We start from the raw sequence: 51,845 nt of genomic DNA on the forward strand, positions 1-51,845 counted from the left end.
CCTAATTTTTGGCTTAAGAACTACTTAAAAATAACTAACTGTGGTGTAATTAAAGTACATTATAATTCTTACTGGTTAATGGGCAGCAGTAAGAGACTTGATCTCTAACGTCTTAAATGTACTGGTGTTAATACAGCTATTAACGTGACCTTTTTCCCTTTAGTGAGGGTGTTCAAGAGACTTTCAGACGTTAGTCCTACGAGATGTTTGTTCCCTATTTTCAGTGGTGGCTTACTATTTTTGTCAACCGGATTAAGTTGGTAAGAGAGTGGGAAAAAAAAAAACAGCACCAAAAACAAAGCGTACAAAAGGTGTAACTTTCTCATTTTAAATAATCAGTCATCAGACGTAAGGGGTGTGGAGTCCAAAGTGTCTTGAAACATAAAGCAACAGGTGCTGTAGCGTGAGATTTTTAACCTGCTCTTCAGGGTGGTGCTTTGGTACTAGAAGGGCCAACCAGGTGCTCAGTGACTCCTCCACCGCCTGATACCTTTCCTGCCACTCCCAGCTGTTACGGGCTTTGTTGCACAACCTTCAGAGGGCTGTGGTCTGTAGCTGAACAGCGCTGATGTCATGTTCCTTCCAACTAGTTAGAAGTTCAAATCCTGCTGTGCACCCAGAACTTAAAGAATCTCGTTTTCTTACTTGAGACCTTGGTCCCTCAGCCCCTCCTCCAGTGAACCAAAGCAAAGTTGGTTTCACAGGTGGGAGCTGGATTTGTTTTTTGGTCCTGATAATAAACTATACTCCTTATCAGTAAGTACTAAAACCAAACAGACTCAATGGGACCTCTTGCACAGAAGAGGAAATAGCTGCTGTGAAGTGCTATTAACTACTCAAATTTTTCTTCCTGCAGGAGGTGGCATGACAGCTGGTGCTAGTGCCTTACCTAGCCAAGCAAAGCAGAAGCTCCTGCCTTCTTGCTGCTGCCACCCAGTTACGCTGATGGGGTAAGGTTGGTTTGGTTGATGTAAATCCTGCAAGTTTAACATAAAGCTTTAGTTCAGCAGTATTTTCAAAGGATTTACTCTTGCTTGGTTGTAGCTTTCCATTTCCTGTTTCAAAGCTGGAACAGCTCCAGTTTTAGTATGCTTACAGCCACGCAGCATGCATTCAGGGCATGAGTACAAAGGATTCAGTTTCACTGCAATCTGTTTACCACCAATGCAGAAATAAAGCCATTTATTTTTGATAAAATTGTCATTAGTGCAATACATCTGAAAACAGAAGAGTGAAATGAAAGTATTTACACATAACTTAAGCAACAAACCCAACTGTGGTCTGAGGTCATTTTAGTATTTTTTTAAAGTAAAAATAAGGCAAAATAAACCCCCTTCAGTGATTTTGATCCAAACTAATCAAACTTAAAAAATACAGATTGTCTACACGTACCGTTAAGAAGAACATGAGGTTCCAGACAAGCTCAGACATTTCACAGCAGAAAAAAAAAATAATCCAGAGTTACAGAATTGTTCCTTTCTTATTTAACACGTAGATATTTTCAGAAGGCTGACAGACTTCCATTTCTCCTGGCTGAGAGACTCTCAGTGGATTGCATTTCACCTACACAGGTAGAACTTTCTTCGTCATGATTAAAGCAGTCGTACGTGCTCAGCAAAGAACCATTTGCTGCTCTCTCATCTTTCCGCAAGGAGACAGGCAAATTTGCCAGGGTGAAATTAACATCTTTGAAGGCATGCAATAAAAAGATCCCCACAATAATAGTGAGGAAGCCACTGAAGGTGCCAATAATATCATCAGCCGCCATGTGCTGCCATTCCTTGAAAAGGATGGCGGAACAAGTTAAAACGGATGTTGTAAAGATTACATAATAGATCGGAGTCACTATCGAAGTGTTGAATATATCCAGAGCCCTGTTCAGATAGTTGATCTGCGTGCTCACACAGACAATAAGGCTTAGCAGCAGAATCCAAGACAAGGGATGCTTCAGCACTGGTTTTCCCGCAAAAAGTTCCTTGATAGCGATGCCCAAACCTTTTACACAGGAAACTGATAACGCTCCAATCACAGAGCAAATTGTTATGTACACGAGAATGTTGGTCTGTCCATGGCGAGGTCCCACCACAAATATTAGGATTAAAGACACAATGACAACAAGTGTTGCAAAGACCACAAAACCTGTGTTTGGGGGAAAAAAAAAGTCTTGTTATTGACGTATACGATCAAAAGCATCTCAGAGGTACCAAGAATACACGTTAACAAGGTGATTGGCTCAGCTTACACAGAAAAGATCAGGCTGCTTCTCACTCACTACTCCTTCAACAGCAAAGTTAAACACTTTTAGAGTGACCTTGCTAAAATAATGAAACTTAGGCATATTATATTACCTTTACTGTTCTATCAGCATGATGACTACAGGATTAGATTGCTGTATTGCCTTACACACAGCCTCCCGGAGGCACAGAGATACTGGATCCAGGCTTGTGGCTGAATGCTCTTAAGGAAGTATGTTTTGGCAGGCTGCTATGTTCATCAGCAGATTTCCAATAACCAGCTCATTCCTTAAGATCATCTTTTAGTCTCTGTGCTGGACACTTCCTTGTGTTTAAAATGGGAATTGGCTCTGCAAGTATAGCATTTTGCAGAAGTGTATGTGAGTGCCTCATCTTCCATGTAAGCACATAAGGTAGCCTCAAGGATTACACTTCTCAGCAGACACCTACCACCAAACCTACTTCTTCACTTAAGGACAGATCAAAATTGGGCTTACAGAGACTGACACACTTGAGTTAAAATTTATAAAAGTTGTATTTATCCATCTGTGCTGCTGCATTTCTTTAAACTGTTATCTCAGTGGTTCATATCAAAACGCTTCATTCAAGGCCAAAGAAGTTCACTGGCATCATGCAAAGCACCCTATGGAAGTCCATCACAGAACTCAAAGCCCTAGTTCATTTTGACAAAATGAAGCAGACAGGCTGTCTTCCTAGAACTTGAAAAAAGCAGTAATAAAACTATAACAAAGGAACAATGGGCTGCTTAGAGAAGAGCAAGCACACACATCTTTCTGCATTAGCTACTTAGAGATCAAGCCAGCATCTGTCTTACCTGGATCACCTAGTTTGCTGGACATTTCATTTAAAGTTTCTACTTCCTCCTCTTGTGGAGCATGAATGACCATCACAGTTGATCCAAGTATACTTAGCAAACACCCTATTTTTCCGTGGAGATTAAGTTTTTCATTTAAAAAGAAGGATGACAGAATGGCACTAAGAAGAAAAAATACACACCAGCAAACATGGAGTTAGTAATATTGCATTAATTTGCTCATCCACGTACAGGTTGCTTTGACTGTACAGGTCCCTCACATACACAACACGCAGCTTTTGGTGAGCAGGAACACTATTAATGTCCATTAACCCATTTTTTATGCTGCCTCCCAAAAACTCTGTATCTAGGCACATGTAAAAATCATTTTTAAAAGATAAATACCTTCAATTGGGAATAAAAATACTACTCTGTTGCATACAGCATATTTTTCAAATGGAGAAGGTGATAGCTTTTTGCAGACTGAGGTGCAGATTTCTAGAATCATTTTAGAACAGTCATTTTACATTTGGAGAAACTTAAGAGTTACTCCCGATGTTTGTACCCACCATTCATTCATAGTTAAGAACAAACCACATTTATTACTGTATATCTCAGTGACTTATTTCTAAATAAATATTTAACTTCTCTCTCTGAAACCCCACTGCTTTCTGTTGGTGTTTCTTACCTTACAAGAACACTGAGAGCTCCTAGAGGAGTCACTAACGTAGCTGGTGCAAAAGCGTAGGCAGCAAAGTTAGCTACTTCGCCAGCTCCCACTGCAGAGTAGTAATAATAATAACAAAAAAAAACAAGTTAGGGTGTCTTATGCAACAAACCTGTGAATCAGTGCAAGTGTTCTTTCAGACACGAACATTCAGTACAGAACAAAGGAAAAGTCTAATTCTGGTGCTCAGCTAACAGAACAAAAAACTTCGTTACTATTTTGTAGAGCAGACTGGAGGACTACAACACGTACTAAAATTGATTCAGCCAAACTAGAAGATGTATTTTGGAGCGTCTACGTTCTGGCTCCCCAACCTGCTAACTTGAGTCATGAACTTTTGCATGGAGACCTCTGCAATACCAGGCTACAAAGCAAACATGTTACAGGGTACAATGTAAATTAAGCCAGTTTCATGATTATAGTCAGTAAGTCCAGAGTTTAAGCAATTAAAAGTTCAGACGACAGACACCATCTCAAAATTTACTTACTTGAAAGAAGTCCAGCCCACCACAGCCACTCCTTAAGGTACGCATGACCACCTTGTCCTGAAATTGAAAGAAAGCATGTTACTCCATGAAAACCATACCTCAACAAACAGTAACACTGCCAAAATAGTTTTTGTAGCCCATGCCCATAAAAACATGGGCTGCCTTCTGATAACTGTTAGCTATAAAGACTAAGTATCTTCAAGCTCTGATGCGCAGATGCCTCCTGCAGCCCCCTTTGAAAACTAATTATTTGATTTCCTTCCTATTAAAAATGGCACGGATTGTCATTCTGGCTTTACACTAAAAAACAGTTCTTTCAACTCACTGCAATGACATGAAAAGCCAAATTACATGTCTCTTAAGAGACATGCGTGGCTTAGGTAGTTGATTACACATACAAATGTGTGAAGTGCAGTCACACTTCCCCATTCCAAGCCAGAAAGCATGAATCACGTATCTCAAGATCAACCATCTTTTACAAGCAGAGATGACAAGTGCTGAATTAAAACTACTCAGATTCAATCTTCTGGTTGCAGCATCCTTAGATCATTCATTCACACACTCATTGCACTCTGTTCCCAAGCTCTGACCTAGCATAACAATCACTCATTTCCTTTGCAGGAAATACAGAGCTGGGGCAAGCGGCTTTTAAGAACTTGAAAACATTAAGTTGGGCTCCTCCCTGATGTAGACAGAATTCTTTGCTACTAGATATTTCAGATATGAACCTCATTTACCAAACACAGTCAGCTGTAAGAAAAAAAATCTAGTTAGTGCAAATCAGCATTTTACTGTTCCAATCAAGTACATTGGCAAAAGGATGAAAAAAATCAGTTCCCAAAATAGTAACAGCTATACTGAGAGCTATTTAATTTTATTAAATGCAGTTCAACAAAATAAAGCTGGAAATACAAACAGTCCACTAAATTGGCTTTTTGTGCACTGGTAATATATTAATCCATAATTAAAACTGAACACTGTTCAGAATCTTCCTGGCTTAAAAACCAAACACTTTCAGCGGCTCCAAATAACAGACTGCAGCACAGTGCATCACCATACGTGATGCTGACACGCAAAGGATAGTTCAGTGAGCGTCCTCACGGGGCACTATATGCAAACTGCATAGTATGCATCACACACTGAGTGAGACGTATGTGACACCGGAGGGAAATAAAACACCAGATACATGTTTTAGGTTTCCTATATCTGAGTCGGAACAAAATCTTAAGTTTAGTGATCTTCTTTGGAGCAGTAAAACTTAGAAGTCAAGTTTCTGAAACACATTTACCTGCTCTCATGGAGCCTTTCCTAGCTAATCGGAGCAGCCCCTTCTTTTTCAGGATGAAGCTTCCTCCAATGAAGATGCTGGAGCTCATAGCCAACGCCAGACCAATGCAGAAGTCATATTTCCCACGGGTTTGGCTCATCTCGTAAACTACAAGTGACTGTCACATTGATCAACGAACAGCACAACTTCTGTTACTCAACACAAGATGATGCAACACCGAAACCTGAGCAAAACAAACACACCGATTAAATTGGTAGAAATATATAATGTGCAGACAAATCCTCAACAGCTCACATGGATGGTTCTTCCTGTGAAAGGTCTATGAAAATAATAAAAGGAGGAAAATAAACAGAAGAAAAAAAGGCAACCCTCGAAGCACGCGTAAGCTTGCATCACAGATGAGTGACTAAGAAGTCTGAATGCACACGAGGGCATCTGACCCAGAACATTAAAACTGAAACCCAAAACAAGAAAAGTCCTTTAAAAAAAAAGAAACCTAAGGAAACTTTAAGATGTGCAATTTATTCTTCTTTTCCTTAAGTACACAGATCATGCCCAGCACACCTCCTAACTGATGATACTGCTCAAATAATTACTTACATCAGAATCAGTTTGTAAGAGAGTTTGAGAACAGCCACAGCATCTCTTCCACAGAAACTCCCTAGAAAAGTGAAAGAGCAGAACTGTGTAATCATACCGTAACTTGTCTAACACGAGCAAACTTGAACGAACACACATGCACTGATCCTCTAACAAAGAGGGAATCTGGAACAAGAAAAGGCAGCTATTTGTTGATGCACTGTACAAAGAGTTTCCCACACGTGTATGAAGTATTTTTCCAGCTCACCTACAGTAACAAGTACGAGTTTACCGTTGAAAAGCATTCACCCAACTTCCCAGGCTCCAAATTTAGTCATGCAAGACCTCCGAGTACAGCTTAGCAGGAGATGCTAACTTTCAGACTAGAAACCAAGATTTTACATACCCAACCTCTAGCTAAACACGGACCTTTAGTTCAGTGCAACACATAACAGGAGAAAAGACGTAATGGGGATACCTTGGATTCCATGTAACAGGTAAGGTTTCAAATTCCAAGCATCTCCATAAATCATTTTGAAAAAAAAAAAAAAAAAAAACAAATCCTAAAGTACTTTCAAGGTGATTAACCTCTCTGTAGTACTGAGGCAAATGGAAACTATCTTTAGGCTTTGATTTTAAGGTAACAGGTAATTATGACTGTACAGAGAATTAGTCTAAAGGAAGAAAACACCTATAGATAAGACAATTTTATTTCCTGGGAGCACCTACCACTGATGTGCTCAGAAGAGCGTTTATTTCCCTAAGCAACCATTTTCCAGCTATTCAGAAGCACGGTGCGTGATGCAAGTTGTATCAACAAGCTTTTGATTTCGAAGGAAGACAGCAGCTCCAGGAGGAGGAGCACACCGCCAGCATCAACACACTGCGGCACCCAGCACCCAGGCTCTGGCAGAGAGGGACATACCACTGCAAGCCTAACACTCCATACAGGCATATTGCAGCCTGCCACTCAAGCTCACAGCTCCAATTCCTGTGCTTGTTTCTTCACAAACTTTTCTTCCAACGCTGCCTTTCCCTCTATGTTCCTGCTGCCGACTTGGATTAATGCACTGCACCACTAGGGAAGCCCAGCAGAGAGCCACAGGTAGGTTCACATTAACCCTGAACATAGATCCTCTTATTTGCATCCCGTTAGGCTGCAAAAAAGTGAAGGAAAGCAGTCCCATTTAATAAGAGCTCAACATGTCACTAATTCAAAATGCCGTAAGATCTCCTGTTCAAAACTCTCAAGCCCTCTTTGATTATCCTTACGTAAGTTTTAGTACCTTATTTTGTAAATAAATAAATAAATATAACTGTGAAGGTCTGTTTTCAGCTTCTAATGACTTTAAAACAACAACAACAACAAAAAACAACTTAAGTGGATTCTTGCATGATACAAAGACAGCCACCAAACAAAACCCCAGGGGACAAATGACTAGCGTGAGACAGAGCGGAACAAGTCACCTAACTGCATCAAGTACTTCTCTGGTTTTTAATTCAAAGCCACACTTCCAGTCCCCTGGAGAACAAAGGCATTTTTAATGCAAGGAAGAGGCACCTGGAGACGTTTGTGACCGTTCTACCAGCCCTTCTGGCAGTCCCAAGACACGCAGCCAGTCATCGAGCTCTTCAGCTGCAGCTGATGCGCCGCGTGGTGCTGGTGCTGCACCAGCTTGCGGGAGGGCACCTCTCCTGCTCTAGCTGTGTCACTAACGAGAGCACTTTTACTAGGGGAGCTTGTTATTAAAACTGGACTTTAACTGCCAAAACCACCTTTTTTTTTTTCCCCTCCAGCTTGCAGCGTTATCTACACAAAAACTTCTGATGGAGGTGAAGAGCATTACTCAGTCCCATCCTGCCACCCACTGTGTCTCAGAGACCTGGGAAGAAGCACATGCTGTTTTTCTTTGGAGTAGAAAAATATGATTGCAGATGACTGAGAAAAACTCGTGGTAGTTTTCTGAATTTAGACTTAAAAAATGCCCTAAGGATGCTATGTGCCAGAACTATTAATCCTACTTTCCCTCAAGTCCTAAATACATTAAAAGCATTTTGATTCCCCATCAACTGCTCTGTTAGCCTCCTAAACGATTCTAATCTTGACTACTTCTTCACATAGGTTAGCGCTAGCTTTTCTTTCTAAGCTGAGCTGTCCTCATAGACGTGGCCGGCCCGATCTCTGCTCAGACAGGACGGCCAGGCTTCCCTTTGCAGCTTATAGGGATGTCCGCAGTCGCAGGCACAGGAGAGCTCACGTTTTGGGCAGGCTGTACTTGAATTCTAACCCCGAGTTTCAGTAGAAGAGGACCTAAGACGTATTCATAAACATCGTCTAGAAAAGCTATCTATTACCTTTGGAAATATGAACAGAATGAAATGAAGTGAAAGGAGCATTTTCTGGAATAAGTACTCCTTTAAAGCTTCAGCTTTGGGACGCACTGAAACTGTCCTATTCCAGCAGCCCGGGCCACCACCAACTCACAAAAAGGAGAGAAGCCAGGAAATGCAGGAGGTAAGCGGAGCTGGCAGTGTTTTTCCTTGTACTTGGTACAGTTCTGCTGAGGGTCTTTAACTGAGTTCACAGCTGATTTTAACACCGAGAGTATTTCATCCATACATGACCAGCAGTTTCATGAAGGAATACAAGTTTGTTACTCTATCAGAGACCTAATGAGGGGATACGACGTTCTTACCTACATGCAACAGTATTTAAAATGTCCCAAAAAAACACCTATTTGGGATCTGCCTGTGGATCGTCTAACATCATGAGCCCTAGCTCTCAGATCACAACAGCACAATGACAGACAACACAAGGAGCTGACCAAGTTTGAGGGTTAGTGGGCAAGGAGAAAAGGCTTTCTGAAAAACTGGTGGGACTTAAGTAAGTCCAGATTAACCACAAAGTCCATTTGCTTAATTTAAGATGTAACTGGGGAGTATCGTAAATGGAAAATAAAGCTGCTGACAAGACAGAGTCTCTAGTCTAAAACACACAAACACTTTTATTCCTCTTTGCTCAAAAGTTCTTTGCTCCCCAAAGTAGCATGCGTGCGCACACAGAGCCCAGAAGATGTTAAATATTTACTGTAACAAATCAATTCTCTAAATGTTCAGAAACACTAACAGTAACACTGTGAGACGAAATATTATTTTCCATTTAAAAGCGGATACGCTCAAGCTATGGGGGAGTTACCAGCCAAAGACAATTAATTACCACCTCTAATAGTTGTACATTGTATGAAAGCAGTAATTACTGTCAGCAAAAGTGAACGTGGTGGATTTCTGAAACTTTGCCTACTTGGCCACCAGTAGACGATCTAAACGTAAGATAAAATACCTGATTGCAAGAACTCAGGGTTTACTCTCTAACAGCTGGTACTTTTAACAGTGAATGGGCCGGTGTCACTGCCAGCCCTTCCCTGCCTGATGCCATTAATTACTCTCTGTCCTTTGGGCAGATCACCAATACCAACCGGCAGACGATTCAGATATGACTCACACGGAAGGATTTTAAAACAAAGGTCTGTTTTGACAAGACATCGGCAATGGTTATGCCAGCTCCAGCCACCCAGAGTCTTCTGAACTGTTCTGTGGTGTTTTATTTTCCATTGCACTTATTTGTAAGAGCTCCATGAGAAGTTTTGTGTTTCTAGCATTGAAATAGCACACCTACTCAGTGCCCTCCTATCTGTGAAACTTTCCAAGGAAGAGAAGTGGGTTCAATCACCAAAAGCTTATAACAAATACACATTGACTATTACGTGTTTCCTTCTTCCTTTCCAGAGGCATAAATCCACAGGAAACAGAAACACTCCCTAACAACATAAATGTTCAACAATGAGCCTTTCAAACGCTCTTTACACGTACCAATTTTGTTCCAAAATCCAGACGCATTTGCTTTTTAAATATTTCAAATTTTAGGTTCCTAAAATATAAGTTCAAAAGAGTATTAACTGGCATTTTAAGAATTCAGCTAAAAAAATTACGTCCATAGTTTCACGCTCATCTCATTTTCATGCATGACACACAAGAGCATACATTGTCTTACCTATGCTTTAAAAAGGCAGAATTGCTGTTTCAAAAAACTCGAATAACAGAGTAGTGTGATTTTTAAATTTAATCTTCCCTACGTATGTCTGATCTGAAGCCTCAGTTATTCCATCCCTTTGCTTTTCATTTCGCTAATCAAAGAAATTAACTTGCAATCTAAGATATTCCTTTGAAAGCAACATGCTAAATTTGAGCTGAAATACTATCCTAGTCCTTTCAGTTCAGTAAGTTATGTGCTAAAGCACCTTTATCACAAAACAGTGATAGGAAATTTTAATTATTGGCTTTGGTATATTAAGTTCTTAATAGGATGTTCATATACAGAACTCCTACGGTGGAAAGAAGTACGAAAACAGATAAGTAATCTTCCTTAGAATAAGTCCACAAAATACAGCTAACTCTTTAATTCAAGTCTTTTCTCAGTCATGTTCTGTCCACTCCTGAACATCTCCCTGAAACACAGGTCAAGAGAACAGCGGAAGGACAAGCATAACATCCCATTAAGACAAAACAACTGCTGGTTGAAATGTTAGCCACATACATCTTTAAAAGGCCAAGATGTACGTACACATCCAGAACCCAAAGGTGCTACAGGAGTTATTTAGGACTTGCATGGCAAGTCAAACCCCAATGAAGTTTTCCAGCTTTGTCAACAAAGTTAAACGAGCGTGCAATCTGATGCATATTGTTTATATATCACGCAGACCAGGTAGTATGTTGTATCGTAGTATTTCATGTTTACAGAGATGTCATATATGTGTATGTATGTAGCATAACGTTAGAGGCACCAGCACAGGTATTCCAAGCAAAAGACATGTTAACAGGTTCAAAGTTGCCCATTTTTAAAGATTTTAAACAGCAGGGAGACTTACTCTTTTATACCAGATTTCTATTAATGAAGGAAAACCAATGAGCATTCCATTTTAAGGTACTAGGAGAAAACGAGAAAAGTTCCACACTTAAACTTTCTGCACGTCTTACTCTTTGTATTTGGTATTTGCACTTATTCTCTTCTATAAAAAGAATGATCTTCAATTAAAAGATTTTAACATAAAATGAAAAAGTATCTTCACTAAAACAGCGTGCTATTCATTAACTAAATGTAACTACAAAGGGTGCTTTGTAGCCAATACTGTCCGCATTGACTGCGTTTCCCAGAAGTCCATCAAAATAGACTTAAAATTAGGAGTCAGTGATATGACTTGCCTCACCCTGGCTGTACCTATTGCACTGCTCCCATTCTCTGTAGGACGAGTAACCAGCAGGAGTTCACTGACGTGAACCTCTAGCATTTAAGATGGGCAGTTTCAAATATAAAAAAAAATTAGTAAGTCCAAGTCAGATCTAGACTTCAGACACACCTTTTCCTTTGGTGTGACCAAGGAGCACGTAACCTGCTTTCTATTTGTTATGATTTTACCTTGAGAAGGTTTAAGAGCTGTAATGAAAGCAGAACCAGTGTGACGCTGAAGTCTAAGCACAATGCGCATGAGAACTCACGCAATAGTTTCCTACCAATGAACCTGTTACCTTTTCAGGAAAAAAAATACAGCATATATAAATAAATATATGTGTATTTTATGTATGTATAATTATATATATGTAAAATGAGGCATATCAAAGCGTTCAGAAAGATGCAGGATGACTTATTGGGTCGAATTACATATAGCATTAGAGATATTGCAGCAAAATGGAGAAAATTAACAGGTAGACTGAAAAAGGTCTTAGAACAACCAAGGACCACGACGTCCGACCCAGCCTCCACCTTCACAGCACGGAAAACAAACACAAGGCACCCCCCTGACCTACAGAGCAAGCCAAAACGCCGCATGACGCCCCAAACCAAAGCGCAGCCGGGCGGTTCAGCAGCCGACCCGGAGGCCCCAGCTCCCCTCACCGTGAACCCCCGAGGGCCGCCCGGCCCGGCCCCGCCCCGCGGCACACCTCAGCGCTGCCCCAGCCGGCTCCGGGGGTACCGGGGGGGGCTCCGCGTCCCCTCGGCTCCGGGGGCCCCGGGCACGAACCCGGCGCCGCTCCCCCGAGGCGCCCCCTGCACGTGGGGGCGGGGCCCGGGCGGAGGGGGCGGGGCCTACCAGAAGCCCCACCCACACGCCCACCACCCCACGAGGCCCCGCCCCCTCCCCTCCCCCCGCCGCCCCTCCCCCCCCCGTTACCTGCCGCCGCCGCCCCTCACACCCCCGCCGGGAGGGGCCCCGCGGCCGCCGCCGCTCGCGGACGAAGAGGAGGAGGAGGGGGAGGCCGGAGCGGGCGGAGGGAGGGGCCGGCAGCCGTGCGCTGCTCCGCCATGAGGGGAGGGGAGCGGGGAACGGCGGCGAGGCGAGGCGGGAGGTGATGGCGGGCGGCGTCCCCGCGCCCGGCCGCCCCCTCCCCGCTGGTCCCGGCAGCGCCCGCCGGAAGGGGCGCGGCCGCCTCGCTCTGGGCCCCGCCGCTCGTCACGTGACCCCCCGCGAGCCCGCCCTTCCCCCAGGGCGGGCGGGGTGCGGCCCTCCCTCTGACGTCACCGCCGGCGGCCGTTAACGGCCCCGCCCTCGGTGCCCGTCACCCTCACGGCTGAGGGAGATGGCGGTAACTGCGTAGCCTCGGGCCTGGGCAGAAATTCGTATTGAACGAGCGTGTTTTAACCCCGTTTTGCTTTCTACTAGGGTCAGCTTCATCTGAAAGTTATATACCCTCTGATGCATTGCAGCACAGCCATGCGTCGTTCATCACCGTTTCTTTCCCCAAGCACTCCTCCTACAAATACGTGTTACCCATGTTTTATACCCTTACAGAAAATAAAGTCTTACAAACCCTACACAATAATGAAAAAAAACACATTTTACAGAGTTTGGTAAATTGTACTGTTTATTAATCCTTTTAATTCAGATCGCACTCTCCTAATGCACGCTTTACAACCAAATACACTTTGATGTCATACAGCTGACCCATGTTTCTAGGCGAGCATTTCTCACCCTGTAGTGAAGACTGGAACAGTTCTAAGGAGGGGCAAGCTCCAGGCTCACAGCGCCCTTCAGTTCCTTCAAAACTATCTAAATACACTTTCCAAAACCGAACATTACTCTAGACAACCCAAAAATGTGGTAGCTCCACACAGGAGATGCAACTTCACCTTTTCAAATAGGGCTAACCTGTTTTATCACATCCCCTAGTGACAACAGTTTCTACTTTTATCTCTTCTTTCTCATGGTTTGTGTCGACTTTACCAGAATCTGCACAAGCTGCTTAAGTTTTGTGAAAATGAAGTAACAAAACCAGAGAAGCAATCTTGGCCTTTCCTCACAGGATACGCATAACAAAACTACTCTTCTTCACATTACAGGTTGTAGTCTTACTCATCAACTGAATCAAAATGGCCCCTCACTGTCAGTAAATCCTTGTAGTTTCCAGGCCACTCAAGTGAATCGATCAGTTTTAGGCTTATTTTATTCCCTAAGACCACATTCTATTCTCCAATTTGAAACTAGTCTAGTGGCCATGACATCAACATTGCACATGTCAAGTAGTTTTTATGTATGGGTACATATATATAATACACATACACGAAGCAAGAAACAGATGTTAGCTAAGTAATACACAGTAGGAGGCTAGCTTTTCTGTGTTTTTCAAGATACAAACTGTGAAGTCTTTGAAAAAGGTCAACAGCTGATTAACCTCTTCCTCCTGCTTTTTCAACTGCTTGTTCTGATCAACATACTGTTACCTGTTCACACAAAATACAACAGTTTTAAGTGCTCTCAATTCATCACAAATCATTAAATCCTTATTTCACAGCCAGGGGTTGTGTTCACTAACAGAAAATAATCAAAGCATCTCTGAATAATTTACAAGAGATGTACCAGGCATGTTTTCAGAGTATCTGGAAAGAACTCTGAAAAGAAGAACAATGGTAAACTAAGCACAACCCAGCTTTGTGCTCAGTGAATTTCACAGGAAAGGTCTGCTAGTCCAGGTACTTCTGCAAGACTACGGACAGAACTTTCAGGTCTCAGTATCTACTGCCTATATAAACATTCCTCAAGGTTTAAGAGGGACAAAGAGCAAAACTTCCACCCTTGGGAAACATTAACAGGTTAGCAGTTATCCTGCTTTGTGTTGCATACTTGTTGACTCTTGTGCAACGATCTCCAACTCCATACATACTGTGAAAGGATCATGATAAAAGCTATCTACCCAAAGCTGCTATCTGGTACACAGTCCCTTGGCAGAATACCACCAGCTGGCAGAGTTTTAAAGCATCCCACCAGGGTGCTAAATTCAGTGATGTCTGTACATGCCAGAAAATTGATTAGGAAATCAGGCAGCTGGAGCAGGGTCTCTCGTGGCCATGTCCCTGCTGCATTTAACAAAGACAGCTGAGCAGAACAAAGGATCCATGTCTGCAAGTATATTCATACAACAGTTGCGCTGCCAGATGCAACTTAAGGGACTCTGCTTTACACATAAGATCTCAAAACAAAGCTTGTAAAAAAAAAGAAAATCAACAGCACTTTTTCTCCCCACTTCTTGGTTAAAAAAGAAAAAAAAAAGAGCTGTGGGGCTGAGATATGTATGCTCAGAATTGGTTATGTCACAGACTTCAGTAGTAACAGTGGTATCGGCAGCACAATGGCTTTTACCACAATGATGCCTTAAAAGCTCTAACTGCAGAGTACACAGTAAGAGAACAACAGAGTTGAATTTTATTGGGGGAAAAAAAAAAACATTCCCAAAATACATACTCCTTGTTTACTTACAAAATTAAAATAAAAAATAAAAGAAAACCAGAGATGCTGCATGTAGAAAAGAAAGGTTCTCTAGTTTTCTGGTCTTCCTATCTTGGTATAGCATATTAACGTCATCAATACCTTTAAAAATAACATTTTCAACACATAGTTTGTAAAGAATCCACGACAATGTTTTCCAATGCGCACAATGTTTTACACTGGAAAGGAGCTACTTTGCTTGCTTTAAAGTAACAGTTAAATTTGACCAGTAATAATACTGATGCATCCCCTAAAACACAGCGCAAAGACTGAAAGAGCTCCTAATCAAAATCCTGCCATTTGAAGAAAAACCGCATGCCTGAAAATTGTGCTTATGTGCCAGTACCTGAGGAGCTATGAATCTCAGATGAAGGATTAGATGGTTGGGCTCCACAATTTTCCTTTCCTTCCACAGAAAGCTCTTGTAACAGTACATGAGACTGGTGACTGGTGACCCAGGCTTCCTTAAGACACAGAGTCATAGAACAGTTTGGGTTGGAAGGGACCTTAAAGTCCATGTAGTTCCAACACAGTTTGAAACGACTCAGGTCCCAACAAGCATTTCTGCCAGGGAAGTGTTTAGTTCACCCGTAAGCAAATTTCAATGTAATTAAGGCCTTACGACTGTGGGTTTTTTTTTTGGCAGATGCCACCATATGGTGACTGAGCCCTTCATATGGTGATTGACCTGTACACAGGTAAGAAGCTTCTACTACCAGTAAAAGCAACACCGCTATTTTAGAAAAAGGTAAGGAAAATAGTTTGGGTTTATGGGTTGGGATTAGGCTGTACAGCAGATAGATGTGTGGGAAAATATTTTTTTCCCCTGTGTAATAAAGAGGAGGAGTCACAAAACAAGTGTTGAGCTAGAAATAAATCATTTATTTTAAAACATTACAGGTTAATAAATAGATTAGTTTTCAGAAAACTTAATAATAAATAGCCTTTTATAATTTACACAAGGCAAATACAACATGCCTATAACTATTTTTTAAAAAGCAAAGAAAGCTTGACTTGTAAGCCATTAACAAAGAGATATATATACACTGTTCAGAAGCTAATAAAATAAATCATTTTTATGTAATCTGTAGTGACTATATTGCAGTAGCATTGAAGCAACCCAACCTGACACTGTGTATTTGCTGCCATCCACTTTTTTCCCCATGTCCCATCAGAACTGTTTTTTACATTCCAAGAAAAGAGAAGTGGTTAAAAAAAAATCCACAGTTAAAAAAAGAATTAACTTAAAAAATACCCCTTTTGTGTAACATTTTCTACTCTCTAGAGCAACCATCTGGGAAAAAAAGCAACAAAAATAAACACAGAAAACTTATTTGCAGCTTTTAAAAAAGATTTCTTAATCTGTAACTTTGTAATCATTTCAACATTGATGTCTGAAACACTTGGGCACTAGTAATAACTTTTGACATCATTGCTGCCTAACACAGTAGACTAAAATCCCGCATCACTTAAGCCCATATTCAGCAGCACCAAAGAATTATTACAAAGACTGATCTCTGTAAAGAAAAGATATCAGGTAATAGATAAATTATTGATAATATTTGATTTAACAGTAAAACTTCAGCTGTTACATCATCACAAGACAACTGAGGAAGATCTGTAGAGTCCTTAATGTTTTATATTTAAGGTAAGATGGGTATAACGTGCAAAGCCCCATTTTAAGCACCCCATACTTAATAACCCGAGATCCTTCTTCAAATACAAACCCTCTATTTTTTTTTTAAATAAAAAGCAAAGCTAAACCTCACAGATTCTAGTATTTCAACAAACAAAATCCAGTGTTTTCATTTTCCAGTGCCAGTTACTTCAGAAAAATACCTATGTTAAATATAAACCAAGATTATTAGTAGGAAGCCTCACTTGTCAAACTGTGTGATATGACAGGTCCTCATTCACGTTAGTTTCAGTTCACCAATAAATAGGCTCTATTTACACATACAGTGTCCCGGAAAGTCAATACAGCAGATAACTTTGTTTAAATATATATTTTTTTTTTACATAAGTATTTAAGGTAGCAAATTTTTTTTTTTTGGTTGTATCAAAAAGGTTTCTATTCTCCTACTGAACACTTGAGGGATTTTTGTATTTGACACCTAATAAAGATCAGGAGTGACACATGTAAATCCTCCATACACTGAAGGGATAATGATCAAAGAGCTGTCTTCATGTAAGTAAGTATGTTTGGTAAGTACGATAGAAGCCAGACATACAGAGTGAAACGTCTTTCATGTGGATTTGAATTTAATTCAAAATGCACCCCACCCCTGTCATCAGTCCACTTTACGTTATGTGTAACCTCCGTCACTTCTACATTGGAATCACAACACAAATCATCTGGCTTGTAGCTATCAGCACACGTAATGCAAAGAGAAGGTGGGCAGACCCACGAGGGACACCAAAGCTCAGGAGACAACTATGCACATTTGCTCCCTGAGATGATGGAACTCAGATGTCTTATTCAAAGTTACTTGTAAAGGGGTGGAAAAGAGGAAACAGCTAAAATTCAGCTTCAGCAGTGCCTCCTCTTAAGTCAGAAAAGCAATGGGAAAAGACTAAAAGAGGTAGGACACCTAGAATGAGGAGGGCGTAGGATGGAAGAAAGAAGTACCATACCAACAGTGACAAAATAAAATGTTAGTGCACTCTTCAGTTAGAATTGAACCAGATCAGGTACAGCAGAACTCAGAAGAACACTTATGAACAAAGTAGCAAAACATAAAGGCTTCCATTATTTAGCATTCATGATATGAAAGGCTGGAGATATAAAGATGTGCAAGGCCACAAGAATCTCTTTCACCTTATGTGCTGGCTTTTGACATCTGTTTTAAACAAGATTAACTGGACGTTTCTAGAAAGCTCATCACAGATGAGGAGCAGCTGGGGAGAAGACACCTATGCAGACATTTATCAGCTATAAGAATGGCCACAAGACCACAGAACATGGCTGCTACTTAATTCTTACTCTGCATAGAGAGTGTTCATCAAGTAAACTTGTTTGTGTGGTGCAGAAAATGGCAAGGTTTAGACAGGGCAGTCAAGTTTTTTTTGGATATAATATTTACTAATGATTTGCATATGCACCTAACATACTAGGATAGGCACTTTCTAAATAAATAGGAGTAAATTTTAAAACAAAACACACAAATATGGCCAGAGGTCTGAGAACACAAATGTTTTCACTTTAACCTAAAGAAAGATTTTCATGGAACTGTTCAGAGACCAAATGCTAGTACAAAACCAACATGTAACTCATGAACTCTGAATGTGGATTTTGAAAAGACAACTTGACTGCTTCAGAAAACAGCTAACATGGTTTTAAAAATGTAGGTCACTACAGGTCTCATAACTTATGTACAATTCAGGTTTCAATAAAAAATGGAACTAGTATGACAAAACATACTTGTCTGCTGATAACCAATATACCATCTTCCAACCCCTAAAGGATAGGGTTTAGTATTATCCATCTTTCATAGCCCAATTCCCCTCATTTACAGTCCTGAAACTTTCTAGAAGTCATACGTAGTATCTGCAAATCCAGAGATGGCCCCTTCTCTGCTAGTGCTATTTTATTCCACCAAGACACCTGGCTTCTGTGCCAGTCTATAGTAACATATGTTTCTGCTAGTTCAGACTCAGAGTCAATTCAGAATCACTCCCACACAATTTGGGGTTGTAAAACTAGCTTCCAAATGACATCCTGGGGCTCTTATTCCCTCAGAATATTCCCTTCAGAATAGTAAGTCTTTGAGAGTAAGTCTTCATGTTTATTGCTGCCATCAGAAGGGCTTTTAACATTTCTCTGAAATTAAAATAGAGTCTGAGTTTTAAAGTAGCATTAATTCAGGTCAAAAAAACACTTCATGAGAGTAGACACTATTACTCCCCATTAATCAACATCTGCATTACCCTCAGCCAGCCACAAAGCTAGATTCATGATTTCTTGATAAGGTGTCATGAACTTTCTCAAATGGTTTCATAATCACTTTGTGTGTTTTGTTTGTTTGTTCAAGAGACATCCTGACATAGAGGTGTTGACTTCCACTGTACAATTTCCATTTTTGTACTTAAAATGGTAACATTCATTACTTTTCAAGCTTGCCTTACAATTTTTTGACTCGTGGTATTTTAACTAACAAATATAAACAACATGAAAGTTAGCTATTTTTTGGAAATACCAATATTCTTTAAAAGGTTTAAACTAAACAGTCCAGAATCATTCCAATCACAGCTTAACCTATTTTATACTACCTGTCAAAATATTATTGCTGAACTATTCACACAGGTCTGTAAGTCAGCAGATCTGATTCTATGTTCCTGTTGTTTTTCTGAAACTCAGCTCTCTGAATGCCTATGCTTTTTCAGTCTTCAACCGCTTTTCCCACGTTGTAAGAGGATGAGGCCATCTTTTCTTCTGAGCTCTGAGAAATCTCATTCTCTTTTGTCTTCTAAACATTTATTTTGTTTTTGCTGCTTATTAACTACTTCACAAAATGGTTTCCTGTCTAGTCACTTCACTAGAATCAAGGTATGTTGGTCATCTTTGAATGGCCCTCTTGTAGGCTACCTCTTCCCATTATGACTACTTTTTTTTTTAAGAAGCTGTCAAGGCATCTAAGAGTTTCAATTCAGGTTTCTGTATTCTGCCAAAAATACATGGCTCCTTCTGAATGCTTTACATGCTTAGAATTTGGATACAGTATTATAGACAGTGAAACTGAATTATTAAACCAATGTAGGCCATCTGAAACAAATACATTCACATTTATGCAGTATTTTTGGATTACAAAGGCACTGAAATAGTTCTGAGCTGCTTACAAATAAGCCACCATATAGGCAATGAGTCTGTGATCGTTTCCACATCCTTCACAGTCTTTCTGTCTGTTCCCAATTAAAAACTCTCAGGTGAATGTGGTATGTCTTAATGCACATGTTACAAAGAAAAATGCATACCTGGACACTACCATCAGCTGATAAGGAAATAGTGAAGGATTTTAAGGGTCCACTGCTCTGTGTAAAGAATTCAATTTAAAACTCCCCAGTGTCTTCACCGCATGGCAGACCATGCTGCTAAGACAGTCACTAAAAAGGTCAAATCTGCAGTCCACAGTTCAGCCAATGTTTGTCTCAGAATTCACAGCCTTGACGGTGAACACATTGCAGTATTAACAAATTGCTCTACTCACCTCCCCCTCCCCCCTTATTTTTAAGGTATACATCACCCATGAAAGGTATCAGATTGAGTGCATTAGGAACTGATGTTCTCTACCCACATCAGCCACCATAACACAAGCATTCACACGCAGGTCTGTCAGGATACCCACAAATCTTTTCTGACTTATCACCCTTTACATTAAGGAAATACATCGGTCCCTATGCTGACTCAATCAACGGTTCCAATTAAGGTCATTTGTTGTGTTGACTGGGGTACATGGACAACTGCTCCTTTGAAACTGGATGGAGGCCTCCAATTCATTTCACGTAGGCCACCAAATCGTCAGAGGGCAACTACCAACCTGAACCATATTTGAATCAGTGACCTAGAAATGAAAGGCTCCGTATCATTCCCTGAGCCATCCAGTTTCCCCTCAAAAAATATTTTAATCTGTCTTCATGTTAGGTTTATTTAAATCTCCGATATTGAAGTTGAACTCCTTGAAGACTTGTATAAGAACAATTCCAATAGACACTGTGGTGAATCCACATGCCATTCCCAAGAAATCTACCACTCCTACATTACTCCATTCCCTGAAAAGGATAGCTGAAGCCAGCAGGACTAGAGTGGTAAACACAACGTAGTAGATGGCTCCAAACACAGAGGAGTCAAAACATTCCAGTGCCTTATTGATGTATCTGAACTGAATGATAATGCTACATCCTAATACTGCCAGAAGTACCAGACAGAGGTACAGAGCCCTTTGACTTGACGGGTTATTGTGAAAGATATCTTGAGCAGCCAGCCCAATGCCTTTTGTGCTGGGAACAGTGAAACTGCCCAAGAGAGAGCAAATGCTGATGTAAACCATGATATTAGTAGGTCCATGAGCTGGAGCTATCCAGAAGATAAGCAGGAGAAGCATTAGCAGTACTATGCAGAGATAACCCACGAAAACTGGAAAACAAAAAGAAAACAAGATAACAGCACGGTAAGAACTCTTGGCATTCTTGACATTTTAGCAGGCAAGTCACGTCTTACCAACGAACCTAAGGCATACACCACAACTGAGATTTACTGTTGTATATAGACCTACATCGCTGTGCTTTTAGTGATGGTGTGGGCACCTGAAACTGGTGATGTTCTCACATGCTTTGTGTAAAGCGAATCATCAAGTAGTAAAATACATGGCTGCACATTTGAACTGAAGGTGGCTTTTTTTTTTTTTTTTAATGCTCTCTTCCATCAGGGTTATACTCCTTAAAGTCCTGTACAACAGACAGCTATGACAACACCTTATTCATAACCTGGTGGACCCAGCAAGGAGCTTAGGCATAAAGTTAGATCCCATTTAGCTGAGTGGGATGAGAAGGGGCAGCTGGAAGAACCGGGAGGCCATATCATTTATATTACAGTTTTTGTATACAAAAATATTGTGTGCTTTAAAGTTTTAAAGAAATATATTTCCAATTCATTTCAGTCAGACAAGCTGTAAATTTAGACCAGGGTATTTGTTTTGTTCTCTTTGTTTGCAATTTTTTTTTTTGCTTTGCTTTTTTTCCCCTCTCATCCTTAATTTTGGATAGCTGATGTTGTTAGGTTTCAGTTTCTCTCACTTAAAGCAAATGAGTATTTTTTTGTTTTTTTTTTTTTTTTCAAAACAACGTAAATTGAGGTCCTAGAATTACGCCTTTCATCTCTAAGATGCAAGATACACTTTTTCAAGATTTTAGAATATTACAAGTTCAAAAGGCCATTGCTCTAATCTTGTTGTGAAGGAGAACGTTTTCAAAAGCATTTGTGTTTTCCTTTTGGCACACATTTATCAATAAATCTGAGAAATTCTAAGTTCAGCAAGTCATAGTTTTCCTACACAAAAACCATATTGGTTTGCCTCAATTATGAGGTATTTTCTTCAGAAGTCAATTTTCCTATTTCATGGAAGTGGCATGTCGCCTCCTCATGTGTGCTCTCAGTCTCACAAAATCATTCTGAGTTAAGAAAAGAACAAAGTACCTGGATTTGTTAGCTTCTCTTCAAGCTCAGCCTGAGTTGTTACGCTCTCAGACTTTGGGGAATGAATGATGAGCACAACAGATCCAGCGCAGCTCAGCAAACATCCCAGCTTGCCAAGAATGTTCAGTTTTTCTTTCAGCAAGTAAGAAGCTAAAATGGACCTTTCACAAAAAAAGGAAGAATATTAAAAGCGTGAATACTTCCCGTTACTAATGCTCTAACACCTACTTTCCACTATAATTTCCTTCTTAAAGAAATTATTACCAGATGTTAGCAAATTTTCAAATAGCCCTCAAAATGCACTTCTGACTTATCTTAGGGAAGATTCACCCAGTCTCAGCCTTACTCAATCTTTCATGTTTCATCTCAGGAAAAACAGCCGCCCCCCCCAAATAAAAAGAAACAAAATGCCCTCCAAACAAGCAAACAGAACCCCCCCCCCCCAAAAAAAAACATAGCCCCCTACTCCTCCAAAAACAAACAAACAAAAAACAAATGAAAAAAAAAAAAAATGAAGGAAGGAACAAGCAGGTATCCGGCAGCCCTGAGACAGACATCTACCTGTTAATGGTTTGTTGAGATACCAGTAACCCACATTTTTTATATGTTATGCAATCATGAGATAAAAATCAGCTCTGGTTACAAAGATCCCAAGGCTCAAACATGTAGCTGAACAAAATATACAAAATTATGTGGCCTAGGCTAAAGTAATAGGTGGTGAGTAGAGCACCACTGTGCCTCACGGAGTATAAAACTAAAGACAGACATGAAGCCTACACAAAGCAATTTATACTCTAAAGTAGATGACCAAAGCAGATAGATAATTCAGCGAACAACAGTGGGTAACAGGAAAAAAAAAAATCTCAGGCAATGCACAGCATTGTTTTTAAATAACTGTACTTTTTCCACTGTCGCAGCTTCACAGATAGTGCTTAGCTATTCACAGAATATTTAGCTGTAAATTAAACTCCATTCAGGAGCACTTGATGCCTTTTCTTGCCCTCTCTCCCCTCAAACAAGCATCACGCTGAAGAAGCTGTGGGCAGCCATATGAAGGGAACTTCAGGAAGCTGGGCCAAACCCACTTAAATTAAAATCAGCATCAATAAACACATGGGTTGTGGATAGCAGGGCAGAGAATGTGAAACAATGAGAAAGACCTACATAAGGAGGGGACTGTGAATAAGAGAATAAACAGAAGAGTCCAGAATAATCAAAGTGAAGGAAAAGTCATTTATCTATTCCGGATCATAGTGACAGTTAAACAGAAGATACTCAGAAACCCTCTCTTCACTGTTCTCCCACCACCACCACCCCAACACACACACTTTACTGGGCAAAACAGGAATAGGTGGCATTGTAACGCATCACTAAAGCTCATAAGCCTGACACCTTTTTAGGGGGCCTCCAGTGATCATGAAGTCTCTTTGATGCTTTGCTCAGTAGTAACAGCATTCAAATAAAAACAAAAAAAGCAAACTCTTACCCAAATGGAACGCCAAGTGCTCCCAAGGGAGTCACTAACACGGTTGGGACTGCAGTGTAGGCCAAGAAATTCCCTATTTGACCCAGAGCCACTGTCAAGAGAAACAGAAATAAGCCTTTAAATCCCTTTGTAAAAAGAAGGAATGAAAACTTACCCAATACTGCTTGAGAAAGACTGATCTAACTGGAAAACAGATGTTACAGATCTGCTCAGCTCCGTTAATTTTGCACTAACACAAAATGGCCAGAATTTTTATACATTAATACAGGATTTATATTTGCCATAGAAGATGATCCAAGAGGATACAGTAAATCTTATTTATACTCCACCAAGAGGACTTGCAAATAAGACTATCAATAAGACCATCGAATCATGTGTTAGAAACACATGGATTACACTCGGATATCTTAACAGGGAGTGCTAAAAGCATATCTAAGCCACAATTTCAACTTTAGAACATGCATACACCTAACACAAATGCACTTGCTTATAGTTTCTAACAGCAGTGTTCCCTTCTTGGTGGAAGATAAGGACAGGAAACTCATCTAATAATGAGATACTAAGCACATGTGTAAAAGCTCCTCGACATACAGTAGACTGCGTCAACTTTTCAAAGCCCTGTATAACACGAGAAGAAATTCCTGACCACTGTAAGAAGAACAGATCCGTGCCAAGTCACAGTAAAAGCCTCAAGATCTTATTCTCTCCCCTCTGCCCCAAGAAAGCCAATTCCTAAATTTACCACACTACTGCACACCACAGCTGTGATAAACACTTCATGTGTTCAAGCTTTCAGCAAAAAAAAAAAAAAAAAAAGAAAAACAGCTTGATGGTTTTGCAAGTGCTGGCACGTTTATAACAGGCCAACATGATGCTTGCCTAGCGACAGTCTGGTAACTGGTGAGAACCCTGAGGCTGAACCCAAGTTACACACAGCTCGCGTTTCAAGCTGATTTTAAGAGCCATTATTAGCATTTAAAAACATACCAAGCAGCCAAACTCTTTCTGCTCAAACTGACATTGCCCTTGACTATCAAATATTGTTATCACCCTGCTCTTCACACCTGCAAAGCGCTGTGCAAACATTAATTAATTACTGAATTAGCTCAGTGAAGCTGAAGACCTGTGTAACCTACATGGAACACAAAGGAGACAAACAAACTCACAGAACTGCAGAGCACGGCAAAATTAATCTAATTCAAGGCACCGAGGCTCTCTCTGTATGCCGGAACAAGCCAGAGAAGTTAATGAGCACCACTGCTAGAGCACAGGAGTCAGTGGTGGTATTCTGAATATTTTTTGCCCCTAGGAATGGAGTAACTCAGCTACCAGCCTCAGTTTTGTCCTTCAGCAGGCACACGCGGATACCTTCAAGGCATCCAACAGCCCTGAGGAACACCTTGCACAGAGGGCAGGGCACACCTGGCACACCATGTTTCTGCTGATTCCATACATTTTCAAGTTATTCTGGCAATAACTTGTTTGTTTGTTTCTTTTTTGTAGGCCAGGTGCCTTATCTTTCTGAGGACAGAACACTAATAGATGGCACCAACACCGATACATAAATTAGGACTCTGAAGCTTTGGTCACACTGCATGTATTATAAGCCCTCTGAACTCACCAAGAGTTTTCAGTAGTACTGTGGAATAATAGTAGCAGTCTCTCACCACTGTGAACAACAGGCCAGGATTAACAAAGACCAATTATAAAAAGAATCTGAGTAATGGCTACCATCTGCCTGTTGTTGAGGACCTTTGCTGCCAACCTACTCAGTCCTCAGTGGATAGAAATCCGTCTCCAGATACATCAGGGCTGTAAATCAAGACGTGACTTCAGCTCTTGATGGCACACCAAGCTGACTTTGCAAAAGGAGTACCGATATCCCAGAAGTTATTGCAACACAAAGCCTGGTGCACAGACATGTCTACATCAGCAAGGAGACCAGTAAGAGCAGATCTGAACAGCAAAAGATGTCTGCTCCATGCATCTCAGGGGTTTTACTGCAGACTCAGTTTAGCCTGCTCCCACAGACCAAGTCTGTTTGCAGCTGATGTGCATCAGCCATGTCCCTAGAAAGCACCTTCCAGCCTCGTTTCATCGTAAAGGAGCTCAGTTCAAAAGCTCCAACACTGCTCCACAATGTGAACTAAAGCACAGTGAGGGGAGACAAACAGGAGACTTCCTTCCCAAGTGCACTCCTGTTCTGCAATAACGTGCTAAGACATATGCATCCACTGTAAAAACAGTCACAAATACCAGATCCATGCAGCTATCAAACCCTGCACTGAAACTAATTCTTTAGCTAATGAGTTTAATGCTAACTGGAATATCTGTAATCACTGTTTGACTACAGTGTAAAAAAAAAAAAGTCCCTTAGCAGAATCTGTAGGCCTTCATTTGAAGTCTTCCAGTAGATCCTATTGCCACAAAATAGCTAGGCAGTGTTATTTCAAGCCAGCATGCCAACTCAGAAATGCTTGTTCATTGTCTGAACAAATATTGTGAAAACAAGTTGGTAGAGTTTATGCTGGTTTTGTTAGTCATCCTGACCCCAAATTCCATACTTGAGAAAACAGTATCAGCTACTATAATTTCACCCAGATTACTGGGGATATTGCTAACCCCCAAAACACCGCCTTTCCCTGGATCCCATAGCTGCCTACCTGGCCCTTGCTATTGCAGTTTGTGGCAGTGTTGCAATACTGAACCTGTAACGTCCTTAAGGAATCCTTACTTTGGTTCCTTTGTGAAATAATTGAGGCTGTGTTTTGAAATACCTGCACCTAGCTGATAGACAGAAGCCGAAGGAAACCTTTCCCTGCAGCTATTTTGCCTTCAGGCAGCTTTTAAGCAGGAAATCTTTTCTTCTAATTCACCAAGATAAGCTCCAGTAATAAAAACTCTCGTTTTAACTCCTGTTCTGAAATTCAAGTCAGAAGCCTCACAAAGGATAAACAATAGTGACCAAAGCATAAATTTTTTTGCTGCTTAAGCAGCAGTGATCACAGCAAAATCAGAAGCCCACAAAGAACTGCTTAAGCTCATCTTAAATTAGCTGAGGACTTGCCTCTGAAGCTCTGTTGGCTTCTACATTTGCTGCAGGCTTTGTCCTTTGAGGGATCTATCAACGTCCATTCCCTGTGTACAGCATGAAAACAACAAAAAATACCTTGCTGCATCAAAACATTTCCATATAATCCACAAAAGGCTGGACTAGTGTCTGTAAGTGGGGTTTGATTTTAAACTCCTGTGGTAAAACTAGGGCTGAACTTAAAAAGTAAAAAGCTAGTTACTCCACATGCTGCATTCAAGTTGGAGACTGAACATAGTGTGAGGATAGCTTACAAAAATACTCTGATGAAAACTGTACAGATCTCATAATCAGCCCCGTATATGGCTTCATATTAATCTTGCAGATTTAAAACAACACCCAAACTGGAACTGTCAAACTAGAAATCAAAAAATGTGGGTTTTTTTGTTTGTTTTGGTTTTTTTAATTGAGACTGGCTAACTGCTTTCTGATCTAAAACATAATGTGCTCAATGAGCCCTTTTGTGCAGAACTACAATTTCTTATTCAGCTTTGACTTTTATTAAAAACTGGGCACAGCAGTACAATCCAAAGACACAAAACATGCAAGAATCCAGAGTCAGAGCAGTGTGTGGGTGCCAGGGGCTACAAGCATCAAATGGTTCAGAAAATCTGGAAAGAAGTCTAACTTGGGTTTATCCCAGCTCTTTGCCTTTTCTAACACCATCAGACATAACAATCAGAGAGACAGTTTAGTAAGGGTGAGATATTCCCAAGGGAAAGGAATTTCATTACAAGCGAGTGCCAGATTCCAGATCAGAACCAGATTTTCTGATGTCTCATTTTGCCACCTAACCACAACTTCCCCCTTCAAAAAAAAGGAGCCATTTAAGATACTTACTTGCAATAGTGCCAGACCACCATACTATATCTGTCAAGTATGAAGTACCTGGGAGAGGAAGTATAGGAAGATATATTAGAAAAATATGAAACTGCAATATTGGGGCAACAAAATAGAATGATTTCCATACTCTCAGCTATTTAGGACCTTTATCTTAATCCTTTTCCTCAAGGCAGCTGAGCGAGCAGAAAACAAGGGAGGACAGAAGGTGCCCAGATTTGGCCTAGGTGTCCAAGTCAGACCTTTTTAAGGCAACATGTTAGACACTCTGGTGCCCAGTTTGAAGTACCTATGCGATACTAATGCTGCATTACTTTGAAGAGCGTCCAAAATGTCAGCAAATGAGAAAAAAACTCTGAAGGTGCCACTTAACATACACATTAGAGCTACTACTAGAAGAATGGGAAACCTATGGAAACAAGACATAATTTACATAAATTAGTTCGCTCAAGTAGCCTGAATGAAGTTGTATCACAGAAGTTGTTCTGGCACGCAGTTTTGGCAGTACGGGAGCATGGACGGATCCTCCTGCATGTGAACGTTTGGGAAACACTATGACTGAAGCCTCTGAATTACTGACATAATGCCACATCTCCAAGAGCGGAATAAAAACTCTGGATTGTCCTCTAGTGCCTCCCGAGCTCGAGGATGACTGTTTTCATTGTCAGATGATAGACTCTTGACCCGGAGCACACCGGGGAGCCTGCACACCACATTTTATCAGCTCTACTTTTGTAGAGCATCAAGGCTAATCACTACTTACTAAACCAAAGACTAGCCCTGCTGAACGTGACCTTGGCATCACATCATTCTCTCACATTCTGCTCCTCTTTCTAGCAATCCAGCTCTGCATTTACTTGGGAAGATGCTTTCTTAAGGCCTGGTGGAGCAATAGGCATTATTGTACCTACAGCTAGCACTCTGAAATCCCAAATGAAAGAAAGATACAGTAATCTGCAACTCTGGAGACTTATAAAATATTAAATGCTTGGAAATCACACTATATAATTGAAGTGAGATGGAAAATGACTAATGAAAATGGCCAGCTTTAGAGTGGGTGTAATCATTTTTTGGACTTTTGTTATTGCATATAAAATAAAAACACTGTTGGGAGCACAAATTACAGAAAATATTGACTCAAGTAAGATAACTTTGCAAAATATTTGCCACCCGCTGCTGTTTCTAACTAAGCGAGGATTACTAATTGCATTGATACAATGTTATTGATTTGGGAGAGAACAGAGAAAAGACTTGAAGTGCCTCCTTGTTAATTATACAACACCTACTGAAGGCAATGGAAAAAAAGACATCATCTGACACCGACCATCTTGGGCTCCTAGTTCTGACCGCTAGGTTCAAGGATGAGCCGCATGGCTTCAGAACATTGAATGGAGAGGGACGTAGGGTATTTGCCTCGCCAAGCACGGCACTAGGAAATGCTTGGCAAGGTACACAGATAAAAGTCAGTAAAATCTTCAAAGCAGGTGTTTGGCAGGTCCAACACTCGGACACCAGCACCAAGCACACGGATGCACGTCCATCGCCCACTTAACCCAGCGCACAGCTGAAGCGATGAGACCCAACTGTAGACCAAAATGGAAAGTTCCTTTAACTAGGCCGGGCTGGAAAGTCACTCCTTTTTTCTCTCTCATTTCCCCATTGTTTCCCTTACAAAAAGATTTGCATTTACGATGCAAACGTAACCTCTCTGTGGACAATAAAAATTGATTACAGCCATCTTGAAGGGACAGCAGCTTGCAAAACGGCGGCCTGTCCGGGACCCTTAACTGTAAGGTCACTGTAGAAAACGCAGAACAAACTTGCTAGCTCATGCTGCCAGCCGGTCGTAACAGAGCTGCAAGTTTGTGCTGCTCCACTGCACCCAGCCTGAGCGTGCTGCGGGCAGCGGGAAGGCGCCGCTGCCCTGACACAAGCCACCTCCAACAAGGAAAATCATATGCATGTGCACACACACGGAGGAAATACGGAATACGTTATGGTTGTTAATACGGGTTTGTCCACGAGGAAGAGCTCCAGGGGGCTATGCACGCTCGCACACAGACACCACCTGCCCACCGACTGCCTCCTGACCCCAGGAATAACACCAGGCAGCCTGCCCCCACAACTTTCCTCGCGAATAAGGCGTGACAGCGAGAAAACACACGCGCACAGCCGCCGTCCCACCCCCGGAGCGCCGAGCCGCCGCCACCACCACACCGCCTCCCGTCAGCCGCGAGCCCCGGGGGGCTCCATTTTAGAGCCGGGCCCCCCTCCCTCGGCGACGCCCCGGGGCTGTCGGACGGACCCCAGCGGGCAGCAGCCCCCGCGCTGCTTTCTGGGGATGCCCGGGGGTGGTGGTGGTGGTGACGGCGTCGGCAGCGCGGCCCTACCTCTCCCGCGGGCCCGCACGATGCCCTTCTTCTGCAGGACGAAGGTGGAGCCGTTCACCAGGCTGGACACCACGGCCACGCTCAGGCCCAGCGACACGGCGGCGGGGCCGGGCCCGGGCCCGGGGCTCTGCGCTGCCCCCTCGCCCGCTGCCGCACCGGCCGCCATCCGCATCGCCCCCGCCGACAGCTGCTGGCGCCGCGGCTCCGCCGGCCCGGCCCTCCCGGCACCGGCACCGCCCTGCGGGGGGCGGGCACCGCGGGGACCCGCCCCGAAACCGGGGGGGGGTTGGGGGGAGCGGGGCTGTGCCGGCGGCACGGTGGCGTCATGGCAGGGCCCCCGCTGTGGCGTCGCGGCCGGGCCGCCGAGGGGTCCCTGAGGGGTCCCTGAGGGGTCCCTGAGGGGTGGCGGGGGGCTGCGGGGTGGCGGGGGTCCCGCAGAGGGGCGGCGGGTTGTAGGGGAAGCGTGAGCTGCCTGGGCTGCTGCAGGCCTTCAAAATGCCGTCTGAGCGGCGTGGGGAGCCTCCCGGTGCCGAGCTGGCGGCAGGCTTCCCCCCTCGGCGGGAGCAGCGTGGAGGACATGCTCCCCTGCGGTGCCTGCCCTTCCTGAAATAAGCCATAAAAGGGTTACAGCGACAACATCTGCCCGAGGAGATGGTGTCTTAGCTGGCAGTATCTGCAATATCCGCCCGGGGAGATCTTAGCTAGCTGCAAATAAAAGTTCATTTTTCTGTCACTCCTATCAGTCAGTACTTTGCATACATTTTAGTGCTCCCAGGAAATACGAGTTCAGAAAAACTCCTGAAAATGTTTCTCTCTGTTTGCCTACTCTGCTTGAAGCAGCTGCCTCAGGAAGGCACAGGAAGGCTGAAGTATGTTTTCGCCTATGTTTAGCAGTAAAAAGATGCAATGCTTACTGCTGTGCTGCCTATAGTTCCACCTGCGTTGCTTCAGCAGGTCACCGAATAAATATTTAATACTATGGAAGGGAGGATTTGTCCTTGCGAGCCTCCCAGGATCCGCAAAATGAGAACATACGAGGTGGAAGAACAGTTATGCACAGCAACCCTTTGAATTTTGCAAAGCACTAAACAAGGACAGAGGTGAGGACAAATACTGGCTAGTTACAAATACCAGTTTCTGATCTGCATGCAGCCTGCTAGCATGTACAATGAAATTTACTACAGGAAATGATTGATGTTTGCACAGCGGAAAGATGAGCTATATTTAACAGCCTTCACAACTAATTACCAAGCACGTTTTTGAACAAAGCTCAAACCTGAGCAACTGTTAAACTCAAAATCTCTCTGTGTTGTGGTCAAACAAAGACAAACAAAACAGATACTAGAGATCTTAAGAAAACAGTTTATTACTCTCTAGCCATGTTATTTTAATCTCCAAATTGTAAAACTTAGAAATGTCTCTCTAAAATACACTTTTGGATGGGTAATTCCAAATACAGTTAGCGTGCCTTGTTCTGTTGGTTACTATTACCCTTGCCAGCTAATAGTTGTAGTGTTCTTAAGGACTAGTCAGAGACTAAAATAAGAAACACAGTGTTGATAAATATTAACTTTGCACATATATTGAAAAACAGAGCCTGACTGCACTAACGTCTTCTAAGATCAATTGATGCAAAAAATCTGCATTATGTAGTTTACAAACATATTGAACCAAAACATGAAGGTACCTCAAAAATAACAGCTCTTATAATTAATGGAGACTAGATGACCTTCCTTAAACTATCACATATGCCCAACATACAAAACCCTAAGGTACATCCAATCTTCTGAGACTGAGTTTTGTTGTGATAGCATCATTCGTCCTGCCAAAGCTGTCTGATCCTGTTTGTAGTATTGCAAAACAACATGCTTTGGGTTAGTTTGGCTTGGACATGGCAGTGCTGCAGTACGGCTGATATCACTGTGGTCTGAAGTCTCATGAACACAAATTGTACTGTAGGAACATCAGAACTTATGTGGCATTTCCTCTAACAAACTCTGCTCCTGTCCATCACTTCTTTCCAACCCCAGTCTCATATTATTGCTAGTTCCGCACTTTTTGGCCACGTTTTTCTTATTTCAAACAATATGTGAGAACTGGTGTAAAAACTGTACAGGTTTTTTTATAGAAGTAGCTAACTCTACTCTGCAACACAATAGCAATGTGGGTGTTCAGGATCAGTCAAGACGAATATGCTGTATTTAGTTGTCTTACGCAGGGCTCCTACCCAGACAAAGGGATAAATGATTGAGGTAGGACTCTTGGGAAGGGGTGAGCAAGGTTGGTGGAGGTCCACCACTTTTTGTTTTGCTTCCTTTGCATTTTTTGTTTGGTTGATTGTTTTTCTGGGTAGAGGGAGGATGTCAGGGTGGAACTTTTCTGGTTAGGATGGGTTTTTCCCTGATCTGAAGGGGAAAGAAAAATGCTTCAGATCTGCCTGATCTGAAGGAATGTGTTGTTTCCTATGTAATGGTTTGGATTCCTCTGTTACGATTGTTTTATGTATGTAAAATAAATTTTATTTTGAAATTAAAGCAGTTGTTGGAGTGTTTTATCTAGGCTAGAGGAAAATCAGATCATCCTGTATCTGACGCAGAATGAGAACACAGTAGCTGTGCCCAGAAGGTGATCTGAGTCTTCTGATAAAGTAGCTGGGAGAGCAGGGTGGATGTCTACCAACAGCTGTATCAGGCCCTGAGGCAACAGCAGTAATTCTGCTTGGCAGAAGCACTGTAAAGATCAACTTTGCCAGCAACTGAAGCGGTAAGAACTGAGACTGCAGAGAAAACAGCAAGAAGACAGTGGAAGAAGACTATGTTTTCTGGCTCTTGAGAACGAAAGACCACAGTAAGCAAAGTTATATGAGGACTGTTATGTAATGGTCCACTGAACCTCGGCCTGAAGATAACCTAAAAGCCCTTTCTAAGGAGTCTTGAGGATTTGGCTGGAGTCTGGAAGTGGATTTGGTACAAGGGGGCCATTGCTGGTACAAGTTGGCCTGCTTTGGAAAGGAAGTGACTTGAATCTTGGTGGTAATCCAGCTCTTGGCTTGTGGTGGGCATGGATCCTGTCAGCTCTTTTGCTCTCCTCTCTGCTCCGTGAATAAGGACTTCACTGAACTGTTCCAGAGAAGACAGCGTGCAGTCTTTGGGCCCAGGTTTGGACATTTTAATCCTTAGTGGCCTTTGTGAAATTAAACTGTAGCTCTGAGCTCTACTGCGCTGTAGGCCATGGTCACAAGGCTCCTGAAGTCACAAGGCCGTGGTCACAAGACTCCTGGGGCTGGAACTGAAGAAAATCAGGCTTAGCCCTGATGTCTGACACTGACAGTCTGAAACTGCAACAATATGCCACCTTATACCCTGTCTGCAATATGGGAGGTCTCACAAGCATCCACGGTCTCTCTGTCCTGCGGGTTACCACAAGGAAGGCAGCCCTTGGGTATACTGGCTGCCTTCCAGGGCAGAACAATGGGCTGCAAATAAGCACGACCCACTGCAGTCTGAAATTGGGTGGAAAAATGAGGACGGGAGATTTCCTTTGATCCTTTGTCCGAGGTTCCTGCCGTGGAGCTGCTATCAGTGTGCAACAAAGTCTGGACTGAATGAGTAACAGAGTTTTGCTTTCTCTTTTGCCTATGGAAAATAAATTCTCAGCTAAATGGCAGCTTCCTTCCCAGAGAGATGGTGCAAGGCTGATGGCAGGTTATTGACAGAGGAAGCACGGCAGGTGTATTGCAGATAGATCGGGCACTTTCAGCTCTCCTGCAGGGAAACGGGTCTCTTCAGAGGAAATCTGTCTGTTGTGCAGCCAGCAGAAGCTAGGCAGCTAGTTCTGATGTATGTTCATTAACAGGCTGCAGAGAACCCAATTTAATTAACACCATGTCTGCTCCCACATGCTGTGCAGAAATCAATTCTAGATCCCCTGTGACTGGGGAACACAGGAAAAAGCACAGATTTTCCAGTTAATCTTGCGGCAGATGGTATGGTCCACCTACATTAGTTGCAAAGTCTGACTGGGGCATGGTCTCCTATACTGACTTTCCACTAATGTGTTGCATATAGTGTATGTATATCCAGCTCTTCGTGTATTAGAATGATGGTGAAAGTCTGGTATGTATTAGCATTTTGGCATTAACCTTTAGAACAAGTCTTCCAATGAAGGTATGATAATCACAATCATTAGAAAAGCAGGCTCTATCACAGTCTTGGGTGCAAAGAATCTGCCTGACTTTCCCATACCTTGGCTGTTAATTGGAGTTAACAGTTGGGAGTTCTGGACTGTGCTTCAGACTTACATATGTTGCTGTCAGCTTTGATGTGGTGACCTATACCACCACTTCATCAGCTGCACACCAAACTAGTGTGTTATAATCATTGAATTTCCTGTAGTGATGATCTCTTCCTTTTAAACTGGTCAGCTGCTCAATTGAGCAAGTGGAGACTAAGTTTCAGGGTATACCTTGGAGAGTTGGGCAATTCAAATTCTCTCACAAGTGAAGAACTTCAGAGGCATTCCTCTCACTAACCAAGTAAACTCTGTCATGAGATTTGGTGAGTAGTTTCAACAGTATGCATCTGGATTTTCTACTACATTGCTGCTCAGAAAATAGTCTTTTCCAGCAGACATCTCAGGGAATATAACAGTCAACTGCCTGCTTGGAGATCAATCTTTGTAAGGTAGAGTGCATCCTTCCTTACAATCCTGCACTCCAAAGCCTGAATTTCACTGTAAAGTTTATTTTTATGTAGATGTTTTTGAATGGGATTTCAAGGCAATGTTGTTGCATGACTATATATGCACTGCAATGTATTTGAACTGGATTTTTTTGTCACCCAAACAATTTTTTTTTATTATTTTTATTTTTTTTTTGTCAAACAATGGGGAACCAATTTCAATAAGAGAATAAGGCTTATATCCTAAACTACTTTCCACTTGAAGCTTGACTTTCAATCAACCATGCCTTTGCAAACTGTAAGCCATTGGGCTTGCAGTACCTATCTGGAACCCTGGGATTTAATTCCATGTGTTTACCTAGGTGTTTATGTCACCATTCTAGGAATATGTTTTATCTACTAAATACCTGCCTTCTCAGCAGCAAAGCTGCATCTCCAAGCTCACTCACCATTGTCACCAGAGAAGGTTCCCCCAGACCCCTGTTCTCCTCTGGGAGAACAGTACCCAGAAGCTGGGGTGCCCAGCTGATGGGCTTGAGCAGGGTCCTAGCAGAAGGGGTGAAACACTGACGGGAGCTGTTTCCACAGGGATTCTACCAAAACCATCATGGTGCAAGAAGGCTTTCCATGAAATTCCTCTGCCCCAAACTGGAGCAGCTGCAGTGCCAGCTACTTTGATATTTAAAACTTTGTTTAATATTTAAAACAGAGCTGGTTTGAGAGTTGTAATGGAAGGTGGCTGTGGTTTCTACTTATCTAAGCTGGAAGGAAACCATTTGGCATGAAGTTAGTCTCACTGTGTTTGTCAGATGTTCAGTGCTGTAACACAATCGTCACACCTGCTGATTTGCACCTTTTAATAAGACAGGGCTATATTTATACTAAGTGTAACTTTAAGATTTTAGACAATGTCAGAAAGTCATTGTCACCTCCTAGGGAAATTCATTCATCTTCTGTAAATCCTGTCTATGTCTACACTGAAAAGTCATTTTTCTTAGTAGTCAAAGTGCCTAGTATATGATAGATCGATATTAATGCCCTGTTGTATGTCATGGTTCCTAACATAAAGTGAGCTTTAGTAATGACTAAAATGCTTGGGTTGAATTTGGTCTGAATTCACACAAAGCAGCAGAAAGGAATGCTAGCTAACTTATGTTAAATTGGAAGTCTTGTTTCATGTTGTTAGCAGGTGAGGTACCAGGGATGCAGGACAATTATTAGACTCACTCACTGAGTTTCTTCTTATTTCAGCTATTCCACTTCTGTATTTTACATACATCTGTCTTACAGATTTCTTTGATGTTGCCTGCTCTTCAAATACTTAATTCAAAGGGGTCAGTCCCTTCTGCAGTTCTGCTACTAGTTGGCACAGTGTTATGTTTGTACTGGATGTATGAAGATATACAACAACAATCGACCCGCACACAAAAGGTTTTAGAGTCACTAAACTGTCAGAATGAGGTCTGAGAACAGGAATCCCTGTGTTTGGCTGTCACTAACTTGAAAGTACCTAGAAACATTTACTGGCTATACATGATATCCAACAAATATTGTAGAGTACGCCAACCTTCAGGGCAAGTCTTCCTGTGTACAGACTGCAAGCAGACTGCAGTCTTTGATGTACATCATACTATCTCTAGTTTTAATGATAAAGACCATTTTAATAATGATTTTAGTGATAACCACGACTGAAATGAGATCTTGTGGCTCAGTCATGGCTGACTGTAACAAATAATAATGTCTCTGGTCTAATGATCTAATCTTAAACTCAATGAAACGATGAGGTTCCTTTGTCAAGTAAATGTGACTTAAAAAAAGAAAGAGAACAAAACAACTCTTTAAAAAAGGAACCTGCGAACAAAAGAGTATTTTTAAATCTTTTGTCTCAGGATGTCTTTCCTTCAAACGATGCTGACTGCATAATAGCACTGTGCAAGGCAGATATGATAATTGCTACTTCAGCATGTCTAGCAATAGAACAGCAAGAATGTCTTAAGCCTCTTCCTCTCCGTGAGTGAGCAAGTATCTGAAACAGAATCATTCTCTGCCTTAATGTTTCTTTTGGACTCTGTTTGGCTGACTTCAGTTTTGCCAACCCCAAAAATTAATATTTGGGAGGCTTCCCTCCTTTGGCCCTTAAATAAATCATTGGTTTGTCTGTTTGTTTATTTGTCTCCTTTTTAACTTCTTCTGCCCCGCTTTGAGCTCACAGAGGACGGTAGGTGTGTAATACCTAACACAGAGTTAGAGCAGGGAAGGCTTTCAACCACCATGGTCAGAGTTCCCTCTCCTCGAAAAGAAAAAAAAACAGGCTTGGATCCAAAAAGGAAAAAGCCAGCTGGATTTTGAGAAGGGGATTGTTCACATGCACAGGGAGAAGAAAATGCACCAGATGTAGTATCAAGTCAGAAGGCAGAAATCTTAGCTCAGGAACCAGAAATACGCTTCACTAATACTGCACTGGACCCAGAGCTTTCTTTCTGCAGGTGCCTACACCCACGCCAATTCCTCCTGCTGTAGGAACAGCTGAGGAGCACTGTGTATACAAGCTGTCCTGATGTGGGTCAAACACAAATTAGCTCATTAACCCTAACCTAATTCCTTCTGTCTTTGCAGTGAGAGTGTAGCCAACTGGTTGCTGACCCTATAGTGGGATGTGAAAGTGCTCTTCTCTGTAGAGCCTGGGCACCTGTGTTGTAAAAACACAGACTCTTATCAAACGATCTAAATAATCAGTAGCAGAATCAAAGCCACGGCCTGTTTTCTGCTGGAAGGCAGGTAGGCCACAGCCATGCAGTAGTTTGAGGAAATGGCCACCGTGCTGTGATTCTGAGACAAAGTAGATTTTTTTTCTCTGTCAAGTGAGAAAACAGCCTGCTATTTGCATTAGTGCTTAAAGCAAATGCAAGCAAATGCTTCTTGCACATCTGAACTGTGAAATACACATTACAGTTAGTCTCTGACGTTTCCATACTGGGCCTTTCTCAGTATTAATTCTCAGTATATCAAGATTAAGTATGTGGATCGACTGACATCAGCGTGTGAAATGAGAAGTGGAACACCTAAACGGCACTTGAGTGTCTGGGCTGTGATCCTCCCTTTCCACTGGTTCACTAGCAGCTGGGTGCAGGGCGACGTGTTACCACACAGTTGGTCAGGCACGTTCAAAAACACCAGGCCTTGCTGCTCCTTGGAGCAGGCTCATCCTCCGTCTTGCTGAGTTGCTGTCTTCTAACCGCCTTTTTATTTATTTTTTCCTTTTTTTTCCCGCCATCTCGCGGAATCTTTTGATCCATCTGCGCATCTTTTATAACTATCACATTAGTGGTTTTTCCCCGAGGCCTTGATTTGATAACTAATATGAGTCAACAATTTCACTTTTGTTTGTGTGTGTGTGCTTTTTTATCTTGCCTGGCTCTCTCACTGCTTGAAAACAAATTTCTTCAGTAAAGCCACATATCTTAATTAATTAATTGGGCCCTGGGCTGTAGGCTACAGTTTATGACCTTCGGAGAGGACATGGCATTTCAGTATAGCTATTTTCCAACAGACAATGATTGCTGCATTATGGACCCGGGCAATGCATCTGCTAGTGCGGGGAGGTGGCCTGTCCCTGGGGAGCTGCTGAGGGATGGGGAGGGAGGGAAGGAAAAAGATGGCCTGGGAATGGAGCCAGGAGATGAAGATGGGATCTTATTAATGATATCTTAAGTGTGGGAGACAGAGGGATTTGGCCAACCTCTTTTCAGCGGTTTGTGGGGACAGGACAAGGGGCAATGGCCACAAGGTGGAGCACAGGAAGTTCTGCCCCAACGTGAGAAAGAACTTCTTCAGGGTGAGGGTGACGGAGCACTGGGACAGGCTGCCCAGGGAGGTTGTGGAGGCTCCTTCTCTGGAGGTGTTCAAGGCCCGTCTGGACGCCTGCCTGGGCACCCTGCTCTAGGGAACCTGCTTTGGCAGGGGGGTTGGACACGATGATCTCTTGAGGTCCCTTCCTTCCAACCCCTACAGTTTTGTGATTCTGTGATGTGCTTGTAAGGTTCCTTCTGGGTGAGGAGACAGCCAGCACCAAGAAGTGTGGCTGAGGCAACACGTGGATTTTGAGACCTGTTGGGAAAAGCCTTCTTCTCCTGTTGCCTCAGGTGTCCTTACTGAGGGGCACTGTTTTGGCTCTGTGGCTTGCAGCAGTCACAGACTTCTGCTTCCTTTCTCAACCTGGCTGTCAGGAGCTCCTTTGCCCTCTGCATGCCATGTCCGCTGTTGCTCTCCAGCCAGCAGTCCCCCTGCACCCATTCAAACCAAAATGTGCTGTGCCGCATGGCTGCAGGGTGACCTCAGCCAGCTCCATGTAACAGAGGCACCTGCAGCAGCCCCCACCTGGTACTGGCAACTGTGCCACCTGGGTGGCCTTGCCTTGATCTACAAGCGCAGCAACAGATTCTCATGTGAGCATCCTTTCTGTTTGTCAGTAAAAATGACAAATAGAGTTGTTTTCTTATAAGAAATTTCAGTAATATCTCCTATGACCAAAATGGTGTAACCTTTTCTATGGATGGGTCCTGCATGGTATGCTGTTCATGGATCAGAGACCTGACTGATGCTGGGCAACTCAGGGTTCACAACATCTAAAGGGATGCAAGATTATCTCTAGTATTCCCTCTTTCTTTCATAGAGTCATAGAATCACAGAATGACTTGGGTTGGAAGGGACCTTAAAGCCCATCTAATTCCAACCCCCCTGCCATGGGCAGGGACACCTCCCACCAGACCAGGTTGCCCAAAGCCCCATCCAACCTGGCCTTGAGCACCTCCAGGGATGGGGCATCCACAGCTTTTCTGGGCAACCTGTGCCAGTGCCTCACTACCCGTACAGTGAAGCATTTCTTCTTAATGTCTAATCTAAATCTCCCCTCTTTTAGGACCATTCCCCCTTATCCTATCATTATCTACCTGAGTAGAGAGTCCTAATGTGCCTTACCATCACCCTCCCAGGTGGGTGCAGTACTCAAACCATGGCTCTGCTGAACCTGGGGGCTTCTGTAGTTTTGTGGCCTCTGAGTTTGTCCAGAATGCCCAGACCCCTACTGAGCCCCAGCCCACTTAGTGGCAGTCATTGCTGGAGAAAGGAAGAGCACCCAAGGGGGGCAGGGTATTAAAAATGAGACTTCTTTTTAGAGTAACTGTGCACCTGGACTCCTTCCCGTCATGCATGTGCTCTTTCCAGTCATCCTCAGGCTGTCCTGGTTATGGAACCACAACTTTATCATTGACTGGCTTCCTTTTGGGATGCAACTGGAATCCTTCTGCTCCTCCTCAGTCAGGGGACACTTGGAGTCTGAGGGCAAGAGCCAGCCCCTGGGGCTGCCACCCCACCACAGGACACTGTATGGGGTGGTTCCCAGATCTCCCTCTGCCTGCCTTGATGGGACCCCTATGCTTTTCTTCTCAAGAAGGATGGGATCTTAGTCCCAGTGTAAATTACAGGGGTCTATATTGGCATCACTGTGCAGAACTGGTACCCTCTGTTTCTCACCCTGAAGCTCTGTGAATGTCCGCATGCGACTTGCTGGTTCACAAAACTGGAGCTGAGACGGGCATATGGTTTGCTCCAAATCTGGCAGGGGAACAAGTGGAAAAAGCACTCTCTGCACCACATGCAGCCACAGAAAGCATCTTGTGATGCCATTTGATCTCTGTAATGCTCCAGCCACCTTTCAGCGTTTTGTAAAAGACATCTTGAATTATTTTATAATTGTGTTGTAGAATACATAGACTGCATTTTTTTATTCTCCACCATTCAAGACATACATAGACCATTCCTGGAAGGTCTTGAATCACTTGCACAACAACAACTATGACAAATTCAAGAGACGCTCCTTCCACAGGGTGGAAGCATGGGGTGGAGGTCCTGCAGTATCTGGTGAGCACCTGTGGCTTTTTTAAGTACTCCAGGGGAGGTTGAAACGATTGTGAGCGTGGGGTGGAATGTCTCTCAGCATTTGCCAGCACTATTGATGGTTCATAAAGGTTTTTCCTGGACTGTGGCTCCCATAATGGCTGCCTGCCTTGCCCAGTGAACCTCCACCAATTCACGTTTCCCCTTCACTTTCATATGTGTCTGAGGAAACAGAATTGCAAGGCAGACAGCTTACCATGGAAGAACAACTCAGATTTGGAGGCACATCTTGTGCATGCGCCCCTGCACTCTTTTTACCAAGACACCTCATTCTCAAGCAAAGGTTGAACTTACTGAAGAAGTTACTGAACTTACTGAAGAAGCCAGGCTACTGCAAGTGACCGTTCTCGGCACAACATCATGCTGTGGCAAGCAGATCCACATCCCATACGAACCACTGTGCGTGCAGGTCCTCCACCAGTCTCATGACGCACCTGCAGCTGGACATGGGCCCACTGGAAGATGAAGCACCTGATTACCTGGACCTATGCGTGGTCCATGGTACAGGCAGATGTTGCTGGCTATATCTACTCGTGTGATACCTGTGCTTATGCCAAAAAGCCTCTGCAAAGATATGAGCCACTTCCTAATCCCAACCAGCCATGGCAGTTTGGGACCATGGATTTCACAGCAGCCTGTGCCCCTTGCAGGAGAACATGGTTGTCCTAGTAGTGTAAAGTCACCTGGACGGGATGCTCTGTTTCCCTCAGGAAGCTGCTTACAGCCCCTTGGTCTGTCTGACTCTTTCTTCAGCATGTTTTTCAATTCCACACAGCATCATTATTGATCAGGGATCCCAGTCCATTGCCAGACTTGGGAAAGAGCTCATGGCTTTCCTCCAAGTGCAAGACCACCTCCCTTCCTCCTGCCACCCCCAAGTTAATGGGCAAAAGGAGGGGATAAAATTGATGCTTCAACAGCACTCCTGGTGTTAAAGTAACTTTCCCCAAGATCCCTGAGTGAGAAGTTGTAAGAAGTGGTGCATCTCCAAAATGGTTGGGACTGGAGCATGTGACTTACAAAGAAAGGCTGAGAGACTGTGTCTGTTCAAGACTTAAGAAAAGTCTAAAGGGGAGTTGTTCGTGTCTACATCTACCTGATCAGAGAATACAGAGAAGACAGAAGACCTTGTCTGATTAGATCTTCTGTGAGCAGGTGCACAGATAACCTTTAAAGTCCTTTCCTTGTATGTTTCTATGGCTGGTGGGAATACTAGACTAAATTAAATAGCTGTGAAAGTCGTCTGATTTGTGAATAGTTTTAAAGGTATCAGCCTTGGAGAGTTTAGGGAGAAAACATAACATTTAATTGAATTTCTCTTTTGTGCAGCCTAAGATGCAAACTTTCATTGTACAAGCCTCTTCTTTTGCTGAAGGCTCATCTTATTTGTAAGATGCTGCCTCAGCATCTGTTTTTCACCATGTGAGCACACTGTGGAGTGACAAAGAGATGGGCCAAAGCTGCAGTGTCAGAGTGGGAAGGAAGGAAGGGAAGGCTTAACTTTAGCTAGGTTTTGATGGAGGACAAGCATGGAAGATTAAAGGGCAGTGAAAAAGGTGATGGCTGGCCTGTTGACTGTAAGGGAACAAAGGGATTGTGATTAGGAAAAAGGTCACTAGACTGGCAACTGCAAAAGAAGTGAGACTCAAAGCCAGAGAGAAAACGCATAGGTCAGCACGGGGTGATGAGAAGGGGTGATTCTGAGATTAAAAAGTGCTCACCATCCAGGGGTGGCGGAATTTGGCCTCAAGAGAAAAGGTATCACAGGGAATAGGCTGGCCACTGTCTCTAACAGGGCGGAAGAAATTAGTGTTGCTTTTTTTTTTTTTTTAAATTAAGGTTTTTTGCCAGGTACAAAATTGGCACAAGAAAATGTCACCCAATCACTGCACACAAACAAAATGCCACGGTACTAAGCGACTTCATTTTTAAAGGTTATGGCACGCTGGTTCTCATATCCCATATTTCAGTTAACTAATATAAAGTGTCTCCTTTATCACCTTTTCTTTAAAATAAGGAAGGTAAGCATGTCCCTTAGGATAAGACACTTCAGATCTTAATGTCTAAAACAGATGGAGGAACTAAACAGATATGAAAATGACAGCATAAAAAATCCTAGTACAAGCACTTTCTAAGTAAATCATCACTTTATTGAGATGAAAACATTTACTAGCTTCAGATTAAGTTGTTTTTTTGATGCTGATCAGCGCCTTTGTCTCAAAATGTCTAACCTTGCCTTCATTTTATCTGGGTATGTGGTTAAATACCTGGTTGAACTGAGATCTCTGAATCACTCGCCACACATTCCTGTGCTATGCCTTTCTCTAAGAGCTGAAATGCTTGGGAAAAGTAGAGTAAAACAATGTTTCTGCCAAAAGTCTATCCCTTTCAAGAGATTAGAGTTTTGTTGGACGCTCCCACCATTAGAAAACGATCGGTGAAATAGCAGAGAAAATTTGATGCAATGCTCTCTCTTTTCGGCATGCCTCGGTTTTGTTGCTCATTGTGCACGTTCCTCCCACAACGTGGAGCTCTCTCACCAGGGAAATGGGAGGATGGGCTGCCAAATCCCAGACTTGCACTGAAGAGCAGTGCTATGCAAAATTCTTGGGCAGTGGGCCATCGCTTGGGAAGGGAGGGTGGTTAATGAAGAGGAAAGCATCTGTGCTATATTTGGTGACTTTGTCTAATGCCTTAAATGATTTTCTCTTCACTTAGTGAAGGAAATCTAATGTTTAAGGTAAGCAATCAGCTGCAAATCATCAGGTGAATATGTCCAGCTTTCAAGTTAGTTGCAGCCCGTCATCTGCGGGGTCTCCTTCCCTTCCTCACACAGCACTGAATGCAGTTTTATCAATATTTGTCAATTACTCACGGGCAAGATGTCAGAAAGTTCAGCAGCTCAAAGACAAAGGCAGCTCTTGCAAGATACGCAAGAAATAGGTTCCTAAGTGCATACCTGAGAGGAACGGTTAACATTTCTTTATGGAAGATAACTTATTTGAAATCCTTAGGAGCTAAGAACTGACCCCAAATCCTGACAAATCTCATTGTAAGCCATTCAGAATGGCTTACATATGCCAGCATCTGTGTCTGTACCGCATGGTTCAACGTACCTGAACAGGCTGGTTACAACAGTGTGTGGCTTTCCACCCCTCCTTTATGGCAAAGAAAGGGAAATGTATCTGACAGATTTTGGATGTCTTACAAGTCTTGATATATTTTAATCCTGTGCTATGTGGCTACGAAAGTGGAGAATGCTAGTATGAGTTCGAAGCATTATCCCCGTGACAGAATTATTTTTAACTTGCCTAAGCTTCAGTGAGGGGATATTGCACGTTGTATACCTACTAAAAAGTTGTGTCTGTGGGCAGCACGGAGAAGAGCTGCCTGTTTGCCTTCTCCCCAGCTGTGGAGCTTCAGTGATGCTGAACCTTGCGGAAGGGAGAGGGACCACAGTCCCTGAGGAAGGACCAGCACAAGGTACTTGCCGGCAAAGCACGGAGGAGAGCAGTCAGCAAGAGAGGAACAAGTACAACGTGGGGAGAAACTCTGGCCAAAACAGGGAACCTGTCTCTGCAGAAAGCAGGCCCACAGCCATGTTTCAGAGGCCATGTGGAAGAGTTTTTGTGAAGTCTTCTCTGGGTCCCTCTGTGCTTGATTTACACAAAAAGTGACCGTGAAGTGCTTCTAGACTGCAAAAAAATGGGGGTCTACAACACCACTGTTCAAAGGCCACATTTTCAAACCTTTTGAATACGGCTCTCCCAGCAGATCTGAGCCTTCTCGTTTTCTATTATAACACACAAAGTTTGCATGGAAGCCCTTTGGCATGTTTTTACTTCAGGAGAAAGGGAGGAAGGAGGAAAATCCGGTGCTGCCGCTGGCTGACTCATGGTCCCCTGAGCCGTGGAGAAAGGTGTAGCCTCCAAACAGTGTGCAAGATGCTCATGGTCTAGTCTGTGAAAAAAAAAAAAAGAAAAAAAAGAAAAAAAATCAACTATGCAATCTTTCATACAATTGCTAAGATGTATACGAGGTAAATACTTTTTACATTCTGGTATCTGTGGAATGATTCACTTTGGCTCAAATCTTTCACTTCTGGTCTCAATACAATGGGGACTCAGTTAAGAGTAGTGGGTTGCATTTTCGAAAACAGATTCCTGTACTGAGAATTTAACAACATGCAATATTACTGTGATGCTTTTTCTGCCTTAGAAAAAACTTAAAAGAAGACCTGTATTGTTACAGAGATAAGGTTCAAAGCATTAATACATCAGACAGAAGACAGAAGCAAATACATATAATTCTTATAGTATTAACCTAAGTGCAAATACATGTGTAGCCTGCTCTCCCTTAAGCCTGAAGGAAAGTTTTAAAACAAGGAAGCCTCAGATGGGAATCCCCGTTCCCCAGGCTCCCTGCGAGCCCTTCCCTGAAGTCTGGAGCATCAGCAGTAGGAAGGAGACTGGAGGCTAAAGGCAGGCAGATGTTATTAGATGATAATTAATCATCCCTATGCTGCTCAAGGATTCTTGGCTGCCGGTAACTGTAGAAGCTGAATTATTTTCTGGAGCACTCGCTTGCCTATTGAGGAGCAAGATTTGCGGGAGGTTTGCTTTTAGTAAAAAAAATCAGCGGATGTGGCTGAGGACATCGGACATGTGTTTGAGCGGCAGGGCCTATCTATAGCAGGAGCTAAAAACAGCACGGGCAGGTGAGTCCCCGACAGCGCAGCGTGGTGCAGCCGCCCTGCCAGAAGGGCAGCCGGCTATGGCCCTCGCTGCTTCTTGTGGGCAGGGAGCAGTCAGAAATGTACATCCCTAATAGCCCTGGCTTCCTCGGGATCCCTGGGAAAAGTAAAGCTGGAGGATAATCCCTGTTAGCACAGGCAGGAGTCCTTTGCCTGTCCCTCACAAATACTCTTCCCCCCACCCCGATCCAGTTCCTGACTGGATTCCAGGTGGAGGAGTTGAAGATGAGACCTAGCTGGCCCTGAAGCATAAAGTAAAAAGGGAAAATGTTTGTATAACTCCTTTTTCCCTCAAATTCCAGGTACAAACAGAAGTTGAATTCTTTTTTGCTAGAATAACTAACTCCCTTCTTTTCTGGACTGGAAAAGGAGCTGGTAGTCTCTGAGAACACAGAGGTAAAAATGAACTCATCCCCCAATTTTAGTGAGACTAATGCTGACAGAGGCACTGAATCACTTGTTTTCCTGCTCGCAGTGGTATCGTACGTATAAATCAATAATTATAATTCTTGGCTTGATCTCTGGTGTGATGAAGTTGGAACAATATCTGATGTTGCTGAAAATGTGCCGCATTAAAGCAGCAGCTGTAAAGTCAAAGAGTGTGCACGAGACGCAGCTGGGGGGCAGCTGGTGGGGAACAAAGGCCAAGTGCTGGCCTCTGCTGTGCCCCTTCAAAAAGAAGGAGGCTAAAACCCATCACCAATTACAGGTCAGAGAACAAGGCACCTTCCGCCCTTTCTGGGAATAAAGGCTGGTCAGTCAGCTCCAGAGAGTTTGGGGGCAAATGTACGCCACTGGTAGGGATGTGCTATGGCGCTAGTCAGTCAGAGGAGCAGCAGGCAAGATCTTGAGCTTTCTGGCTGTTATACCAAAAGTGGATCCAGCCATTTCCCCAATCAAAGGTTCAAGATAATTTTGAGTGTTATTAAGAATACTTAATCTACTACAAAACATGATTTTAGGCTGAGGCTAACAAATATTAGGACAATACCCAGTGTGAATATTGCAATCTCAAAGTGCTGTTCCTTTTTGATTAACTCCTGAAGGCTGCTGCAGGAATAGCTGCAGGTAGGTGGCTAGGAAAACACGAGCAATAGCTAGGTTTAAAATCAGAGAGTGCAGAACTCCCCAAACAATCCCAAATAAATTCATACTTCTGAAAAGCATGATAAAGAAATAAAAGCAGGAGGACAAGATGGGATATGACTTAAATTTGCTTCATTAGAGAGACACATGATACTGGCACCTGTCCAGACATGTAGTTTAGAGAGGCTGAAAGAAAATATTAAGAAATAAATCAGACTGAAGTATAGATGTGTTGGTGTCCTTAGAGTGTGTAAGGGATTCTGGAAAGATGATGGGCAGGGGAAATAGGCAGAGCTTCTGACATTATGAAAGAAAAATTAAACCCATTCTTCATTGTCTGTGATTAAGAGTACAAATCTAAGCTATGCTGGAAAACGGGTGCAGTTGAATCTATTAGCCCTGTCTCTATTCAGTAGGTAAGGCACTTTCCTGCCTATTTATTATGCAAATAAATCTGGGAGTACTGTGAAAATTAAAGAAAAAATGGTTGTTAATGTTGGTCTGGCCTTAGGACACCTCACCTACCCTTTTTGGATAATTAGTTTTGTTGGATTGACATTGATCCTGGGAAAAATAACAGGGGGAAAAACTGATACAGCATTACACTACACAAGTGTTAAAAGGGAAGGGATCAATATAAGATTTGGAAAGCTTCCTTGTTAAGCAAAACAGATCTTTGTCTTTGCTGACATGACAAATCTGATAAAAGTAATTGTATATGTTTAATAAACTTAGCTTTCCTAAGATGTTTGACTTTGTTATGACCAGAAAATACTTCTGTACAGCATTAGACAAGTACATACCAGGTAAAAATAACTGTGGTGCAGCTGAGAGATATCAAGATCACTAACGTACACTAATCCAGCTGTCCTTGTGGAGTCACTGAATAGACGTGCTCCCAGTGGGGCTCTGCGCTGTTCCCACAGGGCAGGTAATGAAGGCAAAATGCCCTGCTCTCACCATTCAGAGAAACCTGCACCGTCAGGTAATCCGGGTTTCGACAAATTTGGCCAAAGAGAAAGGATGGTCAATTACCACTTGCAGGATGGGGGTGGGAGCTGGGGAAGAAGAGGAAGGGGAGGTATATCTTCAAAGGCAATTTGCTGTGAGCAGGATTAGGCACCTTAGTGGACAAGCACCTGCACATGCAATCTTGGTATGCCAGAGTAAAGAGGAGTTGTGGAAGTAGGTAATGGGAGACAAAATAGCATCTCTGTATGAGGCCCTGCATATAGCATACTGAAACGGGATGCGTAGTTCTGCTCATAATGTTTTAAAAGCATGATGAAAAGCTTGTGATGTATCTTGTAAATTACTTGAGAGATAAAAGAAAATGTCCGAGACTGAACAACTTCAATAGCTTAGTTTCCATCTCAGCAGGCAATCAAGGGGTGATTTGTTCAAAACCAACATTCCCTTCCTCCATGGGAAGGAGGTACTGGTGTTTTTCAGTTCAGTGGGGAAAAACAAAACAAAACAAAACGACAACAACAACAAAAACAAAAGCACAGCAAGACTGAATAGTTCCTAGTTAGAAAGAAGCACGTCTTTGATTTTGCTTAGCAGTGGTGATGAACTGCTGAGCGAACTCCCAAGGGCAGTAATGGAAGAACTGTTCAGGGAGTAGCAGCCGCCATGAACAGCTCCGTAAAGGAAGGGGAGCCAGGTGTGCCAGCAGGTCAGGCAGGGTGGTCACCTTACTGACAAGGGGTGCAGTCCCACGTTAGGGTGACCAGGTTCATCCAACAGTCCAGATCACCGGACAAGTCCATAGCGGTGAGTCAGGTCTGAGGTCAAGCCTGGAAGTCAAGACAAATTCAGGGTGGGTACCTGATTTCAACATGTCAGATATTGTGGAACTGCTGTGAAGCTTAGACAGAAGGTGTCACCAAGAAATCGCCTCCTTTGAGGGGTTTCTTACAGTTCTGATCAAAGGCTGGACAGCTGCAATACAGATTAGCCCGAAGCCCAAGCAGCCAAATCCCAGGAGCTGGGGGAGGATTCCCCTTACAGATCTTTGTCTTTTGATGGCTTCACATTTAGGGTTCATATTTTATGTCATTCACATTCAATCCCCAAAGGATAAAATTTTACAGCCTATGCTATACTGAAGAATAGACTGGGGGATATAATCTGAAATTATGGCCATGGCCCTTTCTATTAAAAAAACAAAAGGTGAATAATTCAGCTCCTTTTTTTTTTTTTTTTTTTTTTTCTTTCATGGAGAGGCATAAGAACTCTTATATAAGAAGGGCATTGAATCAATCACTTAAGTGGGGTCCCCATCCCCAGACCTCTTACATGCTTGAAGTTAAGGAAGGCTTTTGTGATTATAGTGGAAACATCCTGGTTTCATCACAATGGGAAGCCCCTCAGCGTCTTACAAATTAGCAGGCCTTTAGCAATTTATATCTATTTAATATATTTTTCTTTTAACTACTGCAGTGTAATTCCACCTCTAAATATATAGGTAAGGTTCTGGAAATAAGAATCTGATTACTTGTAATGTGTCCAGCTGTTGCTGCAGCTCCTAACATCTTTCTTCTGTCCAGTCGCGGTAGAGCAGGCAATAACCACTCTCTCCTGTCCTTGATCTCTGCAATGCCCGGGGTCGAGCGAGGTGGATGAGTTCCAAAATACGCAAAGCTGTTAACCCCAGTTGTTGAGCAGTTTCAAATGCAATGGTTGCATAAATCTCTGGCACTTCTCCCGGGCATCGATCCTGTACTCCAATAAGCCTATTTGAGAGCCGGAGAGGGTTTTTTTTCAAGTTCGTTGAGATCATCTGGGATTTTTCTCAGAATATTTTTGCACACTGTGATAACATGGTGTGCTTAAAACTTGTAGCAGTCCAGATGTGGTCTCGGACTCGGCCATCTGGCTGCTGCAGCTCAGAAATCTTTAATTGATTCTTGTCAAAGTGCTCTGGAGGTCATTCATCTGCTTACGCAGTGTACTGTAAATGCTGGTGAATGTTTTTAGCGATCTAAGTAATTTATGAGAGGTTCTGTTCAAAATATGCGGCGGTAAAACTGTTCCAGACTTAGCCATGACACAGCAGTACCTGCAGGATGGGAGATGCAGTGTTTGAATGATGTGATTTGTGAAGGCAAGGTCTATAAGCACCTCTTCCAAGTAGGTAGTGGTCAAACAGCTGGCTACCATCCAGCTTTTCCTGCAGGAGTTTTGGCCGTGCTGTTTAGTTCCAATTTTCAGTTTTCCTTTGTGCTATTTCGATGGTCACTGCACTGAAACTGCTCTTCTGTACTTTTCTTAGCTTTGTTGGTACACTCTGGTAATACATCAGCTTCTGAATGTATTTCAGAATAAATGTTTACATTAATGTTTGCAAAACAAAATAGGAAAAAAAAATAGACACTTTCTAGTTTGGAACTGCACCATATTGAAAGAAAAAAATCATATAGAAGTTGACCGATAGATTTGAAGTCCACAACAAAGTGCTATACATGATGATAATAGTAAATAGTGATGATAATAGTAAAGCTTGTGTGGTCTGCATAGCGTTCAAAAAGACTTAGGTGAAAAACAGGAGATCAGGACTGCTCAAGAGTTGTGATCTTTAACTTATGGGGGAATTCTGTTATAAACTTAAGATGGCTATGCAAGATGCTTTCGTTATAAATGGTGCTGATCAGTCCAAAAAATGGGTTGTTTGCTGCTTTATTTACCAGTCGGCTTGTGAATGGAGATTAACTGTAGACCATTTGTCATTTGTTCTTATGCAAGGAGTAGATGTGTCAAGGAAATTCATGGGGTACTGTTGACAGCTAACTTTGAATGTAATATTTGTGTAACACAGACAAAAATGCCTTAACATGTAAAATCATATTTACTCTGTATCACCGGCAGAGTTCTGAAACAAGGCTCTGAAAGCCTAAATAGCAGAGCTGTACTAATACATGCAAAATAACTTTCATTCGCAGAGTTAGTTGTTTTGTACTCTTTCCATTCCTCTTCTTCTTTATTTTGCTGTTGTACTATTTTAGACATATTAAAATTAGTGAAGTGTTAATTTTTATTGCTGTTATAGGATGGACATTTAATGCTTTAAGGGTTAATTCTGACTTAATTTAGCCCAGCAGCAGCCCTTTCCAGATAAATGAATCTAACAAGACTGTCATTTAGATTTAATATCAGGAGCTATTTGCCAGTGAAGTAAGGCAAAGCATTACTCAGGGTCTATCCAAATTGTTTGTCTTCATGATCACTGTAATCTAAAATACATCCAAATTACCAGAGAATAGTTTAGTAATACAAAAGGAGCTGTAGAAGAACCGGGGCTAAAATTCTTTTTTTTTTTTTTTTTTTTTTTGTATTAGAGCAGTGAAATATTAAAGCTACATCAATGCCCTTGTCACTACTAAAATTTCACTTGAACAGAGTGTAGTGTCAGCAATCAGCAAATCTTTGCTGTATGCAGAGGCATCAGTGATGTGTTAGCTGCTGAAATGGTATCTGTTAGTATAAATGCAAATCTTCAAAACTTCTGCCCTTAATTAGTTTTTACCACTCAAAGTATCATCTGTGAAGCCACTTATGCCACTTAGGCTTGTTAGCTGAAGGTCATTGATCTTATGAAGAGATAAGATGTTGGCTGCTGTTGGCTGCATTGGCCTCTGTCAGGCACGTCAACTTGCAGCTAAGTGTGTAACTCTTCCATAGAACAGCAAAGGATGCTAAAATCAGATCTAAAGTACAAGTTCATTCAAAATGATGATGATAATTAAAACTTGCACTGATTTCTGAGCCTGCATATGTATGTGCAGCACCTCCTACCTTACTATTCTTGTTTTCAGTAGGGGATTGACAGAGAGGTGAGGATATTACCTCAGCATTGTCTCCGCTACTCCAGACAATCTGTAAAGGCTGAAAAATCAGGGCACGCGTGGGTCGATGTGCAGCACCATGGGTGTGGGTAGGCCTTTTTAACTCTTGCCTTTTGCTTCCAGTTCAGTCCATTTGCCTTCACCCCACGACAGCTAAGCTTCATATCAACTTCTCTGAGCTGTGGTGTTTTTTCCCCACTGTGCCGTATGGTGGAGGAACGCCCTGAACTTCACAGCAGGACCTAAGGGGACGTTATCTTCTTGGACTGTGGTCTGAGCAACTCCTGTGTCTGCTACCCAGGAGGACAAATAGCAGGAAATTACTATTAATTTCACAGTTAATGAATAACGCAAATAGACACCAGGCTCTTTGCAGCCTCCTTTAGTATCCAAAGACAGAATGAAGCAAATAAGTAGGATAACTGCAAGGAACAAGCTGCACTGCTGTGGCTATAGGATTAAAGGATGTGATTTTTCCCCAAGAGGATCCCAAGTGGAGTGAGTAACTGCTTTGTTATCCAGGCTGTCATCTTGTATTTTGGAATTAATTTTTCCTAACTTGCTTTTTAGGTACATATGAAAT

The 51,845-nt window shown here is 42.5% G+C and overlaps 2 protein-coding genes across 4 annotated transcripts; both read right to left on the reverse strand.

Annotated features, from left to right (window-relative positions):
- Positions 1 to 1,154: 1,154 nt before the first annotated feature.
- NIPA2 (NIPA magnesium transporter 2) lies at positions 1,155 to 12,630 on the reverse strand. Of its 3 annotated transcripts, none has more exons than XM_080585439.1 (7): positions 12,358 to 12,630; positions 6,152 to 6,212; positions 5,552 to 5,774; positions 4,264 to 4,320; positions 3,737 to 3,827; positions 3,070 to 3,230; positions 1,155 to 2,139 (listed from the first exon to the last, which is right to left on the reverse strand). In XM_080585439.1, exons 3-7 carry the CDS (start codon positions 5,688 to 5,690, stop codon positions 1,502 to 1,504), a joined length of 1,086 nt encoding a protein of 361 aa, XP_080441565.1. In that variant the 5' UTR covers positions 5,691 to 5,774; positions 6,152 to 6,212; positions 12,358 to 12,630; the 3' UTR covers positions 1,155 to 1,501. The 3 variants fall into 3 exon arrangements, with proteins under 3 accessions (XP_080441565.1, XP_080441566.1, XP_080441567.1); XM_080585440.1 differs by lacking the exon at positions 12,358 to 12,630 and adding an exon at positions 12,128 to 12,231; XM_080585441.1 differs by lacking the exons at positions 6,152 to 6,212; positions 12,358 to 12,630 and adding an exon at positions 12,128 to 12,251.
- Positions 12,631 to 15,807: 3,177 nt separating this feature from the next.
- On the reverse strand, positions 15,808 to 30,190 carry NIPA1 (NIPA magnesium transporter 1). Its single transcript, XM_080585468.1, has 5 exons — positions 29,943 to 30,190; positions 27,553 to 27,600; positions 23,622 to 23,712; positions 22,136 to 22,296; positions 15,808 to 21,076 (listed from the first exon to the last, which is right to left on the reverse strand). Exons 1-5 carry the CDS (start codon positions 30,112 to 30,114, stop codon positions 20,565 to 20,567), a joined length of 984 nt encoding a protein of 327 aa, XP_080441594.1. The 5' UTR covers positions 30,115 to 30,190; the 3' UTR covers positions 15,808 to 20,564.
- Between the last annotated feature and the right edge of the window lie 21,655 nt (positions 30,191 to 51,845).

This window comes from Anser brachyrhynchus (assembly GCF_964034855.1).
Source record: "Anser brachyrhynchus genome assembly, chromosome: 1".
Classification (NCBI taxonomy): domain Eukaryota; kingdom Metazoa; phylum Chordata; class Aves; order Anseriformes; family Anatidae; genus Anser; species Anser brachyrhynchus.

Excerpts from the sequence above, each read along its gene's own strand:
- NIPA2 (XM_080585439.1), bottom strand. The coding sequence starts at position 5,690 with ATGAGCCAAACCCGTGGGAAATATGACTTCTGCATTGGTCTGGCGTTG. Across the intron at positions 4,321-5,551 it reads GAAAGGCTCCATGAGAGCAG|GACAAGGTGGTCATGCGTAC; the intron begins GTAAATGTGTTT and ends TTTCAATTTCAG. Across the intron at positions 3,828-4,263 it reads GTGGGCTGGACTTCTTTCAA|TGGGAGCTGGCGAAGTAGCT; the intron begins GTAAGTAAATTT and ends ACTACTCTGCAG.
- NIPA1 (XM_080585468.1), bottom strand. The coding sequence starts at position 30,114 with ATGCGGATGGCGGCCGGTGCGGCAGCGGGCGAGGGGGCAGCGCAGAGC. Across the intron at positions 27,601-29,942 it reads CGTGCGGGCCCGCGGGAGAG|GTACTTCATACTTGACAGAT; the intron begins GTAGGGCCGCGC and ends TTCCTCTCCCAG. Across the intron at positions 21,077-22,135 it reads AGAGAAGCTAACAAATCCAG|TTTTCGTGGGTTATCTCTGC; the intron begins GTACTTTGTTCT and ends TTTGTTTTCCAG.